The sequence below is a fragment of the Triticum urartu genome, chromosome 7A (assembly GCF_056163025.1).
Source record: "Triticum urartu cultivar PI428250 chromosome 7A, HENAU_Tu73, whole genome shotgun sequence".
NCBI classification, from domain to species: Eukaryota; Viridiplantae; Streptophyta; class Magnoliopsida; order Poales; family Poaceae; genus Triticum; species Triticum urartu.
In genome coordinates this window covers 137,430,554-137,502,642 of record NC_141879.1, presented here as the reverse complement: position 1 = coordinate 137,502,642, position 72,089 = coordinate 137,430,554, and the positions used below count along the sequence as shown (strand labels likewise).

The 72,089-nt window shown below is 47.4% G+C and overlaps 1 pseudogene; it reads right to left on the bottom strand.

Annotated features, from left to right (window-relative positions):
- Nucleotides 1-64,032: 64,032 nt before the first annotated feature.
- On the bottom strand, nucleotides 64,033-66,134 carry LOC147958571 (protein FAR1-RELATED SEQUENCE 5-like; annotated as a pseudogene).
- Nucleotides 66,135-72,089: the final 5,955 nt, after the last annotated feature.

The following is a 72,089-nucleotide window of genomic DNA, read 5'->3' as shown; positions in this document are numbered from 1 at the left end:
GCAGCGGTGACATGGCGGACGGAGGAGGGTGGGGTTTTGCGGCTGGAGCAGAGAGGTTATGGCGGCCTGGGATTTCGAATGGCGAAAAGGGGGCGATGGGAGGGGGTGAAGCATGAGTTAGGAACGCGCTTGTCCAAAATGTAGGGTGTGTTACAAAAGTACCCCCCACCGATTTGAACTAGCGGCCCTTTCAGCTCAGGGTTAGAAGGGGGATTTCGCGTGTCGGGATTTGGCAGCTAGAGAGAGTTTTCGCGTGCGTTGTAATTTCGGGATAGCAAGGCGCGGGTTGTGAAGGCGCCAGTTTTGGGAGCACGATATCTGGATTTTTGGGATATAACAAGACGCGGGTTGAATTTTAGGGACAAGCCTAACGTGTAGTAATATTGTACTTGTACGTACCAAATCAATTCGCACTTCCCTCAACCAAAAAGAAAATGAAAAAAAATAAAACTATTCACACCACACAAAGAGAGAGTCTTGCCCCGTTTTACTATACAAATGCTATTCAAAGCTACTCCCTCCTTCCATCTATATAGGGCCTAATGCGTTTTTCGATGCTAACTTTGACCAAATATTAGAGCAATGATATATGACATGCAACTTACACAAAGCACACCGTTAAATTTGTCTGTGAAAGGTTCTTTCAATGAAATAATTTTCACGTTGTGCATGTCATGTACTATTAATCTTGTCAATAGTCAAAGGCGGTCTTAAAAATCTCATTACGCCCTATATAGATGGAAGGAGGGAGTATGAATCCATGTTATGTCCGATTAAATTTTTTCGCTTGCTGTATAATGCATGCAACCTACTCATACCAACATTTTAGTGCATTCCAATTGTCTATACTACCGCTGCAATTCGAACTAAATTTGAATTCGTTTCTCTATTTCAATAAGAATCTACAATCATGATTGTTGCCATCTTCAACCATCATAGTTTCCTTGCTATTCGCCAGATATAAATCAGACGACCTATAATGCAGGATGGCAGGCACACCATCATCAACAACTCCGTTTTTATAAGAGTAGAGATAAAATATATTAAATGTAGTATACCATGTTCATAACCACACCATGTGTATCACCGTTATATATATTCACACATCCGCCAGTTTGAAACACTATGATAAATTCTTCAAATATCCGAATTCGCTTTTTATAATGAAGTATATATGATCTCTATTCGTCTTTTACACCCGCACAACCCTCTTATCTTTATAGCTAGCGCTAAGTTTCTCTTGTGCATGCACACACCCGCATCCCTCTCACCCTCCCTCGGCATTCTCTAGCTCCATCGCGCAAATTCATCTTTTCACTTTAGGTCGTTCACCCACAGTGTGTGTAGCCCCCCAGCTCCTTCTTTACGGCACACATCGATCGATATGCCTCTCTAGCCATGTGTGCCTAGCACAAACACAAGCTTCCCCTCTTCTCTTGTCACCGTCCATGCCTCACTCCCACCACTCTTTTCATCATTCTCGTACTCGCACACTCCTCCCCCTCGATATAGTATGCCTCTCGTACCACCTCCTACATGCATCCCTCTCTCTCTATCCTTCTCCTCGTGCCTCATTTGCTTCTAACACACACATGCATGTATACCGATCGATCTCGCAACATATACCTAGATCAACTTTAACTACCCCCCCCATCGATCGACGTACCTCACAAGTTATGTCTCTCCTTTCTCTTACAAAGGGCGATTGATCTTCCTATGTAGTTAAGGACTCTATATCTTTGACGTGGGCACACACAAATTCGATGGCACTCTTTATCGATCACGTGTGCACACACACACATCATCCCTCTCTTCGATTCTATGGACACCTCAAGCCGATGATACCTCCACTCTCTTCTCGTGGATCGTCCCCTCTATATATATATGTTATATCCAAGACTCTATTTCACACACATTGCATATGTTAAATTTTTTGATTGACCCCCCCCACACAAAACTCTCAAGAACCCACACACTATATCTCTCTAGGTTTGTATCTCTCTCACACAACCCCACGTAGGTGGTGTACGTATACAAGAAGAGAATAGGTGCACCGTGCACGTACTCACGCTTCGTGCCCAGCCACACCCGCGCGGGTACACGGTGGAGCTCATTTCTCCGCAAAAGCTGAATTTGTTTTTGAAACATCAAGTGGCCAGAGACTCGAAAACTTATTTGCCCATTAGTGACTTGTCAGGGCGGTGGATTTTAGTTTGTACGATAATGCTGCGTCCACCTAAAGTAACGAAAGTTCTTACATAAACTTCCTAGTAATTCCCTCTTCGTAGGTGCAGCATTACTCCTAACATTTGTAATATCAGTTTGAAACTTGTAATATTGCCGTGTCCTATTCCTGCGTTTTCAAAATCCTGCGAATCAAATAGGTCCTGAGTTGGTGATGATGGTGTGCCTCCCATCTTTCATCAATAGCCGTCGGATCTAGATCTGACGCATACAAACCAAGCTTCACCATTTTTGCAAAAATATGCCCGTACTTGTTACCTATTTACAAACAACTCCTTGTCTCTCACAATCAGCCTCATCTCCTCCCAACCACATCTAGGAGTAGAAGGCCATGGAAAAATCTGGCGCTATGCCCGCTGCCGGAGCCGTCCACCCCCAATCTTGGTGTTCCGTGCAATGCACGAGCATCTACGCACGGGAAATTATGTCGAAAAGGGCTAGTTGTAAGTAGGCTACCTCTACAGCCATGATGATAGTGACTGCAGACGGTGAGGCTGACTATGGTATGCCGAACATGGCACCTATACTCAGGTGTCATCTCCGGCGCAGGGTCTTGTCACTTCACTGTGAGGAGCAACACGTAATAATTTGACCAACGGATAGTACAATGCTAGTACTCCTACTACTACTCCTACATTGGTAGTACTACTACTAGTACTAGTAGCACCACCGTCTGGATTTAGGAGTACTACCACGTCCATCTGGATTTTAGTATTTGACTAGCAATATCTAGTAATGCATGTCACCAAAAATGTACTACTCCCTCTGTAAATAAATACATGGCGTTTCATTCCTATCGGCGAGAGAACTTAATGTTTTTTTGCTACTCCTAACTAGAGTACTAATAGGATTACATGCAATGAAGTAAACACTGCATGTCATGTTTGGTAGTCTCAAGTCATTGAAAGCATGCACGGCCCACATCTCTCATTGGTTGATATGTCACAAAATAAGAAACAAGGAGGGAGTTAATGCACCGTGCCTAAGTATTTTGGGATTATTTGGTTGTCGTAAGGTGACTTACAGAACATTTTTGTTTACATGCATTAACATTTTATTAGTTAAATCAAAGGTCAAAACTTGGCGCAAAATGCAAAGGGGACCAATAAACCAGTAAACATCAAACTTCTCTAGTTTGGCCCCAACTAGAAGTCCGGTAAGATGACCATACTGCACCGGCACGGAGGGGGACGCAACTTCATTGACTTAGGGCAACTGCCTTTGGGTGAATGACACGTGGCCCCAGGGGGTGGCTGGCCCACCTATCATACAGCCAAAGGCAGGTGCAGTAGAGGGCCGAGGAGTAGTACGAAATCCTATGCACCTACGCACGCTAACCAAGGGCTGAGTGATCACTCGAATCGCAAGATCAGTTGACTAGAAGCTACGCTAGACCCATGGAGGCGATGCGCGCGAGCATCAGCCGGCTGTGCCAGATGGTCCATGATGCCGGCCTGCGGCCCGGCACCGAGGAACGTCTCCAGATAGTATTGCTTGAGGCCGCCAGGGCGAGGGGCCGCTTGGACGATAGCTTCGTCTCCTTGTTCGATGAGGTCCTCGTCGATTTCCTCGACAAGTTCACTATCGACAAGAAGCTTGCGGACGACTTTGACGTAAGCCTCCAGCCGACGCGCCCAGGCTCTGCGATGCCCGCCACCCTCAATGGCCACTATGGTAAGAACCTCTTCGACGCACTGGTGGCCCTGCGACTGCCCGCCGTCGCGCCGGAGAATGTCGACCTCGAGGTCGCGCTCGCCGCGCAGCGCCTAGCGCAGCAAGACACCATCGACATAATCACCCATGTCTACGCGCAAATCGTCCACAAGGACTACTACATGCAAGAGCAGGACGATAGGACGCCGGCCTTCTGGGAGCGTAGGGCAACCTTGGACGGCACTGTTCAGAAGCACGTTGAGCTCACCGCCAACGCCGCTGCTCCTCACACGTCGGTTGGTGACCCGGCGCAGTAGGGCGTGAGGATGTCGTTGAACATTGATGGATCCGTATGTATTTTTATCTTTCCGTCAAATCCATGTAGTAGTATATGATACTATAGTAATTATCTTACCTTTCGCATCGACTTCATAATTTTCGTAAGTACTCCATGCATGAACGGCGCCAGAACCAAACTTCCCATTACTCTAGGCAAAATCGTTATTTTCTATCGATCGGTTGCGCCATGGAGCAGAACCAAATTTTACAAGTTACGAGTTCAAAAGTAAAAGCCTGCTGTGTTCGCGTCGCACCCCCACACGGTTGGTCTGGCACGCCGCTTAAGCAAGAATGCGTGCGGTGTTGCATTTTCACTTACAAGTGGGACCGTAGTTGATCAAACCGACTATCGGCAAACCCCCACCCCGCCCACCGCGCGATGGCTGAGAAAACAGGAGGGAGAAGAGATGGTTGTAGCACGGACTCCAAGAAAATTGGTGTCGGATGGGACTCGTGTGGGTGGCGTGTGCCGTACTGCTAGACGTGAATGCTAGTTATGGCCCATGCCACCCCACTATATCGAGCCTATATCGATGTACGTAGAACAAACTGGAGTCCGTGCTCAGCTCTCCTCTATCTCTCTTCTCAGCCAGCCAGCGGACGCGCAGAGCCCATCGTCTGTTTGCTCACATGCGGCCCCACATGTCAGTGAAAACGCAAGAGGACCCATTAAACCTGCACATCTTTCACCTCGACGTGCTAGTGATAAAAACAAATCCAATAAAGATCTTCGGTGGCCGCTTTTGGAGTTAATCAAGAGTAGTAAGATTCTATTTACAGTTTAACCCAAGACGCACATCTTGTGGCTTCAACTACCACTCTATTTTCTTTCATGACACGACCTGGATGCTGGATGTCCCACGTGTCGGCAAAAGGAGGAAGAACCCGACCAAATCTTCGGTTATGCTCTCGGATGAGATTAGTGCACTAGTTGATACTCCTACTAGAATAGAGGCTAGACATGAGACTAGATGCGAGGAAGCAACGTCTACTTCTTTACACTCGAAGAAGAAAGAAGCACACAAGATCGAGCCTCCGCGGATCAACAATGAATGCATCGAGAAGGCACTGATCCAACTTACAGGAGTAGTAAAATGTATTCTTGTGGTTCTTGTTTTCTTTGGTCTTGCTTTTCTAGTCAAAATTATCGTTGGAGTTCGTGCAAAACGGAGGTCCGTTTGGGGTCGTGCGTTGGAGTTGGCCTTACAAGTGGGACCGCAGTTAAGGAAACCGACTATCGGCAAACCCCCACCTCACCCGCCGCGCGATGGCTGAAGTTAGAGGTAAAAGCACCCCAAGTACCCTAACTTGCATGAAATGTGATGATTTAGTCCCAAACTTGCAAAATGTAACTCCATCATACCCCAACTTGCACTAGATGTGATGATTTAGTCCCCAGCCTATCACAACTTAACAAGTGGCAGGCAGGTGGCTTGACTGGTCCTCATCCGCACTTTTGCAGGAAACACCCTGTCGTCTTCTCTAATTAACCCACAGTACAGAATGTTAAGGTGCAGTTAATTGCAGGAAACACCGACTGATCTGTGAATGAACTTGAAAAGAAACTTTGCTTTAGGGCAGGGTAGGGCAGGGCAGGAGTACTAAGCTGAAGCCTAAAGGAACAAAAGTAACTTACGTACTTGATTGTAACCTAAGAAACAAAAGAACGGCGAAGAACTGACGACTAGCTGCTGCTAATTAGACACAAGCAGCATTTGCAGCTGCTGTGCTACGTGTTGATACTGCCCAGCAGTCCTTCACAGGATCGGCGAGCTACTCGGGTTCCTCTCCCAAGGCTTGGCCTGAGCGCTCGGGCCGGAGCCGAATGTCTCTGCCACGCTGCTGCCGGTCCGGGCCATGCCGACCGCGCCGCCCATGGGCTGCATGAATACGGGGAGGCCCTTGCTCGTCGTTGCGCCGCTGGGGCTCATCCCGAGCCCCAGGAAGTCCAGCGTGGCCGGCTTGGCGCTGAACAGTGATGACTGGCCCATCATGAGCTCCGGCAACCCCATCGGACAGCCGGTAGAGTCGTATGGTAACCCGAGGCCCAGCCCGGCCGACATCATCGGAGCTGGCTCGGGCTCCAACCGCGGCGGCCATTGCTGTAGCGACCCCTCCGGGAACTGCATTTGTATGGGCTCCTAGTGGTGGTGCTCCTGCTATTGATGTTGACCTGATGACGTCGACGCCGGCGACGACGACGAGATGTCCAGGCCCAGCCCACGCAGGAACGAGGAGCTCGACGAGGTGGCGCCCATCTGCGCCGCCTTCTGAAGCAGCATCGTGGTGGACATGTGTGTCGCCTTCTGAATCAGGTTGAAGAGATTGCTCTAGCACGGACTCCAAGAAATAATATGGTGTCAGATGGATGTCGTGGTGGTGGCGTGTGCCGTACTCCTGGACGTGAATGCTTGTTCTGGCCCATGCCACCCTACTACTCCTACTACTTACTCCTACTATATAGTACTAGTATCGAGGATTCGAGGTGCTGGTTACGTACAGCGAACACATTAACATATGGCTACAGTAAAAACACCCGCCCGACGCGCGAAGCATGTGAAGCTAGTACAAATAGTGTGCTACTATTGTTGATTGGCCTCATCCGATAAACTGTTGCAATGCACGTACAATTATGTATTCGGAAAATATTTTTTTCCTCGTCGCACCACTCACTCACAGAAGCGACTCGAAAGCCATTCATAAATTTAGTAAGTTTATCACAGGCATATCATTTTATTACATACAGCAGGTCATCAACCCACATCGACAACGAGGATACATTATAAATACTAAAGTTTTCACCACACAACAAATAACAAGCCATGAAATGAACTTCAACTCAACCATTCCGCGGCGTTGGAAATGCTTGCTTTGAACCACAAGTGATTCTCTGGGATGGGCCATCCGTTGTCGATCTGGAGACCAACGCAGGACTGATTATGCAGGCTGAAGCGGCCTACTATATCAGTACCAGGGTAGGGAACCACCCAAATGTCCGAGGTATAAACACAGTTGCTTCTCATAAATGTGTCAATAGCAGTTGGATCGCCTTTCACCATCATCGAATAGTTTTGTCCAAGGAAGAGCGAGTTTTCTCCAAGACTATCAATTCTGTGCCAGGGAGAAGGAGTTGGCGCTAGCACACTAGTATCCATCCCGAATACCATGCAACGGGTGTTGGAATAGGTCTGGAGAGTGCGCCCATGGGAGACACCTGCTTCCTTAGCAGTAACATCATTAGTGGCCTGTATACACACAAGAAGAGGTGATCCATCGGAATTAGTTGCCAGGCGCCACAGAGTATATGGGCGCTGCTCGTGATCATCACCATCGGCATCTCCCTCTTGGTTATAAATTTTTTCAAGTATAGGTGGTGGGATATTCACAGGACCTTGGAAACACAAGAAGAAGGTTAATTAGTAAAGGGAAACTTGCTAACCCGCATGCATGTGGATGAAACAATTATAATTACGGTGGAAGACGAACGTACCGAAACTACGAGGATACCATGCAAAAAGAGTGCCACGAGTGGTGGCAGCAAACACAAGGCCCTCGTATTGAATTGCATCACAATACTCATTCGTGCACACAAACTGATTTTTGAGCAATGTCCATCGAGTCAAACCACTAAGGATGGCAACAAGCTTGTCGAAGATAGCAACACCTTCATAGTTGTTGTAATTCCAAGAGCGGTTGGGAACTCGACAAATTGCTATCTTCCGTAGAAGACAGTCACCATGATCGTATTTGAACGCACGTACATTACCGGTGTGCTCAACCTCTGGGCAGTGTGCTGAGATTTTTGGAAGTGGAACCCGGTGACTAGTGTACACATTCACAAGTTCCCACTCGCAGTTGGACCCAATGTAAACAACCCAATCTCCATTTGCGCCCGCCCAAGCCTTGCCCTCAAGCGATGGCATCTTAACATCATACGTATCATTATCAAGCGACATCAACTGGAACAGGGCGAGGCCTCCATCGTGCCGGCGCCAGTCATCAGGGTCACGGCGAAGAAGATAGGGGAGATCAAACCGCTCCTTGACTCTTGGGTTCTTTGTAATGATGTTATTAGTTGAGTCGACAATGGGCTTGAACGAACCTGCCATGCTAGCCGAGGTGATGACGTCGCACCGATCAATGAGTTCCTCCTCCACGTCATCTTTCAGATCGGGGCAAGAATAACAGGGTCGTTTCTGGCCTGTTCCCTCCATGGAGAAGACGATCGAACAATGGCAGAAGAAAGGGTGAAGGGCTGAAGGAAAATGGAGGAGGGAGAGGAAGAGCGTATGACAGCAGTTCCAAATTGAGAGGGAAAGGCGAAGAGTCGGTGGATGGTTGCGAGTTTGCCACGGTTAACGAAGAGGCGCCCCGGCCTACACGTCTGTTCGGAAATACTCCTACTACTCGCCATCGTCTCATTGATATGTTGGAACGGGACCACATGTCAACGAAACATGGTGTGCAATTTCTCGTGCAAAATGCAATCTGGCCGAGTTGGCCCGAGGTGCCGCATTAGTTATCGACCTTTATTTTTTTAATGGCGTGCCAATCAGTTTTGAAGCACGACTAACTGGTACTGTACATGGAGAGGATGACAGCAGGGATCCGCCAAGGTCATGGCAGTACGCAAGCAAGTGCCTCCTTATTTCAAGCCAATAAAAAAATGGCTCCTCCTAGTGGATTTCTGACATCTGGGTCCCATGCCATTGTCAATGTAGTCAATAAACGAGAGAATTGCACAACGAGCGGCTGAAACAAGGGACCCAGCAGCTCGCCCAGTTATTTTTGTTTTGGGTTAATTTGATAAATGCCACTCCAAATCTGGTGTATCCGAGAAATGCCACTACAATTTCCAAACTTTGAAAAATGCCATTTCATGCCATTTCTAGTGGCATTTTTCAAAGTCTGGAGTGGCATTTTTCAAAGTTTGCAAACTGTAGTGGCGTTTTTCAAAGTTTGCAAAAATTGCAGTGGCATTTTTCAAAGTTTGGAAATTGCAGTGGCATTTTTATGAATCGCCATAATTGGAGTGGCATTTATCTAATTTGTGGTTGAGACGGAAGCAGGGTGTCAACTGGGCTGTGCGGGACACTCTGGCCTGTCTAGACAGCCTTTTCTTTTATGTTTACCACAGACCAGCCCAGTAGTTTTTTTTCTTTCTGAAAATGGCTAGCCTAGTTCTTTTGTGATTTGTCAAGTAAGTCGCTTTATCAGGCCTGCTGGGCTGCAAATCTTTCAAGACGAGGAGAGCTTCATTCGGCTGGCCAAGAAAATGGCCTATCAGTAATGAGAAATGGGCTGTACATTTTTAAAACACATCAAACCGGAAATTATTTTCAAATATCTTTTTTTCATTTCGAGATTTTAAATTGCATTGATTTTTATGCGTGGACAATTTATTGGATTTTATATTGATATACATTTATTTTTAAAATTAGTCTGAATGTGACTCGAAATTTCGGGATTAACAACAGTTCAGACCTCACAGACATATGCAAAATTTCGTATAATTTTTTAACCGTGGCCACAATATGGGCTGTAATGCTAACATAAAGAATATGGGCTCCGAAAAAACCCGTAAGAATTAGCAAATGGGCTGTAAATTATTTGAAATAATGGCAGATGGGCTGTATGTTGTTTTCCACAGATTTGAGGCTTTCCACAGATGGCCTGTATACTGTTGGATGTCCATCCAACTGTCGTCGTGCTTCTTCAATCTCTGCTCTTCCTGCTCCAGCCGCTCAAACAAGCGCCGGCAGGACTGCCTGCTCCCTCCTCCCCGCGGCCGGCTGTGCTGCCGCGCAGGCCTCACCGCCCGACCGTACTCCCATCGCTGCCCTAGCCATCCCTCTACTCACCCACACCTGCTGTTATTCTCCGGCGACAACAGACAAACCAATAAACCCTCGTACAGTCGTACTCCCCTCCGCGTGGGAAACAAAAACAACGGCCGAGTCTTCCCTGCCTCCGTGTCGTTCCCTTCCTAGGCATTGCCGTCGTCCACCGCCCTGGTGCTCTCGGTGTGGCGTGGTCAGCATGGTCAACGACCAACATGCATCTGAAGTGGACTGTACGTGGAGAGGCTGACAGCTGGGTCCACGGCCGCACGCAAGGAAATGCCTCCTTATTACGCGCAAAATAATGATTTCCTCCACCTGACATCTGGGACCCACCGAAACGGCCTCTGTATTTCGTGAAAAAAACGTTACCGCCGCTGACAGCTCGGACCCACCAGCTATATCTTCGCACGCATGGAAGTGCCTCCTTATTACGCACAAAAAAAATGAATAATCCCCCTGCTAGCTGGGACCCAGTATAGTGGGCCTACTAAGTTGACGGGGAGGAAGGGCTTTGTCAACTTAGTCAATATGCACGATTCTAGCTCGACTGACCGTACGATGTCCATCCAACGGCCATAGTGCTTCTTCAAGCTCTGGTCTTCTTGCTCCAGCTGCCCAAAGCAGCGCCGGTCGTGCCGCCTGCTCCCGCCTCTCGTGGCCGGCTGTGCTGCCGCGGAGGCCTCACCGCCTCCTACTACTCCCACTGCTGGCCAGGCCATCCCTCTACTCACCCACACCCCCTGTTATTCTGCGGCGACGGCAGCCTCACACCGTAGCGAACCAGTGAACCCTCGTAGTCCTCTACGCATGGGCATCCACTGCCGCGTCTTCCTCGGCTCCGCATCGTCCCCTTCCTAGGCCTCGCCGTCGTCCACCGCCCTGGTGCTCTCGGCGCGGCATGGTCAACGTGGTCAAGGAACGGCTTCCATCGGACGTGGACTGTACGTGGAGAGGCTGACAGCTGGGTCGACGGCCGCAGCAAGGAAGTGCCTCCTTATTACATGCAAAATAATTATTCCTCCACCTGACAGCGGAGACGCACCGGATGGGCCACCAGTATTTTGCGAAAAAATCGTTTCCCCCTGACTGCTGGGACCCACCGGACGGGCCACCGTATTTCGCAAAAAAATGTACGCCCCCCCCCCGCTGTCAGCTCGGACCCACCGGAAGTGCCTCCTTATTACGGACAAAGAAATGAATACTCCCCCGGCTAGCTGGGACCCACCTTGCTGGGAGGCTGACTTGTGGGCCTACTAAGTTGACGGGGACGAAGGGCTTTGTCAACTTAGTCAATATGAACGATTCTAGCTCCAGTGACCGTACGATGTCCATCCAACAGCCGTAGTGCTTCTTCAACCTCTAGTCTTCTTGCTCCAGCTGCCCAAAGCAGCGCCGGTCGTGCCGCATGCTCCTGCCTCCCGTGGCCGGCTGTGCTGCCGCAGAGGCCTCACCGCCCCTACTATTCCCACCGCTGGCTAGGCCCTGCGGTGACGGCAACCTCACACCGCAGCCGAACCAGTGAACCCTCGTAGTCCTCTCTGCGCGGGCTTCCACTGCCGCGTCGTCCCCTTCCTAGGCCTCGCCGTCGTCCACCGCCGTGGTGCTCTCCGCGCGGCGTGGTCAAGGAATGACTTCCATCGAAAGAGTACTGTACGTGGAGAGGCTGACAGCTGGGTCCACAGCCACAACCCAGTTTTTTTGTGATTTGCTAAGTAAGTCGCTTTGTCAGGCCTGTTGGGCTACAAATCTTTCAAGACGAGGAGAGCTTTCATTCGGCTGGCCGAGAAAATGGCCCATCAGTAATGAGAAATGGGTTGTACATTTTTAAAACATATCAAACCGGCAATTAGTTTCAAATATTTTTTTCATTTCAAGATTTTAAATTACATTAATTTTTATGCGTGGAGAATTTGTTGGATTTTATATTGATATACATTTATTTTTAAAATCAATTTGAATGTGAGTCAAAATTTCAGGATTAAAAACAGTTCGGACCGCACCGAAATATGCAAAATTTCGTATAATTTTTTAACCGTTGCCACAATATGGGCTGTAATGCTAACAAAAAGAATATGGGCTCCAAAAAAACCTTAAGAATTAGCAAATGGGATGTAAATTATTAGAAATAATAGCAGATGGGCTGTATGCTGTTTTCCACAGATTTGAGGCTTTCCTAAAAAAAAGGTTGACGCACAAGCACTGACTGTTGGATGTCCATCCAACGGCCGTCGTGCTTCTTCAATCTCTGCTCTTCCTGCTCCAGCTGCTCAAACAAGCGCCGGCGGGACTGCCTGCTCCCTCCTCCTCGCGGCCGGCTGTGCTGCCGCGCAGGCCTCACCGCTCGACCGTACTCCCATCGCTGGCCTAGCCATCCCTCTACTCACCCACACCTGCTGTTATTCTCTGGCGACGGCAGACGAACCAGTAAACCCTCGTACAGTCGTACTCCCCTCCGTGTGGGAAATAACTGCCGAGTCTTCCCTACCTCCGTGTCGTCCCCTTCCTAGGCCTCGCCGTCGTCCACCGCCCTGGTGCTCTTGGCGCGGCGTGGTCAACATGGTCAAGGAACGACTTCCATCGGACGTGGACTGTACGTGGAGAGGCTGACAGCTGGGTCTACGGCCGCAGCAAGGAAGTGCCTCCTTATTACGCAGAAAATAATGATTCCTCCACCTGATAGCTGGGACCCACCGGACGGGCCACTGTATTTCGTGAAAAAAAACGTGTCCCCCTGACTGCTGGGACCCACCAGCTACATCTTCGCACGCAAGGAAGTGCGTCCGGGCAAAAAAAACGATTCACCCCCTGACTGCCGGGACCCACCAGCTACATCTTCGCAGGCAAGGAAGTGCCTGACAGTCGGGACCCACCTGGTCGAAGCGTACGTAGCATTGTCATTCTGGTCGCGAACGTGTACATACGTACTGGTCGATGTAGAGGCGTGCACGTATCGTAGTAGAGGGGCGCACGTGTCGTAGTAGAGGCGCGCACATAGCATGTACATGTACGTACAGCGGCTAGGGTGCAAGAAAGAAAATACGACCACGTATATGTATATACGGGCGGGGTCTCAAACGCCTACTCGTGCATACATACGGCCAGGGCTCGTGTACATGGCTGGGTCGGAACGGAGAAACAGCGTCGTCGTCGTGTTCATGGTGAGGCAACGAAATGCGTCGTGTTCATGGTGAGGCAACGGAATGCGTCGTGTTCATGGGGAGGCAACGAAATGCGTCGTGTTCGTGGGGAGGCAACGGAATGCGTCGTGTTCATCGGGAGGGCTTGGACGGAACAGGCAATGGAAACGAGGCCTGGCGTACCACGGAACGGAGGAAACGGCCTTGTGTTCCACAAGCCACGTTCGAAACGGGATCCTGTTCATCAGGAGGGGTGTGGCGTACCGCAAAACAGAGGAAATAGACCTCCTATGGTCGAAACGGGGGTCCTGTTGATTGGGAGGGGTATGGCGTACCACAAAACGGATGAAACGGACTTGTGTTGGAGCGCTATGGTCGAAAACGGGGTCCTGTTCATCGGGAGGGGTGTGGCGTACCGCAAAACGGGACTCCACGGGATACTGTTCATCTCCACCGTCGGCCCCCTCCAGCCTCCACATGCTACTGTTCATCCACCGTCGACCTCCTCCAGCCTCCACCTGCGACTGTTCATCCACGGGCTCCTGTTCATCCAGCCTCCACCGCGCGCTACTCCATCGGCTACTGTTCAACCAGCCCTCTCCACGGGCTCCTGTTCAACCACCCCTCCACGGGCAACTATTCATCCTGCCCTCCACCGTCTACTGTTCATCCAGCCCTCCACGGGGTGGTCCTGTTCATCTAGCCCTCCACGGGGTCCCGTTCATCCAGCCCCAACCAACTCGATCGATCGGGGTCCTGTTCATCCAGAGGCAACACCACGGGGTCCTATTCATCCACCCCCACTGAGAACTATTCATCCAAACCCCCCTGCAACACTCACTGTTCATCCAGAGGCAACATCGATCGGCTTCAGTTAGCAGCAGTAGCGAAGGAATCGCTCGATCAGGTTCAGTTAACAGCCATCGATCGATCGCTCGGGTTCAGTAACGCGTATCCTGCAGTGCAATCGCCCGGGTTCAGTTAGAGCCCAACGCCTTGCTTGGGTTCATTTAGATCCAACGCCTCGCACACACGCGCGTACGTGTACGAGAGAAGCGCGCATCGCACGGCCCCCGACCTCCCGTCGTAACCGGGAACTCCCTGAAATTTTTCTCGCCCTCGCTTCTACCATAGTTTTTTCCGTCATGGACGGCCCAAAGAATGTCATGCAGCTGCGTCTCCGGCCTGCCCAGGACGAAAAGCCCATTTTCTGTCATGATTTTTTGTCATAGAAGTAGGAGCCCACCACATCTATGATGATACCAGGTTTTGTCACAATTATCATCATAGAAGTGTCATATGTATGACATAATTTTTTTTGTTTGGCCCAAAATGTCACGGATGTGTCTTTTTTTTGTAGTGCGGACTTCATCCGAACTACGCCGTGACGTTGCCCGATACAGAGGCGCTGCACATCCCCTATGCTTCACCTTTGAGGTAATGGAGCACCCGTTCCCAGAAGGGTTTAAACCCATGAACATCAGATCATATGATGGCACAACAGATCCTGCAGTATGGATTGAAGATTTTCTTCTCCACATGCACATGGCACGAGGTGATGATCTACATGGCATCAAGTACCTCCCCCCTAAAACTTAAGGGGCCAGCACGACACTGGCTGAACAGTCTACCAGAAAACGCTATTGGTAGCTGGGAAGACTAGGAGGACGCATTCAGAGACAACTTCGAAGGTACCTATGTTCAGCCCCCAGACGTCGATGATCTTACTCACATAATCCAGCAACCCGGAGAATCAGCCCGACAGCTTTGTACCAGGTTCTTAATAAAAAGAACCAGATTGTGGATTGTCCGGACGCCGAAGCCCTCGCGGCCTTCAAACATAGCGTCCGAGATGAGTGGCTCACCCGACACCTCGGCCAAGAAAAGGCGAAGTCCATGGCAGCCCTTATCGCACTCATGACCCGCTTTTGCGTGGGAGAGGATAGCTGGCTTGCTCGAAGAAGCAATAGCACCAGCGACCCTGGCACCTCCGAATCTAGGGACGACAATGGCAAGCCACGACGCAACAAGCACAAGCGTCGAAACAATAGAGAAGGAACCCAAGACACGACGATCAATGCCGGATTCAGTGGCTCCAAACCCAGTCAATGGAAGAAGCAATTCATGGCAAATAGAGATGGCTCATCCAGTTTAGAAAGAATACTTGATCGGCCTTGCCAAATTCATGGCACCCCCGATAAACCCAACAATCATACCAACCGAAATTGTCGGGTCTTTAAACAGGCTGGCAAACTCAATGCCGAACACAAGGGAAAAGGATCGCCCAACGACGACGATGACCAAGAGCCTCGTCAACCGAACACAGGGGGACATAAGCAATTTCCCCCTAAGGTAAAAACAATGAATATGATATATGTCACACATATCCCTAAGAGGGAGCGCAAATGCGCATTACGAGACGTATTCGCCATAGAGCCGGTCGCCCCTGAATTCAACCCATGGTCCGCTTGCCCGATCACCTTCGATCGAAAGGACTACCCAACCAGTATCCGTCATGGAGGTTCGGCAGCTCTGGTCCTCGATCCAATCATCGACGGATTCCATCTCACGCGAGTCCTCATGGACGGAGACATGAGTCTCAATCTACTCTATCAAGACACGGTCCGCAAAATGGGCATCGATCTATCAAGAATCAAGCCCACTAAAACTACCTTTAAAGGAGTAATACCTGGTGTAGAGGCTCGCTGCACGAGCTCAATCATGCTGGAAGTCGTCTTCGGTTCGCTGGACAACCTCCAAAGCGAAGACTTGACCTTCGATATCGTCCCGTTCTGCAGTGGCTATCACGCACTGCTCGGACGAACCGTGTTCGCCCGCTTTAACGCGGTCCCGCACTACGCCTATCTAGAGCTTAAGATACCCGGTCCATGTGGCGTCATTACAATCAACGGAAATGTGGAACGCTCCCTCCGTACTGAGGAGCATACCATGGCCATCGCGGCCGAAGTACAAAGCGGCCCTGTCAAGCCGCACACCTCATCGGCTATCAAGCTGCCAGACTTTATTACGCAAGGCCGGTCAGTTCTGCATGCCGGCAGCCCGGCAATCCTAGGGCTGGATTATCAGTTTTGTCTCCTTCCATCGCCACGTACATCAGCGAGATTCGTACCGCGCGTGCACAATTACGCATTCAAAGTACCTTGGGCATCAGCAGAGGCAAAATACGGACAGACCTATAGTACGGTTCGACCCTATATGGCCTTCCCTTTTTTTTTACTTATTTCTTATCTTTTACCAGAGGTGAATTAAAACCTACTCATCCTACGGACTCACAAGGACTCTCTCTGAGCCCGGTTCCGTACAAATAGTTGAAGACCATTCCTCTCAAGGAATCTTTCTTACTCAGGCGAAAGTGGCGCAGACGTGCGGCAGGAAGGTGCAAAGGATTTTGTAGACCACAACTTCACTCAAGAACCTGTATAGAGCTTTTCCCCTTAGCCTTAGACCCCCAGCATGTAAAATGACCTTGGTGATTATGGTACCCTCTGTAAGATTATGTTTTGACGTACCAACTAGATTCTAGTGAACCAAATTCTTCTTCGGTATCGTCTTTACTTATAGACTTTATTCCGTCTCTTCAGTTGTCTCATGCACACACCTCGGCACAAATTGCCAGGGGTTATATATGGCAACACATGTGTTGCCAAACAAAACTCCGAATAACTTTATAGCACAATTCGGTGTCCCGAGCTCAGCACTATATGCATCGGCTCCGAATCATGTCTTTGGTCAATAGTTGGGTTGCTTGGCTCCTGTGTTTGCTACCTTACATTCCATCTGATCGGCTAGGGTAGTAAAGGGAGAACTACTGCGATTGTGTTTCTGGTTCATCCGGTTAAGCACCTCAGTAGAGAAAGCCGAAAACTGACTGTCATGATGCGGTGAGAGCTGGTCAGCCACTCGATGACTTATTAAAATCTTTAGTGATTTTTTCCGTATTACCCGAAGGACTGTTTTCTGGTCACATATGCAACGCATCCGCATTGGGATAGCCGCGTACACACCAGGGGCTTCTTCGTAGACCCATCGTCAAACTCCTATGGCTAAGTGAGAGTAATAAAACTGCATAGTCTGATTGCCTGGTTCACCATGCTGACACCTCCTTCATGGACCAAGACGTTGGGTTAAGTGTAGTCATGCGCAATTCCGAACACCCCAGTAGTATCTACATGGGGGTTGAAGCCGATGACTGGGAACTCTCATATATAAAAATGGCCACACAGAAGGATAAAACTCTTCATAAAGGCATGAATATATTACAAAAGCCTGAGTTCATAATACAAACTCCCGAATAGTTCGGAGTCGTTCACTCGAACACTACATCCTTCGAGCATTGACCTTCTACAAGGCGGGCACCTTTTAGTACGTCCTCAAAATAGCGCTCTAGTGTGCAATGGTCCTTGCTTTCGAGCGGCCCTCAACTGCCACCTTTTCGGCCTTCATCTTCGCCAAATGCATATTGACACGGGCGAAGGCCATTCGCGCTCCTTCTATGCAGGACCACCTTTTGACGGCATCGATTCAGGGCAGCGCATCGACGAGATGCCGCCGAAGGCCAAAGTAGTTATCCTGAATGGCTTCGGTCGGCCACAACCAGACTATGACGCCCCTCATGGCCGCACTGGACATCTTATGTAGCTCCGCCCATTGTGCGATCTGGTCATTTAGCAGTGTGGGATGCTCCTGCCCTGGAAACTGCGACCAAAAGAGCTTCTCCATTGCGTACCCCTCCTAGGCCCGAAAGAATTGGGCGGCATCCGCAAAACTCTTCGGCAGATCCGCATATGCTTCTGGAGAACTCCATAGTCAATTAAGCGAGGCATACCCCTGATCCCCAAATTTAGCTTGTAAAAGAAAGCTCTTACCAGCCGCTATTTGTCTGGCTTGACAGATTTCCTCGCGCGCTGCGCGGGACTCGGACCGCGCCTCCTTGGCGTCTTGAAGGGCCTTGGCGAGTTCGGTCCCCTTCACCTTATTTTCCTCTTCTAAGGACTCACACTTGCGGGTGGTGTCCTAGAGCTTCTGCTCCACCTCGGTCACCCGTTCCTCAAAACGGCGCCGAGCGGCCTGTTAGGTCGTTAAGTCCGCAGCCGCTTTATCAGCGGCCGCCTTGCTTACCCTTGCTTGCTCCTTGGCGTGGGCAAGCTCACCGCTGAGGGTCTCAACCGCGGCAGCACCATCTTTCCAAACACGCACATTGCAGCTCTTGAACTTCCACATAATACGGACATAAAAATGCATAAAGAAAGGTGTATTTTATACCTTGCGCCTGGTCGAGCTGCATGTTAACAAGGACTAGGTCCTCATCGGCTCGCTCCAGTTTCCGTTTGAGTTCGGAAACTTCCGCGGTCTGGGCAGTCGCCGCTAATAGAGAGGCTTGTTTTAATCCAAATAAAATAGTATGTTACCACCTGACAACAGATTATTGATCCTCTGCTCGCTCTTCTTTCAAAAAACCAAACAGAGTCTCAGGGGCTACTATTCATATACAAGCATACTTCTCATAAAAATGATAAAAAACAATACAATGCATACATCAAAGCCTGCTAGCAGGCCGAAGAAGGCTTCGTTCAACCCGCTCTTGCCGGACTTAATCTTCTCAGCCACCGTACCCATCAGGATGCGGTGCTCATCCAGGACGGATGCACTTTGCAGTGCGTTCCGTGGTATTCGGCGCCTCCGGATTAGCAGAGGTCGCTGCTCCCCCTTCTCCTGCAGGGGGTCGTTCACTAGACCCCGGAGCCATGTGGGTCCCCGGAGTAGTATGCGGCTGGGGGTCGGATTGACCGGGGCCCCCGTCGCCGGTCTCCAAGGGGACTGTACCCCCCAGTCCTTCGGCAGCCAAGGTATTGCCCTCGGCGCCGTTAAGTTGCCCCCCGCGTCTCTTCAAGGCCCGAGGAGGGCCTATGGGATGACACCTCGGTGTCATCCGCCCTAGGCGGTGGGGAAGCTAGTGGAGGCGACTCGCTCTCCATCATCTCCGGCGGCAGATGCCCCGAGGATGAGGATATCCGGGGAAGATTGCGGGCCGTACTAAAAAATAGAGCTTAGAGTTATCATCACAGTCCATAGAGATTGGATGTATGTGAAAAATCCCGGTCTACTTACGAGTAGGCTTGGGGCTTGGTCCGGCGTCGGTGCTTCGAGATGGCCTCGGTGTCTGACTCCGAGTCATCGGAGAGGGTAATCTTGTCCCTCTTGGATGCTTCGTCCTCCAGGTCTTCGGAGGTTGCCCTCTTCTTGCCCTTGCGGGGAGGTCACCATCGTGAGTGGACTGGGCATCAGCTTCTCCGGACACTGCGCCCGAAGTGCCCTCATCTTTCTTCTTCTTCTTCTTCTTCTTCTTCTTCTTCTTCTTCTTCTTCTTCTCCTTCTTCTTCTTCTTCTCCTCCTTCTTCTTCTGCTTCTTCTTCTTCTTCTTCTTCTTCTTCTTCTTCTTCTTCTTCTTCTTCTTCTTCTTCTTCTTCTTCTTCTTCTTCTCCTTCTTTACCGGCGCCCGGTATGGCGCCGGGACTAGCATCCTCATTAGTGGAGGATCGGCTGGGTTTTCAGGGAGCAGAGCCGGACACCGGATCTGCTCCGCCTTCTTGGTCCAGACCTGTTTGGAGATGGACTACTCAATACTTCTCCTTTGGATGGGCGAACCAATTGGTGTTCGGAGGTTTTAAAATTTACCTCAGGGGCGGGATGGTTGCAGTCGAGGCCAATGTCGTCCGATGACTTTGGCCACGACTTCTGTTTCTTAAAAAGCAGCTTCTAGATCCCCTGATGCGTTGTGCCGTAGAACCGTTGTAGTGTCCATGGCCCTTCGGGATTGAACTCCCACATCATGAGGGGCTGCCACTGGTAGGGAAGTGCTGGGCGGATTAGCATCACTTGGATCACATCAGCAAGGGTAATGTCCTTCGCTATCATGCCTTGGATGTGTTTCTGCAGCAGCAGCACCTCATTGACCGACCCCCAGTCCGGACCCTTGTCGGTTTAGGATGTGAGCCTTAACGGGGGTCCGGATCTGAAGGCTGGAGCGGCTGCCCACTTAGGGCCGCGGGGTTCTTTGATATAGAACCATTACTGTTGCTATATCCTGACGGTGTCCACAAAGACTCCCTTTGGCCAGTTAACTTTGGGGAGCTTGCTCACCATGGCGCCACCATAGTCCGCGTGTTGCCCATCGACCACCTTCGGCTTCACGTTGAAAATCTTGAGCCATAAGCCAAAGTGTGGAGGGACGCGGAGGAAGGCCTCACACACGACGATGAACGCCAAGATGTGGAGGAACGAATATGGGGCCAGATCGTGAAAATCTAGCCCATAGTAGAACATGAGACCCCTCACAAAGGGGTGGAGGGCGAATCCGAGTCCGCGGAGGAAGTGGGGGATGAACACCACCCTCTCGCTGGGCCCCGGAGTGGGGATGACCCACGCCGGATCGGGAATCATGTGCTTGATTTCCGCAGTTAGATATCGTGCCTCCCATAGCTCCTTGATGTTCTCCTCTATGATGGAGGAAGCCATCCACTTACCTTGAGAGCCATCCATGGTCAGAGGAGTGGCGGAGGGGAGAAAAGCTTGAAACTTGGGCGCTGGAGCTCGAGGATGGGGAGGCAGAGAGAGAATGAGGCGTGGGACAAAGGAGTTGGATTCTATCCACTTATATGGACTGCGAATAAACTGGAGGGTTTAGTCCGTAGAGGCAATCTTAATCTGACATGCTAGACTTCTAGGATTTTAGCCATTATGATCTCGTGGTAGATCAACTCTTGTAATCCTCATATTCATCAATATCAATCAAGTAGGACGTAGGATATTACCTACATCAACATGGCCTGAACCTGGGTAAAACTTCGTGTCCCCTGTCTCCTGTTACCATCAACCTTAGACGCACAGTTCGGGACCCCCTACCCGAGATCCGCCGGTTTTGACACCGACATTGGTGCTTTCACTGAGAGTTCCACTTTGTCGACGCCAGAAGGTTCGATGGTTCCATCCATCATCTGCAACGATGCTGCCCTAGGGGAGGTTTTTCTCCCTGGCCAGATCTTCATATTCGGCGGCTTCGCACTGTGGGCCAACTCGCTTGGCCATCTGGAGTAGATCGACAGCTACGCCCAGGTCACCAGATTAGTTTTGGAAACCTGGATTATGTCACTAATATCCGAGGATACTTGATCTTCCAAGGATTCACGACCCCAACCTCCGCTCTGGCCTTAGATCCGGTGCGCCTTGCGAGGACCGAAGACGTGATTTCTAAACCCGCCGGACTATCTGTGGTCACTAGGCCCACTACGGGAGAGCGGGAGGAAGCAGTGTCGCCGACAACCATCACCAAGCCAGACTCGTCCCCAGACACTGGTTCCGAACTCTCGGAGTCAGAATCATGTGAGCTCGGCCGAGGAATTCCCTTCCCGCTGATACGTCTCCAACGTATCTATAATTTTTGATTGCTCCATGCTATATTATCTACTGTTTTGGACATTATTGGGCTTTATTATCCACTTTTATATTATTTTTGGGACTAACCTATTAACCGGAGGCCCAACCCAGAATTGTTGTTTTTAGCCTATTTTAGGGTTTCGAAGAAAAGGAATATCAAATGGAGTCCAAACGGAATGAAACCTTTGGGAGCGTGATTTTCTCAACGAACAAGACCCAGGAGACTTGGACCCTACGTCAAGAAACAAAAGAGGAGGCCACGAGGTAGGGGGGCGCACCTACCACTCCCAGGTGCACCCTCCACCCTCGTGGGCCCCCTGTTGCTCCACCGACATACTCCTTCCTCCTATATATACCTACGTACCCCCAAACGATCAGATACGGAGCCAAAAACGTAATTCCACCGCCGCAACTTTCTGTATCCACGAGATCCCATCTTGGGGCCTATTCCGGAGCTCCGCCGGAGGGGGCATCGATCACAGAGAGCTTCTACCTCAACACCATAGCTCCTCCGATGAAGTGTGAGTAGTTTATCTCAGACCTACGGGTCCATAGTTATTAGCTAGATGGCTTCTTCTCTCTTTTTGGATCTCAATACAATGTTCTCCCCCTCTCTTATGGAGAACTATTCGATGTAATCTTCTTTTTGCGGTGTGTTTGTTGAGACCAATGAATTGTGGGTTTATGATCAAGTCTATCTATGAACAATATTTGAATCTTCTCTGAATTCTTTTATGTATGATTGGTTATCTTTGCAAGTCTCTTCGAATTATCAGTTTGGTTTGGCCTACTAGATTGATCTTTCTTGCAATGGGAGAAGTGCTTAGCTTTGGGTTCAATCTTGCGGTGTCCTTTCCCAGTGACAGCAGGGGCAGCAAGACACGTATTGTATTGTTGCCATCGAGGATAACAAGATGGGGTTTTCATCATATTGCATGAGTTTATCCCTCTACATCATGTCATCTTGCTTAAGGCGTTACTCTGTTTTTAACTTAATACTCTAGATGCATGCTGGATAGCGGTCGATGAGTGGAGTAATAGTAGTAGATGCAGGCAGGAGTCGGTCTACTTGTCTCGGACGTGATGCCTATATACATGATCATACCTAGATATTCTCATAACTATGCTCAATTCCGTTAATTGCTCAACAGTAATTTGTTCACCCACCGTAGAATACTTATGCTCTCGAGAGAAGCCACTAGTGAAACCTATGGCCCCCGGCTCTATCTTTATCATATTAATCTCCTACTACTTATTTATTTCCTTTGCTCTTTACTTTGCCTTTGTTTTAGTTTGCATCTTTATCACAAAAATACCAAAAGTATTATCTTATCATATCTATTAGATCTCACTCTCGTAAGTGGCTGTGTAGGGATTGACAACCCCTATTTGCGTTGGTTGCGAGGATTTATTTGTTTTGTGTAGGTACGAGGGACTCGCGCGTAGCCTCCTATTGGATTGATACCTTGGTTCTCAAAAACTAAGGGAAATACTTACACTACTTTGCTGCATCATCCCTTCCTCTTTGGTGAAAACCAACGCAGTGCTCAAGAGGTAGCAAGAAGGATTTCTGGCGCCGTTGCCGGGGAGGTCTACGCAAAAGTCAACATACCAAGTACCCATCACATACCCTTATCTCCCGCATTACATTATTTGCCATTTGCCTCTCGTTTTCCTCTCCCCCACTTCACCTTTGCCATTTTATTCGCCCTCTCTCTCTATCCTCCATCTCTTTCTCTATTTGCCTCTTTTTGCCCGCTTGCTTTTTGTTTGGTTGTGTGTTAGTTTGCTTGCTTGTCACGATGGCTTAAGATAATACTAAATTATGTGACTTCACCAATACCAACAACAATAATTTTATTAGCATTCCGATTGCTCCTCTTACCGATGCTGAATCTTGTGAAATTAATACTGCTTTGCTGAATCTTGTCATGAAAGATCCGTTTTCCGGCCTTCCTAGTGAAGATGCCGCTACCCATCTAAATAGCTTCATTGATTTGCGTGATATGCAAAAGAAGAAAGATGTGGATAATGATATTGTTAAATTGAAGCTATTTACTTTTTCACTTAGCGATCGTGCTAAAGCTTGGTTTTCGTCTTTGCCTATTAATAGTATTGATTCATGGAATAAGTGCAAAGATGCTTTGATCTCTAAGTATTTTCCTCCCGCTAAGATCATCTCTCTTAGAAACGATATTATGAATTTTAAGCAACTTGATCATGAACATGTTGCACAAGCTTGGGAGAGAATGAAACTAATGATACGTAATTGCCCTACTCATGGTTTGAATTTGTGGATGATTATACAAAAAATTTATGCCGGATTGAATTTTTCTTCTAGAAATCTTTTAGATTCGGCCGCGGGAGGCACTTTTATGGAAATCACTTTAGGAGAAGTTACTAAACTCCTAGATAATATTATGGTTAATTATTCTCAATGGCATACTGAAAGATCTACTAATAAAAAGGTGCATGCGATAGAAGAAATTAATGTTTTGAGTGGAAAGATGGATGAACTTATGAAATTATTTGCTAATAAGAGTGTTTCTTCTGATACTAATGATATGCCCTTGTCTACTTTGATTGAGAATAATAATTAATCTATGGATGTGAATTTTGTTGGTAGGAACAATTTTGGTAACAACGCGTATAGAGGAAATTTTAATCCTAGGCATTATCCTAGTAATCCCTCTCATAATTATGGTAATTTCTAAAACAATTCTTATGGAAATTATAATAAGATGCCCTCTGATTTTGAATCTAATATTAAAGAAATTATTACTTCACAAAAGAATTTTAATGCTTTGATTGAAGAAAAATTGCTTAAGATTGATGAGTTGGCTAGGAACGTTGATAGAATTTCTCTTGATGTTGATTCTTTGAAACTTAGATTTATTCCACATAAGCATGATATCAATGAGTCTCTCAAAGCCATGATAATTTCCATTGATGAGTGCAAAGAAAGAACCTCTAGGATGCGTGCTAAGAAAGATGCCTTTATAAGAGCGTTTTCTTCTAGTTCCTATGAAAATAATGATGAAGATCTAAACATTATTGATGTGTCCCCTATTAAATATTTGTTTTGCAATATGAATCTTGATAATAATGGGACTGAATATGATCCACCTTTACCTAGAAGACGTTCTAAGAATTCGGAATTTTTTGATCTTGATGCTAAAATTGATAAAAGTGGGATTGATGAAATTAAAACCCTAGATGTTGCTAAACCCATTGTCGGTGTCAAAACCGGCGGATCTCGGGTAGGGGGTCCCAAACTGTGCGTCTAGGCCGGATGGTAACAAGAGACAAGGGACACGAAGTTTTACCCAGGTTCGGGCCCTCTCGATGGAGGTAAAACCCTACGTCCTGCTTGATTAATATTGATGATATGGGTAGTACAAGAGTAGATCTACCACGAGATCGAGGAGGCTAAACCCTAGAAGCTAGCCTATGGTGTGATTATTGTTGTCTATGTTGTTCTACGGACTAAAACCCTCCGGTTTATATAGACACCAGATGGGGTTAGGGTTACATAGAGTCAGTTACAATGGTAGGAGATCTACATATCTGTATCGCCAAGCTTGCCTTCCACGCCAAGGAAAGTCCCTTCCGGACACGGGACGGAGTCTTCAATCTTGTATCTTCATAGTCCAACAGTCCGGCCAAAGGATATAGTCCGGCTATCTAGACACCCCCTAATCCAGGACTCCCTCAATAGCCCCCGAACCAGGCTTCAATGACGATGAGTCCGGCGCGCAGATTGTCTTCGGCATTGCAAGGCGGGTTCTCCTCCAAATTCCGTGTACCTATTTGAATAAAGTCTGGTTTCTTGTAGATGTTGCGCTCCTTGGCTTCTACGCCCAATAATGGTCGCTCCCCACATGTCAAACGAATATGAAAAGTCTGAGTGTTTTTACATTCACACCCCTAGCCGCGTAAATGAGCTGCCCTATTTAAGGGGACGAGGATTTAGGTCCAATCCACACCTTCTCCCCTCCATGAGTGTTCATCAGAGCGCATCCGACAAAGGTCCATTCCACCATGGCCAGCCGTCGCAACTCCTCCCCTCGCCCCTCCAGCCCTAAGCCTGGATATTGGGAGAGATGTTCCATCCCGCATAGCGAGCTAGTGACACTCCAGACCAAGGGATTTCTCCCCCCGGCCTATATGGTCCCGGTTCGAGCTGGTCTTGCCGTCTACAACGGCGGAGAGCAAGCAGAGAATGCCCCTAATCCCTCCAAAGGAGAGCGGGTGTGCCTCATCCCTTACTTAATAAGGGGGCTCGGATTTCCAATCCATCCATTTCTCTGGGGGTTGCTGGAGTTCTACGGCCTCCAGCTACATAATCTCATGCCTGCCTCAATACTGCATATTGCGGGCTTTGTAGCCCTCTGCGAGCTGTTCTTGGGTGTCGAAGCTCATTTCGGACTATGGAAGGAGATATTTTGCCTCGTGCCTCATTCCAAGAAGGGGTCAATGTATCAAGTGGGCGGAGCCGAAGTGTGGCGCATCGCCGGGACCAGATATCTGTCCGAAACCCCAAAGAAGCCGTCCGAAGACTGGCCCTCGGAGTGGTTTTATATAGAAGACGTCCCGCTGTCGGATCCTGCCCGGATCGGCCTCCGTGAATTCAACAGTGCTCCCTGATGAAGCTATATACCTAGGGTAGGGTCACGGACCTGTCCTAACTGCCCTACCCGAGGACACCTCTAGAATAAATCACCTTTCAATCGAGTTGGAGGTGTTCCACTCGACAGACTCGAAGACATTCAACCAAGAAGCAATTACTCGACCAACATCCAACCACTCGATGGCCAGGAGACCTAAAGTCACTCCGCACACTAACGGTCGGTCATTAAGTAGCTTTTATGGTCATCATAGCACTTTATTACTAGCATTATCAGTAACGCCCTACCTTAATGTACATTGAACCCTTCGTAACGTGGGCTGGCCGGGGTCCTGGTGCACTCTATATAAGCCACCCCCTCCTCCGAGACAAGGGTTCGCACCTCTGTAACTCATACACACATAATCCAGTCGACCGCCTCTGGGCTCCGAGACGTAGGGCTTTTACTTCTTCCGATAATGGCCTGAACTCGTAAACCTTGCGTCCTTACAACCTCTCCATAGCTAAGACATCGCCTCTCCATACTTACCCCCCTACATCACTGTCAGAGTTAGAACCACGACAGTTGGCGCCCACCGTGGGGCTAGGAGTCTTAGCGCCTAGTTTGAGAAGTTGCGATTTTTTCCGTTCTCCTTGATCATGGTTTCGGGTGGAGCTTTGGTGGAGGGCCGCGAGATCCGTCTCGGCACGCTGACGTTCATCGCCGACGACTCCGCTTGGCTTCAGGAGGCTCCACTCGACGTCGATGTGCTCCCCGTCCGCGGGGCGACACACTTTCGCGCATGCGTCCGTGGTGTCCTCCAGCGGCAGTCGTCCACCCAGCATCGGTCGGCTCCTGTGGCATCTCCCCGCCCTGTTTCTCGCCGGCGCAAGCGCTCCAGTCGGTCGAGGCTTCAGAGGTGGGTGAGGCATGCGGTGGCCCGCCAGTCGGCCACCCCACAAGTCACGGAAATCGAGCCCGACGAATCCCTCTACGGCCTGTTCGACTGGCTCCACAGAGACAGCATCCGAATGCGACAGCAGTGACCCAGCTGCAGAGGTTCTGGTGATCGATGGGCCACACAGTCCTCCAGATTTCCCCCGCGCTGACGGAGGCGCGGACGGGGGCGACCCGTCGCGTCCTCACGAGGAGTATCTCCCCGAGCCTCTCACGTCGTTGTAGCGGGAGGAACTTCGCCGCCGGAACATGGATGCACTCCACACTCCTATAATTGGAGAAACCCCCGAGGCCCGAGCCTTGGAGGATGCGCGCTTGGCTAACTTGGCCGAGCGCACTCGAGTGGAGAATCTCCAGCGGATACTCGACGGGCGAGCGCGTCAACGGGCTCCAGAATCCAGTCGACGTCAACTCTTTCCGCCCCCGCAGGTATATCGTACTCCGATTCAGAATTTGGCGGCTGCGGCCCGTATAGCAAAGTCGATTCAGCCCTCCCAGTCAGAGGCTGGCAGAGGCTTGTTGCAAATCAGAGCGTTGCCCCGGGCAGCAGGAGACCAGAATTCCGCTGTTTCTCAGTCGCGGAACAGGATCCACAGTCGATCCGTTGCAGCGGATACAGTCCAGTCGGCTCACAGCCCAAGATCGCCTCCGAGGCGTGAGGGACGTGGAGACCGGCGTGATCAGTACAAAAGGAATGAGCAGTATGGTCACCGATTCGATCGTGATGATCGACGTCGAGTGCCAACCCCTCCCCCGAGGAGTGGGTCATATGTGCCTCGACAACAGGTGGACAGACGCCCTCATAGTGTTGGGCGGAGAATTCCAGTCGACCCCAGGGAACCAGGCTTTGATGCGAGATCCATTCTCGTTCAAGGTTTGGTCGACAAGAATAGAGCTCACCGAGAAGGCCACGACAGAGATGCACCTACCAGTAGCAGAGTACATGTTCAGGGCCGGAGTGTTTCAGTCGAGCCATCAGAGCCACTGTAATTCCTCCCAACTTCAGGTTAGCGACTGGAGTTAGTAAGTTCACCGGTGAGTCCAAGCCCGATACTTGGCTCGAATATTACCGAGTGGCTGTCCAGATTGGCGGTGGGAACGATGAGGTAGCCATGAAGCACCTGCCTCTCATGTTAGAAGGCTCGGCCATAGCATGGCTGAATCAGTTAGCACCTAGCAGCATTTACACTTGGGAGGATCTCTCCCGGGTGTTTGTCACCACATTTGAAGGAACATGCAAGCAACCTGCAGGCCTTACGGAATTGCGGTCTTGTGTGCAGAAACCGAATGAAACTTTGAGGGATTACATCCAGAGGTGGATCACATTGCATCACACAGTTGAAAATGTACCAGATCATCAAGTAGTTTGTGCCTTTAAAGAAGGTGTTAAGTACAGAGAATTGAATCTGAAGTTCGGTCGAACCGGAGAGATGTCTCTGAATCGGATGATGGAGATTGCCACCAAATACGCTAATGGTGAAGATGAGGATCGACTCCGGAGTGGCAAGCATAAAGCAGTCGCCCAGGAAACCGGAGGAAATTCTAGTCAGAAACAGAAGCGGAAAGCCGAGCCAGCCGCTCCTGGGGAGGCCCTGGCCGTAACCCAGGGAAAATTTAAGGGAAAACCCAAAGGACCTTGGAACCCCAAGAAAGTTAAAGACCAAGATGGAAATGATGTTTTGGATCTACCATGTCACATCCACACCAAGAAAGATAAAGAGGGTAAACTCATTTACCCAAAGCATACCACTCGACAGTGTCGGCTTCTGATCCAGCAGTTTCAGGGCAAGCAGTCCAAAGATAAGGAAAAGGAGTCGGACAAAGTTGAGGACAAGGAAGATAGTGACAATGGGTACCCCCAGGTCAATTCCACCCTGATGATTTTTGCTGATGTTGAGAGCAAAAGTCGACTGAAGGTTATTAACCGTGAGGTAAATATGGTTGCTCCGGCAACACCCAATTATCTGAAGTGGTCCCAGACTGCCATCACATTCGACCAGTCTGATCACCCTATGCACATTGCCACCCCTGGGAGGCAAGCTCTGGTGGTTGACCCAGTTGTCAAAGGCACTCGACTGACCAAAGTCCTGATGGATGGAGGCAGCGGTTTGAACATACTGTATGTAGAAACATTGAAAGGGATGGGCATTCCGATGTCCAGGCTCAGCACCAGTAACATGAGTTTCCATGGACTCATTCTTGGGAAGAAAGCCGAGTCACTCGGCCAAATTGCTCTTGATGTGGTTTTCGGTGATTCCAAGAATTGCCACAAGGAAAAGTTGACATTCGAAGTTGTGGATTTCCAAAGTGCTTATCATGCTATTTTGGGCAGGCCAGCTTATGCACGCTTCATGGCTCGACCATGTTATGTGTATCTCAAATTGAAGATGCCTGGTCCCAAAGGTGTGATCACTGTTACAGGCAATCGGAAGAAAGCAGAAGAGTGTTTTCAGAAAGGCTCAAAGATTGCTGACGCTCAGATGGCGGTGGTCGAGCTGCAAGAGCATCATAAGACTACAGATCCGAGTGAGTTGCTACGAGCTAAGAAGCCTGCTTCGGAATCAGCTTTTCAGTCGTCCGGTGAAACGAAGGCAGTTCACATTCACCCGACCGATCCAAACACTGCTCCAACTCACATCTCAACGACGGTCAACTCCAAATAGGAAGAAGCGCTCATCCAGTTCCTCCGTGAGAACTGGGACATCCTCGCATGGAAGCCTGCTGACATGCCTGGAGTTCCCAGGGGGCTGGCTGAGCACCGTCTACGAGTCGACCCAAAATTTAAACCTGTGAAAGAACATCTTCGACGGTCCGCCGTCCAGAAGAGGAAGGCCATTGGCGAGGAGGTGGCTCGGCTCTTAGCAGCGGAGTTCATCCGAGAAATTTACCACTCTGAGTGGCTCGCCAATGTTGTCATGGTCCCCAAGAAGGACAAGTCACTTCGCATGTCCATTGATTTCAAGCATGTCAATCGGGTCTGCCCAAAAGATCATTTTCCTCTCCCCCGCATCGACCAGATAGTCGACTCGACTGCAGGATGTGAGTGTTTGTCTTTCCTAGATGCCTATTCCGGGTACCATCAGATCCGTCTGTACGGGCCCGACGAGATCAAAACAGCTTTCATCACTCCATTCGGGTGCTTCTGTTATGTCACCATGCCGTTCGGCCTCAAGAATGCCGGAGCCACGTTCATGAGGATGATTCAGAAGTGTTTGCTCACTCAAATCAGTCGGAATGTGGACGCATACATGATGATATTGTGGTCATGTCATGGAAGGATTCCGACCTGCTGACTGACCTTGCTGAAACCTTGCCCAACCTCAGGAGGTATGATATCAAGCTCAATCCATCAAAGTGCACGTTCGGAGTTCCAGGTGGGAAGTTACTCGGTTTTCTCGTTTCCGAACGGGGAATCGATGCCAATCCTGAAAAAATTGGTACTATACTCCGGATGAAACGTCCTGTGCGTGTGCATGACATGCAGAAGCTTACAGGATGCTTGGCCGCTTTAAGTCTATTCATCTCTCGCCTCGGTGAAAAGGCATTGCCTCTTTACCGACTGATGAAGAAGTCTGACAAGTTCGAGTAGACTCCAGAAGCTGATGCAGCGTTTACAGAGCTAAAAGCTCTGCTCTCCACCCAGTCGGTGCTTGCTGCCCCAATCAGCAAGGAGCCTTTGCTGATTTACATTGCAGCCACAGGACAAGTTGTCAGTACAGTACTTACGGTCGAGCGGGAAGAAGAAGGAAAGGCCTTCAAAGTTCAGCGCCCAGTATATTATGTTTCTGAAGTTTTGACTCCTTCAGAGCAAAGATATCCTCATTACCAGAAGCTTGTATATGGGATTTATATGACCACAAAGAAGGTTGCACATTACTTCTCTGATCATTCCATTACAGTCGTCAGCGACGCTCCACTATCAGAGATTTTGCACAACAGGGATGCAACTGGTCGAGTGGCCAAATGGGCGATTGAAATTCTTCCCCTAGATATCAAGTTTGAGGCAAAGAAAGCTATCAAGTCCCAAGCAATTGCAGATTTCATCGCCGAGTGGATCGAACAGCAACTTCCGACTCAAGTTCACTTGGAGCACTAGTCCATGTTCTTCGATGGATCTAAGATGCTGAATGGTTCCAGTGCTGGGGTAGTATTGGTTTCCCCCCGAGGAGATAAGATCAGATATGTTCTCCAGATTCACTTCGATTCCTCCAATAACGAAGCAGAATATGAAGCACTTTTGTATGGGTTGCGCATGGCCATTTCACTCGGCGTCCGTCGCCTCATGGTCTATGGCGACTCAGATTTGGTGGTTAATCAGGTGATGGAAGAATGGGACGTCAGAAGTCCAGCTATGACTGGTTATTGCAATGAAGTGAGAAAGTTAGAGAAGAAATTTGAGGGGTTAGAGCTTCATCACATCCCCCGACTGAAAAATCAAGCGGCTGATGATTTGGCAAAGATAGGCTCCAAGAGAGAAGCCATCCCCAGCAATGTGTTTTTGTAACACATCCACTCGCCATCATTCCAAGAAGATCCTTTTACAGATGAAGCCCCGCAGCCAAAGAGTGCCACAGATCCAACTAAAGTTGAAATTCCGGCAGTGGTCGACCTAATCATGGAAGTTTTGGCAATCACCCCTGACTGGACAATACCGTACATCGCCTATATCCTGAGAAAGGAACTCCCGGAGGACGAAGAAGAGGCTCAACAGATCGTTCGTCGATCCAAGGCCTTTACAGTCATAAAGGGACAGTTGTATAGAGAAAGCGCGACTGGAGTCGGTCAGAAGTGTATAACACCAGAAGAAGGTCAGATAATCCTTGATGACATCCACTCGGGGACCTGTGGTCATCATGCGTCCTCTCGGACCATTGTGGCTAAAGCATACCGAGCGGGATTTTACTGGCCAAGAGCGAATGAAATGGCAAAAGAGATAGTCGACAAGTGTGAAGGGTGCCAGTTCTACTCCAACATGTCGCACAATCCTGCATCAGCCCTGATGACCATTCCACTCGTCTGGTCCTTCGCTGTTTGGGGACTGGACATGGTTGGCCCACTGAGAACAGGCAGGAGCGGTTTCACACATGTGCTTGTGGCAGTCGACAAGTTTACCAAATGGATTGAAGCTAAGCCTATCAAGAATCTTGATGCTTGCACTGCTATCAGTTTCGTCAGAGAGTTAACATTCAGATATGGAGTCCCGCATAGCATCATCACCGACAATGGGTCAAACTTTGATTCAGACAAGTTCAGAGCTTTTTGCGCCTCTCAAGGGACACGAGTCGACTACGCATCGGTCGCCCACCCCCAGTCGAATGGACAAGCAGAAAGGGCAAATGGTCTGATTCTCAAAGGACTAAAGCCTCGGCTGATGCGTGATCTCAAGCACGCAGCAGGTGCTTGGGTCGACGAGCTTCCGTCGGTTCTATGGGGATTGAGGACTACCTCAAATCGGTCGACTGGAAGAACTCCGTTCTTTCTGGTTTACGGAGTAGAAGCAGTCCTGCCGAGTGATCTACTTCACAATGCACCCCGAGTCGAGCTTTATACCAAAGATGAAGCAGAACAAGCCTGGCAAGACGCAGTCGACCTCCTGGAAGAAGAAAGAGAAATGGCTATGATCCGATCGACCATTTATCAGCAAGACTTGTGTCGATTCTATGCCAGAAATGTGAAGAGTCGAGCCTTCCAAGAAGGAGATTTGGTCCTCTGAGTGGATCAACAGAAACCACACAAGCTCGCTCCTACTTGGGAAGGTCCCTTCATCGTCACTAGAGTCCTCCACAATGGAGCGTATCACCTTTACAATGTCGATCGCCAGATCGATGAGCCACGAGCTTGGAATGCAGATCTGCTCCGCCCCTTTCACACTTGAATTATCACTCAGATGAGATGTAATAAGAAAGCTTCTGTAGTCTATTTATCAAAGACAAGAGCGTTACAAATTTTCCTATAATCGTTGTTGCTTTTGTTTGCATGTGAAATCCCCCAGTGGGTGGCTTAGCTGCGAATCCGTTTCGCCTAAGTTTGTAAAAAAAAATCCTACCGAGTGGCGAGCCAGACTCCCACTCGAAGGCTTAGCTGCAGCTCAGTGCTCGCCTAAGTGTTTAAAAATCCTACCGAGTGGTGAGCCAGACTCCCACTCGGAGGCTTAGCTGCAGCCCAGTGCTCGCCTAAGTGTTTAAAAATCCTACCGAGTGGCGAGCCAGACTCCCACTTGGAGGCTTAGATGCAGCCCAGTGCTCGCCTAAGTGTTTAAAAATCCTACCGAGTGGCGAGCCAGACTCCCACTCGGAGGCTTAGCTGCAGCATAGTGCTCGCCTAAGTGTTTAAAAATCCTACCGAGTGGTGAGCCAGACTCCCGCTCGAAGGCTTAGCTGCAGCCCAGTGCTCGCCTAAGTGTTTAAAAATCCTACCGAGTGGAGAGCAAACCTCCCACTCGGAGGCTTAGCTGCAGCCCAGTGCTCCCTTAAGTATTTAAAAATCCTACCGAGTGGTGAGCAGACCTCCCACTCAGGAGGCTTAGCCGCAGCCCAGTGCTCGCCTCAGTGTTTAAAAATCCTACCGAGTGGAGAGCAAACCTCCCACTCGGAGGTTTAGCTGCAGCCCAGTGCTCGCCTAAGTATTTAAAAATCCTACCGAGTGGTGAGCAGACCTCCCACTCGGGGGGCTTAGCTGCAGTCTAGCACTCGCCTAAGTTTGAAAAAATCCTACCGAGTGGAGAGCAGACCTCCCACTCGGGGGCTAAGCTGCAGTCCAGTACTCGCCTAAGTTTGAAAAAATCCTACCGAGTGGATAGCAGACCTCCCACTCGGAGGCTTAGCTGCAGTCCAGTACTCGCCTAAGTTCTCTCACTAGAAAACTTAGCTGCAGTCAGGCACTCGCCTAAGTTTGAAAAAATCCTATCGAGTGGAGAGCAATCCTCCCACTCGGGGGCTTAGCTGCAGTCCAGTACTCGCCTAAGTTCTCCCACTTAGAGACTTAGCTGCAGTCAGGCACTCGGCTAAGTTTGAAAAAATCCTACCGAGTGGAGAGCAATCCTCCCACTCGGGGGCTTAGCTGCAGTCCAGTACTCGCCTAAGTCCTCCCACTTAGAGACTTAGCTGCAGTCAGGCACTCGCCTAAGTTTGAAAAAAATCCTACCGAGTGGAGAGCAATCCTCCCACTCGAGGGCTTAGCCGCAGTCCAGTACTCGCCTAGGTTCTCTCACTACGAGACTTAGCTGCAGTCCGGCACTCGTCTAAGTTTGAAAAAAAATCCTACCGAGTGGAGAGCGATCCTCCCACTCGGGGGCTTAGCTGCAGTCCAGTACTCGCCTAAGTACGAAACACATCTCAATCCTCAAGGACGACGAGGGGCGGGTCGACTGCCACCTTCTCCTGGAGAGCTTCGCCACAAATACAAGACATGGGTCGACTGCTTCCCTCTCCTTCGGAACTACGCTGCGAGTGCAAAAGTTGTCTCGAATGAAGAATGGGTTCACTCAGCAGGAGATTCATAAAGATATTCAACGGTAAACCAAGTTCAGATAAATTCTAAAGGTTCGAGACCACAGATCGAAGTACTCGGGCATGCAGCCGGAAAAAGTTTAACGGTTACAAAAACCACTCGGCATTCCGAGGCAAATTTAAGGTGGGACATAAGAGTTTGTTCACTCCGCGGGAGGAGGGCTGGCAGGCTCGACGAACTCATCTAGGTCGACGCCGTCGGCTATCCGAGTGGCTGCAGCGATGAAAGTCTCCATAAAGGTTCGGAAGTGATGCTTCTGGGTGTTGGCGACCTTGATTGCTGCCAGCTTGTCTTGTCGCACCTCCTTGTAGTGGACACGAACCAAGGACAGAGCCACATCAGCGTCACACCGAGCAGAAGACTTCTTCCACTCCTGCACTCAGTCAGGGATTCTGTTAAGTCGAGTCATCAGAGACTCGAGATCGTTTTGGAGCGTAGCCTCTGGCCAAAGTGCCGTGTCGATCCGTGACATGGCGACCTTCAGTCGAGCCAAGTAGTCCACGGCACTGTCGATGTGAGATTCCAGTCGGAGCAGATTCATGGCAGTTTCATCTTTCACGGGAGAGTTGATTGGATCCAAACCTGGTTCGATCCGCCCAGTCTCCTCTTCATAGTTCTGGCAAAACTCTGCATTCATGATCCAAGGATAAGTCAATTTTCATACACTGAGTCGACACAAAAGAAAACACCAGTCGGAACTGAATGTGCACCTTCAAGCTTGATGTACAACTTCTTGGCGAGGCTCCTCAAGTAGCTCTCCAGATCGTCCCTCCTGCGAGCGATGCCTTCCATCTTTTCGTTCAGGTTGAGGTTATCCTTCTTCCAACGTGTACACTCCCTGTTGGCTTCATTCAGAACGGTCTTCAGCCTGGTATTCTCTTCTTCTAACTGGTCGACTGAAGCCAGCTTCTGTTCGGCCAGAGCGGTCTTGTCGTCAGCCTCCTTACGGGCAGCAGCCAAGTCCTGATCCTTCTTCGCCAGAGCTTCTCTCAGTTTTTCTGCAAAGAAATGATGATTGATTTGGAAATAGCAGAAGGGTACTCAAGCCTAAAAACTAGCCAGTCGACAAAATCGTCTTACCTGCGGCGCCGTCTCTGACCTTTTGCAGCTCTGTCCTGGCCAGCTCCAAATCAAGGTTCAGTTGAATCTGCTTCTTCTCTAAGTCAGCAAAGCGAGCTCCAAGATCGCAAGATTTCTGAAATCAAAGGGGAGAAGTTATCGTTACAGCAAAAAAACAACAAAGGCAATAAATACTAAGACTACCGTCGACTGCCAGCAGTCCACCATAGTCTCGGGGACTACACCCAGTGGGTGCACTTAGCGTGCCCCCACTGGTTCTGATCCCACTCGACCGGCCCGCCGAAGTTGAGTTCAAAAAAAAGAGAGAAAGAAAGTAGAACTCAGACTACAGTCGACTGCCAGCAGTCCACCATAGTCTCGGGGACTACACCTAGTGGGTGCACTTTGCGTGCCCCCACCGGTTCTGATCCCACTCGACCGGCCCGCCGAAGTCGAGTTCAAAAAAAAGAGAGAAAGAAAGTCGAACTCAGACTACGGTCGACTACCAGCAGTCCACCATAGTCTTGGGGACTACACCCAGTGGGTGCACTTAGCGTGCCCCCACCGGTTCTGATCCCACTCGACCGGCCCGCCAAAGTCGAGTTCAAAAAAAAAGAGAGAAAGAAAGTAGAACTCAGACTACAGTCGACTGCCAGCAGTCCACCATAGTCTCGGGGACTACACCCAGTGGGTGCACTTAGCGTGCCCCCACCGGTTCTGATCCCACTCGACCAGCCCGCCGAAGACGAGTGGAAGAGACAAACTACCAGTTTGGTTTATACATTCGGCAAAATACAAAGACTACAGTCGACTGCTAGCAGTCCACCGTAGTCTCCACTAGTCCAAAACTTCAATCGACGCACCCAGAGGGTGTACAGACGCAAAGATTTTCGGAAAGAATCTTCAGATAGCCGACTAACCTGAACGTTGCTCTGGAGAGCCGAGCTGGCATCATGGGCGGCTTGGCTGGCGTCCCGCACCATCTTCATCTTCTCCATCATAATGCCCGCCTGGCGTATGGCTTCCCTAGCAGCATTCACCTCGTCCTCTGGGACATGATGGGTCGCAAAAACTGAAGGCGGGTCGACAGGGGCCTGATCAGTCGAAGAAGAAGGCAAGGCACTCGACAGGGGCTCCGCGAAGGTAACAGAACCCCGATTGACGTCACCAGTGTCCTGAACGACTGGTTCCGCCCTTGGTGTCGACTGTAGCGCCTCACTTGCAGGAGCTCGCCTACTCTTCCTCGTCAAAGACCTCTCGGGCTCTTCATCATCATCAGGGAGGTCAATAATGTTGGGAGCTGTGCAAAGTTCAAATTGCCAAAATCACGTCACCCAATGATGCACGTCGTAGTTGAATCGACCAAAGAAAGATAGTATGGCGGAAATCATACCTGGATTAGAAGTGACCGCATCCTCCATCACCTCATCATCATCCCTGTAAGCTGACGTCCCGGAAGTGGCAGCGCTAACAATTCCAAAGTTCGTCCAGTTAAAACAAGAAAAACAAACAGCGTGGAGCGTCGAGTGGATACAAGGAGAGACACTCACGGGGAGGCGACAGGGATATCGATCTTGATCTTTGGTAGCGCCTTCCGAGTCTTCGGCTCTGCAACTTTGGGGTGCTTTGGCGCCTTCTCAGTCGGGGTTGGTGAAGAGACCCGAGGACGCTTCGAAGACTGGCCAGCCTAAGCAGTTGCCTTGTCGCGGGCACTCGGCCGTTCTTGGTCAAGCTTGGATCGTCTCTCTATGCAAGGAGGCGACTCGACTTCTTCCCCATCACTTGAGTCGTCACTTCCACCATCCCCTTCACCATCAGAAGTCCACTCGCCACTTTCGCCACCACTCGCCTCGCCTTCCAAAGCTTGCTCTTGCTCCCTGTTGGGCATCGAATACATTTCAGTAATGGCCTGAAAGAAAGCAGGGAGAACAAAGTCAGTCGATGCAATACAGACAGCTACGCGAGTGAATTCGGATTACAAGCAAAAACTCAGAATTAGACCTACTCTAGTGCACGCGACTGGTCGAATGGGGGAACTCTCCTGGCTCCTCTGGGATTGTCTTTGTTCCCGGTAATGCTCGACAGCCACTTCTCCAGCGTGTCATCATCGACCTCCTCCGGGTAGATCCGTGTGGAGTCTTCTAGACCCGAATACATCCACATCGGGTGGTCTCGGGCTTGGAGAGGCTGGATGCGCCGCTGAAGGAAGACCTCCAAGAGATCCATACCAGTGACCCCGTCACGAATGAGCTGGACCACTCGGTTGACCAACACCTTCACGTGCGCCTTCTCCTCCGGGAGCACCTTCAAAGGGGAGGGTTTTTCCACTCGGTCCATGGTAAAGGGAGGGAGGCCAGTCGATTGCCCTGGCGTCGACTGGTCTTTGCAGTAGAACCAGGTCGACTGCCATCCGCGAACTGAATCGAGAAGAATCATGGCCGGAAAGGAGCTTTTTCCCCTCGTCTGGATGCCAAGACCCCCACACATCTGGATCACTTGGGTCCTCTCGTCACTCGGATTAGCCTTTTTCACTGTCTGGGAGCGACAAGTGAAAATATGCTTGAAAAGACCCCAGTGAGGTCGACAACCCAAGAAGTTCTCACACAAGGAAATGAACGCGGCAAGATAAATGATTGAGTAGGGGGTAAAATAGTGGACTTGAGCCCCAAAGAAGTTCAGAAACCCTCGAAAGAAAGGATGAGGAGGCAAGGAAAACCCACGGTCGGCGTGGGTGGCAAGAAGAACGCGCTCACCCACCCGGGGTTGCGGCTCGGATTCCTTCCCCGGAAGCCGCGCCGAGTCGTAGGGGATCAGCCCTCCCTCGGCCAGGTTGTCAAGGTCTTCTTGGGAGATCCTCGAGTGGATCCAGTCACCCTGGATCCAACCCTTCGGCAGGCCAGTCCACGAGGAAGATCCGCCCCGGCTTGTCGCCTTCCCCTTTGACCTCGCCGTCGCCTTCTTTGCCCGCGCCAGAGCCGCTGTCTTCTCCTTCACCATTGTCACCGACGAGACGCGTGTGGCGTGGTGGCGCTGGAGCGAGAGCGAGCGCAGAGAAGAGGCGTGAGGAGGAGAAGAGATAATGGGGCGCACTGTTCAGGAGACTCCGGTCCAACGCCTTATATGAGGCCGCTTCCGAGTGGCTGACAGATAGGCCCAGATGGCTCTGTCAAAACCCGTAACGACCGCACGAGCGATACGTGGCGAAAAAGGTGGCGCGGGGATCGAGGCGGCTCCGCTCTATCTTGTCCGATTACTACGGCCTCCCCCGTCCCGTGCGCTTCCCAAAATTCGGATCCCACTAAATCCACGGGCAACAAATAACTTGTCAGACCAAAGATCTCCTCCGCACCGTCACTCGGAGCCTTACAAGTAAAGAAACTCACTCGGCGAAGAATTAAGAATGGATCAAGGCGACTGAAAAGGGAGTTGCTGTCATCACTCAGGTCCGTTGATCCAAAACAAGATATGCTCACGGCATAGAAAATGAGTCGGAGAAGTCCTCAACTCCTTCCCCACTCAAACCTCGATCCATTCGGGGGCTAATGATGAAGCTATATACCTAGGGTAGGGTCACGGACCTGTCCTAACTGCCCTACCCAAGGACACCTCTAGAATAAATCACCTTTCAATCGACTTGGAGGTGTTCCACTCGACAGACTCGAAGACATTCGACCAAGAAGCAATTACTTGACCAAGATCCAACCTCTCGACGGCCAGGAGACCTAAAGTCACTCCGCACGCTAACGGTCGGTCATTAAGTAGCTTTTATGGTCATCATAGCACTTTATTACTAGCGTTATCAGTAACGCCCTACCTTAATGTACATTGAACCCTTCGTAACGTGGGCTGGCCGGGGTCCTGGCGCACTCTATATAAGCCACCCTCCTCCTCCGAGACAAGGGTTCGCACCTCTGTAACTCATACACACATAATCCAGTCGACCGCCTCCGGGCTCCGAGACGTAGGGCTTTTACTTCTTCCGAGAAGGGCCTGAACTTGTTAACCTTGCGTCCTTACAACCTCTCCATAGCTAAGACCTCGCCTCTCCATACTTACCCCCCTACATCACTGTCAGAGTTAGAACCACGACACTCCCTTAAAGAAGCACCTAAGCTGGCGCCCACGGAGCCCTCAGAGGGGAGGTGACAGGGACATCATTTACCTGATGGGTCGAATAAGATTGTTAGCCCATTCCGGACTAACCATGATCGGGGTTATGGCTGAATGCATTATGCGGGGGGTGCAGCCGCTTCAGTATAGAAGCCACCCCATGTGGGACTTCAACGGGGAGGACGACGCCACCTGCTATGGCCGTAAGGGGCCAGATTCAGCTGCCGCTCTACTAAAGATCTTGTCCACTTTGTATAAGGGAGAAGAGGAGGAATTTCTCCGCGTCAACCCTCAGGGTGGATTCTCCATGCACAATCCCCCAAGCTGGGTAAGCGGCCGTATTTACTTGTCCATCCGTTTTGTATTCCCATTGTTAAATATTCAGTCTGACGACTTCAACGCAGGAACTACGCCGGGCTGTTAAGGAAATAAGCAGCCCTCCTCCACAACCCGAGGACCCAGGACGGTCCCTCGACCCGGCCTCCCAAGAGGATCCGGACATATCTGTGGATCTGATTGATGGAGTGTTCCATCAGTTGAGCAAGGACAATGCCTTGGTGGCCATTACGGCCGATTACCCAGGGCTAATCCTGACCCCCCAGGTACCTGAGATCGAAGTCCCAGTACCCCGAATAGGTGTCCGCCCACTCGTGTTTAGTTTCCTAATTGCAACCGAACTTTGCAGGGGAGGTATTTAAGGCGGAAGGCCGAACTTGCGGCGACGAGCCAACGAGGGGCCATAGGGCCCCGTGGGCAGAAAAAGAAGTGCATTCCGGACCGAGGCGTCAGCGCAAAGGTATGGCGCGCCCCCTTATTCCAGGTGTTATACCTTCGAGGCATATTGACACTCGCGCTCTTTTTAGGACAAAGAGACCTCGCTGGACTACATCCGGAGAGGCTGCCAATCGCGCCTCCACCAGCCAGGCTCCAAAGCCTGGTCAGGAGGCGGAGGCGAATGCAAGGCGCGCGCCAGACGCTCCTCCGACGGAGGATGTGGACGGGTTGTCTGCCACCAACTCTGAGGTGGAGAGTGCCATGAACCACAGGCATCACCGGACAACTCTTCGCGACGCTTGTTTCTCCCAAGGGGCGTTAGATGCCTTCAACTCGGGAGATGCGTATCTCCATGCCGGTCAAAATGGTCTAGCCAGAGCCACGGAGCAGTATGTAAAAGACATACGGGTAAGAAAATTCTGGTAATTATATGTATATACCAGTAGCCCCCGAGACTTGAAACAGTTAGAATAACCGATTTAAGGATCATTTGTGATGCAGGTTCTTACGGAAAAGAATTCCCTACTGTCCAAGGAGCTGGAAGAGTGCAAAGCCCAACTTGAGGCCGCACTAGCCGCGGCAGGGGAGCCCAAGGAGACCCCCTCTGGTAATATACACTTTGAAAGATAAGTATTTTGCGAAGCACGGCTTTGGTGCGAATCTGACAAATGAAATTGCAGATGGCGCTGGATTGAATCCGGAAAGGCAACACCTCCAATGCCAGCTAAAGGCTGGTGAGAAGGTACTGACAAAGGTGAGGCGGGAGAAGAACGATCTCCAAGATGCCAACACCAGGCTGGGCGTCAAGCTGAAAGATGTTCGTGCCCAACTGTCAGACTCCGTGAAGGAGAATCAGCGGCTTCGGCGTGGCATATTTAGTAAGTGCTTGAACGAACCTTGTGAAAGAAAGTTCGGCGGGGAAGTCGACTAACAGAGCAATGTCTGTAGGTGTGCTAACAGGTCGTCCTGTAGAGGAGATGCCCGGTTCTACGGGTGACCTTCTTCCCGAGCTCTCGCAACTGCTCGATCGAGTTCGGCAGGCGATGCAAGGCGTCGCCCAGGCCCTGTGGCCATCCGTCTCCATGCCCGAAGGTCTTGGAGAGCTTGCGGAGAAGCTAAAGGGAGCACGGTGGCACTTCCGATTGTGGAAAATATCAGCCTGCCGTCAAGGCGCTTGGGAGGCCTGGGCCATGGTCCAGACGCGGTACGCAAAGGCTGACCCCAAACACATGGCCGAGGTTGGTCCTCTAGGGCCCGATGGGAAGGAGATCCCTGTAAGCTTAGTATACGGCCAAGTAGAGTTGGCCGCAAAGTATTCCCAGCAGGACTGTAAATTAGACAACCTGTTAGATGGTAGTGAAGAGGAATACAACCAGTCAAAATGACTATGTAATTTAATTGACATTTATAATGCCTTCTAACATGATTGTAGATCATTTGTCATGGCCGACCTTTTCGCTTCAGCCTCGGGACCTGACGGTCCGGAGTGTGTCCGAATTCCCATGCGGTTATATAGGAACTGGGAGGCATGCCCTAAGGTGCATGTCCATGCTGCGAAAAGAAACGCAGGAAAAACATCTGGGGGCGTATAGATAAAAATAAAAAAAGATCATCTTTAGTTCACCGACCGAATATTCCCTTAAGAATGCTAGCTTTCGGCTTCACCCAGTCTGAGGTACACGTCCGGCTGACCCGGCAGTAACAATCGCAGAGGTGCTCCCTTTACCACCTAGCCGAACAATCGGGAACATAGGGGTAAGCACAGGATCCAGGCAACCCAGCTTGGCCAAAACTTAAGTCATATCGATGCATATAATGGTGAATAAAAGGTACATGCGGAAGTGTGACACATGTGTTGGGCATGAAGCCCGTATGAATAAGCTTCTGTTTAAAGAAGCCCCCAGGTTTAATGAGCGCGGATAGCGCATCACTTTATGAGTCTGTAGAGGCTATAAAAGAGAGAGAGAGAGAGAGAGAGAGAGAGAGGAAGAGAAATGTAAGACAGAAAATATATAAAAAATGGATAGAGGAAGGAGACGAACACAGAGTCCGGTGCCAGGCATAGAATCTTCGGAGACGTGCTGCGTTCCATGGGTTTGGCTCGAGTCGGTTATCCGATGCATCCCGCAGGCGGTATGCTCCACCAGTCAGGACTTGGTCATGAAGGGACCCTCCCACTTGGGCTTGCGTTTGTCCTTTTTCTTGTCTGGTAGCCGTAGAACTAATTCGCCAACGTTGTAATTTTTGGCCCGTACTTCTCTGCTTTGGTATCTTCGAGCCTGATGTTGATAGAATGCGGAACGGGCTTTTGCCACGTCACGCTCCTCCTCCAATGCGTCCAAGCTGTCCTGCTGATCGAGTTCGGCTTCTCTTTCTTCGTACATGCGCACTCGAGGTGAGTCATGAATTATGTCGCAAGGCAAAACTGCCTCTGCGCCGTACACCATAAAGAATGGTGTGTATTCGGAGGTGCGATTCAGCATGGTCCACAGCCCCCAGAGTACAGAGTCGAGCTCCTCTACCCAGTGCGTGTTAGATTCCTTGATGGACCGCACTAATCTAGGTTTGATGCCGCTCATGATAAGACCATTTGCACGTTCGACCTGGCCGTTAGTTTGTGGGTGATAGACGGAAGCATAATCGAGATTGATGCCCATGTTTTTACACCAGAGTTTTACCTCGTCGGTCATGAAGTTCGTGTCATTATCAGTGATGATGCTATGGGGGACGCCGTAACGGTGTACAACCCTGGATATAAAGTCTAACACCGGTCCGGATTCGGCCGTCTTAACAGGCTTGGCTTCTATCCATTTGGTGAACTTATCCACCATGACCAGTAAGTATTTTTGCTTGTGGGTTCCGCCTTTAAGGGATCCAACCATGTCAAGCCCCCAGACCACGAAGGGCCAAGTAATGGGGATAGTGTGGAGGGAGGTGGGTGGCATATGGCTTTGGTTTGCAAAGAGCTGGCAACCGGTGCATCGTTGGACTAAGTCCTGAGCGTCTGCCCAGGCCGTCGGCCAATAAAAGCCTGTACGGAAGGCCTTGCTTACAAGGGACCGGGTTGCAGCGTGATGACCGCCGAGTCCGGCATGAATTTCAGCCAGGACGTTCGGCCCCTCCTCTTCGGAGATGCACCTTTGAAGGACTCTGGTAGTGCTTTTCTTATAAAGCTCTCCCTCGTGGACTCTGTAGGCTTTAGATCGCCGCACTATGCAGCGTGCCTCATTTTGGTCCTCGGGGAGTTCCTGCCTAGTAAGGTAGGCGAGGAATGGTTCTGTCCATGGGGCGATGACGGCCATTATTATGTGGGCTGAAGGTGTTATTTCATTGGCAGAGCCTCCGATTGTGTCAGAATGTTCGGTGTCGGGCAGTGCGGTTGGGTCCGGGCTGTTATTGTTCGGCTCCCCTTCCCATACTACGGATGGCTTGAACAACCTTTCCAAGAAGATGTTGGGGGGGACTACATCGCGCTTTGCACCGATGCGTGCCAGGACATCTGCCGTCTGATTATTTTCCCGGGCTATATGGTGAAATTCGAGCCCCTCGAACCGAGCTGACATTTTTAGGACGGCGTTGCGGTAAGCTGCCATTTTTGGATCCTTGGCATCGAAGTCTCCATTTATTTGGGATATTGCGAGGTTCGAGTCCCCGCGCACCTCTAGGCGTTGGATGCCCATGGATACTGCCATCCGGAGACCATGTAAAAGGGCCTCATATTTGGCTGCATTGTTGGAGTCCATGTACATAATCTGTAGTACGTATTGAACTGTGTCTCCTGTGGGGGACATAAAAACGACGCCAGCCCCCAGTCCGGCCAACATCTTGGAGCCGTCGAAATGCATGATCCAATTTGAATATGTGTCGTATTCTATAGGGAGTTCGGCCTCCGTCCATTCTGCGATGAAGTCGGCCAAGACTTGCGATTTGATGGCTCGTCGAGGCTTATAAGTTATGTCGAATGGGAGGAGCTCAATGGCCCATTTTGCAATCCGGCCCGTTGCGTCACGGTTGTTTATAATATCGTTAAGTGGTACTTCCGAGGCTACTGTTATTGAACACTCTTGAAAGTAGTGTCGTAGCTTCTGGGATGCCATGAATACCGCATACGCAATCTTTTGATAATGCGGGTACCGTGATTTGCAGGGAGTGAGGACAGTGGACACGTAGTAGACCGGCTTTTGAAGGGGGAATTTGTGTCCGTCCGCTTCTCGTTCGACGACGAGTACTGCGCTTACAACCTGATGTGTTGCTGCAATGTATAATAGCATTGGTTCGCCAATGTTTGGCGCAGCCAGGACTGGGTTTGTTGCCAGTATGTCTTTTATTTTGTTGAGTCCGGCCGTGGCTGCATCCGTCCATTTGAAGTGTTCGGTGCACCGAAGGAGGCGGTAAAGGGGTAGGGCCTTTTCTCCCAAGCGGGAGATAAAGCGGCTTAGAGCCGCCACGCATCCGGTTAACTTTTGTATTTGTTTGAGGTCCTTTGGGATATCCTGTTGCGACAGAGCTCGGATCTTGGCTGGATTTGCTTCAATAACTCTACCGGATACTATGAAGCCCAAGAGCTTTCCGGCTGGAATGCCGAAAACGCATTTTTCTGGGTTGAGCTTGATGCCGTATGTTCGGAGGTTATCAAATGTGAGCCTCAAGTCGTCTACTAGAGATTCAACATGTCTTGTTTTGACGACCACATCATCTACATATGCCTCCACTGTTTTGCCGATCTGGCTTGCCAGACATGTCTGAATCATGCGCTGATATGTTGCGCCGACGTTTTTGAGCCCGAAGGGCATTGTGTTGAAGCAGAATGGCCCGTATGGTGTGATAAATGCCGTTGCGGCTTGGTCTGGTTCTGCCATCTTAATTTGATGGTAGCCAGAATATGCGTCAAGGAAACACAACGAATCGTGTCCTGCGGTAGCGTCGATAATTTGATCGATGCGGGGGAGGGGAAGGGATCCTTTGGACAAGCCTTGTTAAGGTCTTTAAAATCAACACACAGGCGCCATGATTTGTCCTTCTTCGGTACCATCACCAGGTTGGCTAGCTAGTCCGGATGTTTTATACCTCTGATGAATCCGGCCTCCAATAGCTTTGCTAGCTCCTCTCCCATGGCCTGTCTCTTAGGTTCAAAAAAATGCCGAAGAGCCTGTTTGACAGGTTTGAATCCTTCTTGGATATTTAAGCTGTGCTCGGCCAGCCTGCGTGGGATTCCTGGCATGTCTGAAGGGTGCCAGGCAAAAATGTCCTAGTTCTCTCGTAGGAACTCTTGCAATGCGGCATTGACATCAAGTTTTAACTGTGCCTCGATGGAAGCTGTTTTATTGGGGTCCGTTGGATGGACTTGGAATTTGACTATTTTGTCCGCCGGTTTAAAGGAGGTGGACTTGGATCTTTTGTCGAGTACCACATCATCCCTATTCATCGTAGAGCGCAGCGCAGTTAGCTCCACAGCCGCTAGGGCTTCGGATAGTGCCTCAAGGGCCAGTGCGGCTGTCTTGTTTTCGGCGCGGAGTGCTATGTCCGGATCACTAGCGAGAGTGATGATCCCGTTAGGCCCGGGCATCTTGAGCTTCATGTACCCGTAATGGGGTATTGCTTGGAGGACTGTAAACGCTTCCCTCCCTAGCAGAGCGTGATAACCGCTGCTGAACGGGGCCACCTGGAACGTGACCTCTTCAGACCTGTAATTATCCGGCGTGCCGAACACCACATCTAGTGTGATTTTTCCTGTACAGCGCGCTTCCCGACTGGGGATTATTCCTCTAAAGGTTGTGCTGCTTCGCTCAATGCGGTTCCAGTCTATTTCCCTTTTTTGAAGGGTCTCCTCATAAGTGAGGTTCAATCCGTTGCCGCCGTCCATGAGTACCTTGGTAAGACGAAAGCCATCCACTGTTGGACTGAGGACCAATGCGGCTGGTGCTCGGGCTATTCGGGATTTAGGTTCATCACTGGCGTTAAAGGTAATAGCCGTGTCACTCCATGGGTTTATTGTTGCTACTTGGTAGACTTCGGCAAGGCTGCGGAGTGTCCTTTTTTGCATATTATTTGATGCGGAAGTCTCGAAGACTGTTAATATCATATTGGTGTCTCTGGGGTGGCTTTCTGTGGCCTCCGGAATTAGGAGATTTTCGCCAATTTTGGCCACTTGCCGGAGTATCCAACATGCTCTAAGGCTGTGAGTTGGTGTGGCGTCCTCTGTACTATGAATTTTATAGGGTCCATTAAGCCATCCTTCCAATACGGTTCCATGCCCTGTAGAGGGTTTTTGCTTTTTAGTGCTTGACCCGGGTGACTGGTGATGATGCACCCTTTTATTTCGGGCTCGGTTTGTATTCAGGGCCGGATTGTCCCAAAATTTTATTTCGGTTTTCCAGGCGCTTTCCATCGCACAGTATTTTCGTAAAATGGATGCCATGTCAGCGAAGCGTGTAATATCATGGCGACTTATGGCGTTGAGTATTCCCTTGTCCGTGCAATTATTGCAGAAGGTTGAGATTGCGTCTTCCTCGCGGCAATCCCTTAGCCTGTTCTTAACCAGGAAGAATCTGGCCCAGTAATGATGTACTGTTTCATCGGGTTCTTGCCTGATTTTGGATAGATCGCTTATGTTGGGGTGGGTGGGTGGAATTAAATCCGAAGCCTCACCCCATCTAAGGCTCAGAGGCCGAGGAATTTCCGAACTCGAAAATTTGGATTCCTGGATGTTGTCCAATGAATCCAGCCTGTCGCCTGACTCTAAATTCAGGTCTTGAGTGATATCCTCCCCTCCGCGGGTATCCAGCTTGGAGGGATCGGGAATCCGGACGTAGCGAGTCTTTAAGATAGATGAAGGGTCATCGCACTGTCCCTCTACCATGGCAACATGATGGGTGACTTGGGGAGAGTTAATCTCTCTCAGATCGGGTTTAGACCCAATCTGGTCATAATCCATGGCGACTCCCAGGGCGGTGAAGCGATCCAAGAGCTCGTTTATGGAGGAGAGCTCTATTGGATCTAACTGCTCGGCAAGTTCCGAGCTGACATGAAGATTGTTTTCGATGGCTCAAGAGGTCATCGTCGGCGCAGAAGCCGAACAGGCGATCATAAGAAAACCACCTAGCCGGAGGGTTTGGCCGACAGCCAAAGCACCCTTAGCAACGGTGCCATCTTTAAAGACGGTGCGAGGCATCCTTCCTGATGGCGACAACACAGAGGAACTCTCAATGAAAGCACCAATGTCGGTGTCAAAACCGGCGGATCTCGGGTAGGCGGTCCCGAACTGTGCGTCTAGGCCGGATGGTAACAGGAGACAAGGGACACAAAGTTTTACCCAGGTTCGAGCCCTCTCGATGGTGGTAAAACCCTATGTCCTGCTTGATTAATATTGATGATATGGGTAGTACAAGAGTAGATCTACCACGAGATCGAGGAGGCTAAACCCTAGAAGCTAGCCTATGGTATGATTATTGTTGTCTATGTTGTTCTACGGACTAAAACCCTCCGGTTTATATAGACACCGGATGGGGTTAGGGTTACATAGAGTCGGTTACAATGGTAGGAGATCTACATATCCGTATCGCCAAGCTTGCCTTCCACGCCAAGGAAAGTCCCTTCCGGACACAGGACGGAGTCTTCAATCTTGTATCTTCACAGTCCAACAGTCCGGCCAAAGCATATAGTCCGGCTGTCCGGACACCCCCTAATCCAGGACTCCCTCACCCACTATTATGGATTTCAAAGAATTTCACTATGAAAATTGCTCTTTCATTGATTGTATTTCCTTGTTGCAATCCGTGCTAAATTCTCGTCATGCTTATAGTCAAAATAAAGCATTACTAAACATATCGTTGATGCCTTGATGCAATCTTATGAAGAAAAACTTGAATTGGAAGTTTCTATCCCTAGAAACCTTTATTATGAGTGGGAACCAACTATTAAAATTAAAATTAAAGATCATGAATGCTATGCTTTATGTGATTTGGGTGCTAGTGTTTCCACAATTCCAAAGACTTTGCGTGACTTGTTAGGTTTCCGTGATTTTGATGATTGCTCTTTAAACTTGCACCTCGCAGATTCCACTATTAAGAAACCTATGGGAAGAATTAATGATGTTCTTATTGTTGCAAATAGGAATTATGTGCCCATAGATTTTATTGTTCTTGACATAGATTGCATCCTTCATGTCCTATTATTCTTGGTAGACCTTTCCTTAGAACGATTGGTGCAATTATTGATATGAAGGAAGGAAATATTAGATTCCAATTTCCATTAAGGAAAGGCATGGAACACTTTCCTAGAAAGAAAATTAAATTACCTTATGAATCTATTATGAGAGCCACTTATGGATTGCCTACCAAAGATGGCAATACCTAGATCTATCCTTGCTTGTTATGCCTAGCTAGGGGTGTTAAACGATAGCGCTTGTTGGGAGGCAACCCAATTTTATTTTTATTTCTTGCTTTTTTCTCCTGTTTAGTAATAAATAATTTATCTAGCCTCTGTTTTGGTTGTGTTTTTTGCGTTTAATTAGTGTTTGTGCCAAGTAGAACCGTTGGGAAGACTTGGGGAAAGTCTTGTTACACTTGCTGTAAAAAACAGAAACTTTAGCGCTCACGAGAACTACTGCCATTTTTATTTGGAAAATTATATTTAGTTAATTATTTTTTCAGATGATTAATAGATAAATTACTCACGTCCAGAAATTTATTTTATAATTTTTGGGGTTCCAGATCTTGCGCGAGATACAGATTACTACAGACTGTTCTGTTTTTGACAGATTCTGTTTTTCATGTGTTGTTTGCTTATTTTGATGAATATATGGCTAGTAAAATAGTTTATAAACCATAGAGAAGTTGGAATACAGTAGGTATAATACCGATATAAATAAAGAATTAGTTCATTACAGTACCTTGAAGTGGTCTTTTGTTTTCTTTCGCTAACGGAGCTCACGAGATTTTCTACTTTGAGTTTTGTGTTGTGAAGTTTTCAAGTTTTGGGTAAAGATTTGATGGATTATGGAACAAAGAGTGGCAAGAGCCTAAGCTTGGGGATGCCCATGGCACCCCCAAGATAATCTAAGGACACCTAAATGCCAAAGCTTGGGGATGCCCCGGAAGGCATCCCCTCTTTAGTCTACTTCTATCGGTAACTTTACTTGGAGCTATATTTTTATTCGCCACATGATATGTGTTTTGCTTGGAGCATCTTGTATGATTTGAGTCTTTACTTTTTTGTTTACCACAATCATCCTTGTTGTACAATACTTTTGAGAGAGCCATACATGATTTGGAATTTGTTAGAATACTCTATGTGCTTCGCTTATATCTTTTGAGTTATATAGTTTTGCTCTAGTACTTCACTTATATCTTTTAGAGCGCGGTGGTGGATTTGTTTTATAGAAACTATTGATCTCTCATGATTCACTTAGATTATTTTGAGAGTCTTAAATAGCATGGTAATTTGCTTAAAATCCTAATATGCTAGGTATTCAAGATTAGTAAAATTTTCTTATGAGTGTTTTGAATACTAAGAGAAGTTTGATGCTTGATGATTGTTTTGAGATATGGAGGTAATAGTATCGAAGTCGTGCTAGTTGAGTAGTTGTGAAATTGAGAAATGCTTGTGTTGAAGTTTGCAAGTCCCGTAGCATGCACGTATGGTAAACGTTATGTAACAAATTTGAAACATGAGGTGTTATTTGATTGTCCTCCTTATGAGTGGCGGTCGGGGACGAACGATGGTCTTTTACTACCAATCTATCCCCCTAGGAGCATGCGCGTAGTGCCAAGGATTTTGATGACTTGTAGATTTTTGCAATAAGTATGTGAGTTCTTTATGACTAATGTTGAGTCCATGGATTATACGCACTCTCACCCTTCCATCCTTGATAGTATGTGAGTTCTTTATGACTAATGTTGAGAGTTAGCGCAAACTTCGCCGGTACATCCAAACCCCGTGATATGATACGCTCTTTCACAGATAAACCTCCTTATATATTCCTCAAAACAGCCACCATACCTACCTATTATGGCATTTCCATAGCCATTCAGAGATATATTGCCATGCAACTTTTCACCATTCCGTTTATCATGACACATTCATTATTGTCATATTGCTTAGCATGATCATGTAGTTGACATAGTATTTGTGGCAAAGCCACCATTCATAATTCTTTCATACATGTCACTCTTGGTCCATTGCATATCCCGGTACACCACCGGAGGCATTCATATAGAGTCATCTTTTGTTCTAGTATCGAGTTGTAAATAAATAGAAGTGTGATGATCATCATTTTCTAGAGCATTGTCCCAAGTGAGGAATTATAAAAAAAAGGGGAAGAGGAAGGCCATAAAAAAGAGAAGGTCCAAAAGAATGAGAGAAAAAGTGAGAAGGGACAATGTTATTATCCTTTGCCACACTTGTGCTTCAAAGTAGCACCGTAATCTTCATGATAGAGAGCCTCTTGTTTTGTCACTTTCATATACTAGTGGGAATCTATTATATACTTAAAACAATAGGCAAACAAGACATCACGTTCATCCACATATATTAAATTATCTAGAGCGTTGATTGTAGAATTTAACGGGTAAGATTTAAAAAATGTAGCGTTACATACAAATATAGCCACGTAAGCAATTGGGCATGGCACATAAAAATAGTTTGACACGTCTTCCATCCAAGTCATACGATTTTTCTATTGAAAAGGTGTATTCAAGCTAATCAGACATGAACGTTTGGAATTGCAAAGTACGGCTGCTATGGCAACTAATTAAAAAAAGAAGGAAAGCATCAAGCCTGCCAGCACGTAGAAAGGAAAGCACGGCTGTCAACTAGAAAGGAGACCGAGCGCCTAAAAAAAGCAAGAGTCCGATCACAATACAGCGTCCCATAACATCATCAATGATTCGAAAAAAAGTTGCTTTCAGCAAATGAATGAATCCAGAATCTTTTAGGGAAAAGCTCTCCTTCACCCGACCGATGACTTGCGCCGCATCCGCCGGCTCCGCGTCCGTCGGATCGTCTGTTGATCGGACGGACGACAACCTCCCCGCTTCCGCATGAAGCGCGTGCGTTTCTGAAACAGAGTCATTGTTTCAGTATAGTTATTCTTGCAACTGACCATCTCTTCTATCGACTCTATCAACTGACCATCTCTATCGACTGAGAGGGCTAGGGTACGCGGCTGGATTCGTGAGGGGCGGGCGGCGGCGTAGGGTCGCGCAGGGCGTTGGGCAGCGGCGGTGGGTGGCTGCGGGCAGCGCGGGGCATTGGGCGGCGGGGGCGGCGGCGCAGATCCTCCGCAGTGCCGACGACGATGACGGGTTCGGCGGTGGCTGACAGGTATGGATCGGGCAACCCTCCCCCTCCCCCCGAACAAGATGCTCCCATCTCGTCGGCTCCACCTAGGCTGCTGTTCGTCCCGCCCACCGCGTGATGCATTTCCGCCGTGATCTATTATTGCTCGCTGTCGGGCCCCAACTTGCAATAATTGATTTTGTGTTCCCTGTTTGATTGCTTGAGCATGCATTTTCCCGAAGGAACGAAACAGTGTCAAAATTATAGAACATACGTATGGTTTTGCATTGGATATGTGTGTTTTAGGTTGCTGAAATGTTAGTTCAGTTTATTGCTGCTACAAATTAGCAGACGTGCTCTCACCTAGTCAAATAATGCAGCTGACCAACAAGCGAGCTGACTATAACATCTCTCAAGCTTAAATTCAGACAACCCTATCAAGCTGGACTGAAACTTCTAAAACAGAATTCAGAGCCACCAACTTGTTGCAGAATTCAGACACCCCTTTTGAAGCTTAAATTCAGTTAACACTAACAGTAGAACAAAAAGTGTCTACAACAGAATTCAGAGCCTGATCAACTACTTGCGGAAACCATTGCATTTTCGTGAAATGCATGATTAACAGCCCTTCGTTGGACTGAAACTCAAAGCAGCCAACTCGCATAGTTGTGAAAACTCATATGTGTGTTTCTGAATTTCTAGAGCGTGCAATTTCTATAGGATCCCCTTGTTTCATTTTTCTGAAGCTACTGTTCCAATACTCATGCAGTTATCCATTTTGTTTTTTCAGAGGAACATATATGTAATTTCTATTTAGTTCAAATCTTCTGTAGCTAATGCAGTTATCCAGTTTGTAGTTTCAGAGAAACATATATGTAATTTAGAAAACAGTAGCTTTTTTAGAGAAACTTACGTTTCTGAAACTAGTTAGTAGGTTATGTCTGTAGCTTGTGTTTGTGAAACTATAGGAATGTTTGTACTGCTAGCTTATAGCACAGGGAACTCAGTTTTTGCTTCTGAAACTACATATATCTTTTCTCTGAAATTTTAGCTATTGTTCCAATACATTTCCATGAATTTTTAGCTCATGTTTATCTGAAATTAGTTGGATTAGCTAATGTTCTTTCAAACCTTGTTTTGCAGCATGCCTATCTTCCAAACTCGTTGGTCGGCAAAGCGGCTGCGTGAAATAGCCAATGAAATCAAAGGGGAAAAGAGAGATGTAATAAGCAAGTCCAGCTTCGGGGATTTGCTGTTTATATCTCCTTTGGTCCCTCCTCCTGAAGAGCTTCTTGATTTCATTGTTATGAACATTGACCCTAAGAATCGTGTGCTGAAGTATGTAATCTTCGCTTTTTTTGTATTTCTTTTCTATTGCATAACACCTTTTGTTTTCTTTATTCTCGCAACATCTACTGATTTTTTTTGTGAAGTGCAGGATTAATGACCACAAGCAGATCCACTTTTCAAAAGACATGGTTAAGAAGATATTCAATGTACCATCTGGTAGCAGACCGATAGAGTTTGGGAAGAGGGGCAAAGCTGATTTCCGTGAAGTTTATCTGGGCGGCGGGGATAGGGCTCCGATAGCTACCGCAGTTTCCGTCTTATCAAAAGCAGATGATGATGACACCATCGAGAGGTCATGGGTATTACTGTGCCTCGCTTTGGTCCTAGCTCCTGGGACTGGAAACATTGTCCCCCTAGATTATCTTTACACCCTACTAGATATGAGTATGGTCCATGAGTTCGAGTGGGATGAGCATATCCTGTGTGATGTGATGAGAGAAGTTAAAAAATACCAAGATAAGAGGAATGAGGGTAGAGGGAAATTTCTCATCGGTGGATGTATACCAATGCTTCGGGTACACCCCCTTTGATTCCTGTAACATCCACTCCTTTTATCCGCAACAACAAATCTTTTTCTTGAGGCGCTGATGTTTTCTTTTCTTTTTTGTGTCTTTTTTGCAGATAATTTACATGGACCATCTTGATGTGCCAAGAGGATGCTTAGTTGATCACACCATCAACTACTCGCTTCCTAGAGCTTGTTTTGTACAGGAAAGGGACTTTTATGCTGTTGTCGCAGTGGACACCCTGGATGATGGGTTTGGGAAGCGTCTAGTAAGTGACTGAAACTGAAAGACTTTGCTTTTTTTATTTTTATATAGAAGACATTTGTCTGTTGCAATTCTTAACTATTTTCTCTTCTTTGTAATGCAGTTCAGGACCAGTACACCGTACGCAGTAGTTGAGTTCATGTCATATATAGATCAGCATCACCAAGGAGCTGCCAGTGAACATGTCACAGAGGAATTGCCGGAAATCAGTGACCAAGGGGGTGCTGTTGGGGGTGCAACACACACTCCAGATGTTCCTGAGAGCTCCCACATGCAAGAAAATGTACATGTGGGAGCAGATGCGGGTTCTCAAGGCCCACCTCACGCTGGCACAGGGGGTACCAATGGGAGCACAGAGCATGTGCATGAGCCACCTCCATCTAACATGGAGAGTTGTGACGACGTGTGCGGCTCTTTGGAGGAGTGGCTCCATGCATTGCCAACAATCGAGGAGTTAGAGGTGGTTTTTTCTTGAGGGGAGGGCGGCTATTGACTGAGAGGGCTAGGGTACGCGGCTGGATTCGTGAGGGGAGGGCGGCGGCGTGGGGTGGCGCAGGGCGTTGGGCGGCGGCGGCGGGTGGCTGCGGGCAGCGCGGGGCGGCAGTGCAGGGCATTGGGCGGGGGCGGCGGCGCAGATCCTCCGCGGTGGCGACGACGACGACGGGTTCGTTGGTGGCTGACAGGTATGGATCGGGCAACCCTCCCCCTCCCCCCGAACAAGATGCTCCCATCTCGTCGGCTCCACCCAGTCTGTTGTTCTTCCCGCCCACCGCGTGATGCATTTCCGCCGTGATCTATTACTGCTCGCTGTCAGGCCCCAACTTGCAATAATTATTTTGTGTTCCCTGTTTGATTGCTTGAGCATGCATTTTCCCGAAGGAACGAAACAGTGTCAAAATTATAGAACATACGTATGGTTTTGCATTGGATATGTGTGTTTTAGGTTGCTGAAATGTTAGTTCAGTTTATTGCTGCTACAAATTAGCAGACGTGCTCTCACCTAGTCAAATAATGCAGCTGACCAACAAGCAAGCTGACTATAACATCTCTCAAGCTTAAATTCAGACAACCCTATCAAGCTGGACTGAAACTTCTAAAACAGAATTCAGAGCCACCAACTTGTTGCAGAATTCAGACACCCCTTTTGAAGCTTAAATTCAGTTAACACTAACAGTAGAACAAAAAGTGTCTACAACAGAATTCAGAGCCTGATCAACTACTTGCGGAAACCATTGCATTTTCGTGAAATGCATGATTAACAGCCCTTCGTTGGACTGAAACTCAAAGCAGCCAACTCGCATAGTTGTGAAAACTCATATGTGTGTTTCTGAATTTCTGGAGCGTGCAATTTCTATAGGATCCCCTTGTTTCATTTTTCTGAAGCTACTGTTCCAATACTCATGCAGTTATCCATTTTGTTTTTTCAGAGGAACATATATGTAATTTCTATTTAGTTCAAATCTTCTGTAGCTAATGCAGTTATCCAGTTTGTAGTTTCAGAGAAACATATATGTAATTTAGAAAACAGTAGCTTTTTTAGAGAAACTTACGTTTCTGAAACTAGTTAGTAGGTTATGTCTGTAGCTTATGTTTGTGAAACTATAGGAATGTTTGTACTGCTAGCTTATAGCACAGGGAACTCAGTTTTTGCTTCTGAAACTACATATATCTTTTCTCTGAAATTTTAGCTATTGTTCCAATACATTTCCATGAATTTTTAGCTCATGTTTATCTGAAATTAGTTGGATTAGCTAATGTTCTTTCAAACCTTGTTTTGCAGCATGCCTATCTTCCAAACTCGTTGGTCGGCAAAGCGGCTGCGTGAAATAGCCAATGAAATCAAAGGGGAAAAGAGAGATGTAATAAGCAAGTCCAGCTTCGGGGATTTGCTGTTTATATCTCCTTTGGTCCCTCCTCCTGAAGAGCTTCTTGATTTCATTGTTATGAACATTGACCCTAAGAATCGTGTGCTGAAGTATGTAATCTTCGCTTTTTTTGTATTTCTTTTCTATTGCATAACACCTTTTGTTTTCTTTATTCTCGCAACATCTACTGATTTTTTTTGTGAAGTGCAGGATTAATGACCACAAGCAGATCCACTTTTCAAAAGACATGGTTAAGAAGATATTCAATGTACCATCTGGTAGCAGACCGATAGAGTTTGGGAAGAGGGGCAAAGCTGATTTCCGTGAAGTTTATCTGGGCGGCGGGGATAGGGCTCCGATAGCTACCGCAGTTTCCGTCTTATCAAAAGCAGATGATGATGACACCATCGAGAGGTCATGGGTATTACTGTGCCTCGCTTTGGTCCTAGCTCCTGGGACTGGAAACATTGTCCCCCTAGATTATCTTTACACCCTACTAGATATGAGTATGGTCCATGAGTTCGAGTGGGATGAGCATATCCTGTGTGATGTGATGAGAGAAGTTAAAAAATACCAAGATAAGAGGAATGAGGGTAGAGGGAAATTTCTCATCGGTGGATGTATACCAATGCTTCGGGTACACCCCCTTTGATTCCTGTAACATCCACTCCTTTTATCCGCAACAACAAATCTTTTTCTTGAGGCGCTGATGTTTTCTTTTCCTTTTTGTGTCTTTTTTGCAGATAATTTACATGGACCATCTTGATGTGCCAAGAGGATGCTTAGTTGATCACACCATCAACTACTCGCTTCCTAGAGCTTGTTTTGTACAGGAAAGGGACTTTTATGCTGTTGTCGCAGTGGACACCCTGGATGATGGGTTTGGGAAGCGTCTAGTAAGTGACTGAAACTGAAAGACTTTGCTTTTTTTATTTTTATATAGAAGACATTTGTCTGTTGCAATTCTTAACTATTTTCTCTTCTTTGTAATGCAGTTCAGGACCAGTACACCGTACGCAGTAGTTGAGTTCATGTCATATATAGATCAGCATCACCAAGGAGCTGCCAGTGAACATGTCACAGAGGAATTGCCGGAAATCAGCGACCAAGGGGGTGCTGTTGGGGGTGCAACACACACTCCAGATGTTCCTGAGAGCTCCCACATGCAAGAAAATGTACATGTGGGAGCAGATGCGGGTTCTCAAAGCCCACCTCACGCTGGCACAAGGGGTACCAATGGGAGCGCAGAGCATGTGCATGAGCCGCCTCCATCTAACATGGAGAGTTGTGACGACGTGTGCGGCTCTTTGGAGGAGTGGCTCCATGCATTGCCAATAATCGAGGAGTTAGAGGTGGTTTTTTTCTTGAGGGGAGGGCGGCTATTGACTGAGAGGGCTAGGGTACGCGGCTGGATTCGTGAGGGGAGGGCGGCGGCGTGGGGTGGCGTAGGGCGTTGGGCGGCGGCGGCGGGTGGCTGCGGGCAGCGCGGGGCGGCGGTGCAGGGCGTTGGACGGGGGCGGCGGCACAGATCCTCCGCGGTGGCGACGACGACGACGGGTTCGGCGGTGGCTGACAGGTATGGATCGGGCAACCCTCCCCCTCCCCCCGAACAAGATGCTCCCATCTCGTCGGCTCCACCCAGGCTGCTGTTCGTCCCGCCCACCGCGTGATGCATTTCCGCCGTGATATATTACTGCTCGCTGTCAGGCCCCAACTTGCAATAATTATTTTGTGTTCCCTGTTTGATTGCTTGAGCATGCATTTTCCCGAAGGAACGAAACAGTGTCAAAATTATAGAACATACGTATGGTTTTGCATTGGATATGTGTGTTTTAGGTTGCTGAAATGTTAGTTCAGTTTATTGCTGCTACAAATTAGCAGACGTGCTCTCACCTAGTCAAATAATGCAGCTGACCAACAAGCAAGCTGACTATAACATCTCTCAAGCTTAAATTCAGACAACCCTATCAAGCTGGACTGAAACTTCTAAAACAGAATTCAGAGCCACCAACTTGTTGCAGAATTCAGACACCCCTTTTGAAGCTTAAATTCAGTTAACACTAACAGTAGAACAAAAAGTGTCTACAACAGAATTCAGAGCCTGATCAACTACTTGCGGAAACCATTGCATTTTCGTGAAATGCATGATTAACAGCCCTTCGTTGGACTGAAACTCAAAGCAGCCAACTCGCATAGTTGTGAAAACTCATATGTGTGTTTCTGAATTTCTGGAGCGTGCAATTTCTATAGGATCCCCTTGTTTCATTTTTCTGAAGCTACTGTTCCAATACTCATGCAGTTATCCATTTTGTTTTTTCAGAGGAACATATATGTAATTTCTATTTAGTTCAAATCTTCTGTAGCTAATGCAGTTATCCAGTTTGTAGTTTCAGAGAAACATATATGTAATTTAGAAAACAGTAGCTTTTTTAGAGAAACTTACGTTTCTGAAACTAGTTAGTAGGTTATGTCTGTAGCTTATGTTTGTGAAACTATAGGAATGTTTGTACTGCTAGCTTATAGCACAGGGAACTCAGTTTTTGCTTCTGAAACTACATATATCTTTTCTCTGAAATTTTAGCTATTGTTCCAATACATTTCCATGAATTTTTAGCTCATGTTTATCTGAAATTAGTTGGATTAGCTAATGTTCTTTCAAACCTTGTTTTGCAGCATGCCTATCTTCCAAACTCGTTGGTTGGCAAAGCGGCTGCGTGAAATAGCCAATGAAATCAAAGGGGAAAAGAGAGATGTAATAAGCAAGTCCAGCTTCGGGGATTTGCTGTTTATATCTCCTTTGGTCCCTCCTCCTGAAGAGCTTCTTGATTTCATTGTTATGAACATTGACCCTAAGAATCGTGTGCTGAAGTATGTAATCTTCGCTTTTTTTGTATTTATTTTCTATTGCATAACACCTTTTGTTTTCTTTATTCTCGCAACATCTACTGATTTTTTTTGTGAATTGCAGGATTAATGACCAGAAGCAGATCCACTTTTCAAAAGACATGGTTAAGAAGATATTCAATGTACCATCTGGTAGCAGACCGATAGAGTTTGGGAAGAGGGGCAAAGCTGATTTCCGTGAAGTTTATCTGGGCGGCGGGGATAGGGCTCCGATAGCCACCGCAGTTTCCGTCTTATCAAAAGCAGATGATGATGACACCATCGAGAGGTCATGGGTATTACTGTGCCTCGCTTTGGTCCTAGCTCCTGGGACAGGAAACATGGTCCCCCTAGATTATCTTTACACCCTACGAGATATGAGTATGGTCCATGAGTTCGAGTGGGATGAGCATATCCTGTGTGATGTGATGAGAGAAGTTAAAAGATACCAAGATAAGAGGAATGAGGGTAGAGGGAAATTTCTCATCCGTGGATGTATACCAATGCTTCCGGTACACCCCCTTTGATTCCTGTAACATCCCACTCCTTTTATCCGCAACAACAAATCTTTTTCTTGAGGCGCTGATGTTTTCTTTTCTTTTTTGTGTCTTTTTTGCAGATAATTTACATGGACCATCTTGATGTGCCAAGAGGAGCTTAGTTGATCACACCATCAACTACTCGCTTCCTAGAGCTTGTTTTGTATAGGAAAAGGACTTTTATGCTGTTGTCGCAGTGGACACCCTGGATGATGGGTTTGGGAAGCGTCTAGTAAGTGATTGAAACTGAAAGACTTTGCTTTTTTTATTTTTATATAGAAGACATTTCTCGGTTGCAATTCTTAACTATTTTCTCGTCTTTGTAATGCAGTTCAGGACCAGTACACCGTACGCAGTAGTTGAGTTCATATCATATATAGATCAGCATCACCAAGGAGCTGCCAGTGAACATGTCACAGAGGAATTGCCGGAAATCAGCGACCAAGGGGGTGCTGTTGGGGGCGCAACACACACTCCAGATGTTCCTGAGAGCTCCCACATGCAAGAAAATGTACATGTGGGAGCAGATGCGGGTTCTCAAAGCCCACCTCACGCTGGCACAGGGGGTACCAATGGGAGCGCAGAGCATGTGCATGAGCCGCCTCCATCTAACATGAAGAGTGGTGATGACGTGTGGGGCTCTTTGGAGGAGTGGCTCCATGCATTGCCAACAATCGAGGAGTTAGAGGTGGGTTTTTTCTCGCAACTCATTTTTTCCTTTTTCATATTTTTTGCATCTTCATTTCACTGGCATGTTACAAACTACTGTCCCTACCAATCTAATGCCATTGTTTCCGTGCATCGCAGTTGCCCCCACAGATGCAAGTCATATTTAATAAGCACAAAGAGCTCCATGCCAGAGAACTTAATGTTGCATTCAGCTCATTTGGGAGGGTCTTGCAAGGCATGTACTGCAAGCGAATGGGCCTAATATTGTCTGAGGCACACAAAGCTGAGTGCAACATTCATGGACAGAGAGCCGAAGATGAAGGCATCACTTTCAGTGTACCAGGGGGTCTTCTGCTGCAGGCATGTCTGATGGGACTGCAACTGAACCTTTTGCGCAACAGCCCAAGCATCCGGAGCAACCCAACATTCATCTTGTCACTGTACCGCCTCCGCAACAGCCCAAGCAACCAGCCACTTCCACTGTACCATCTCCGCAACAGCCCAAGCAACCAGCCACTGCCATTGTACCATCTCCGCAATAGCCCAAGCAACCAGCCACTGCCACTCTACCATCTCCGCAACAGCCCAAGCAACCAGCCACTTCCCCTCTACCATCTTCGCAACAGCCCAAGAAACCAGCAGTGGAAGTAGGTCAAAACAACGGCAATGATCAGAGCAATGGCAGGGGAGAAGACTCAGGCAGCAAGGTAAACGTCACTAAATTTAAGCCTCCTCGCAGCCCAAGCTTCGCACATGTGAATCTGACGAGGAGGCCAGGCACGCTTGAAGACGGACCTTCTTTTGGATTGTTTGAACCGGGGAGTGATGATGGTCTACTATTTCAGGAGTTTCCTCAAGTTCGTACATCCCCTGCAAAAACTTCTGTTGCAGATTTGGACTCCTTCTTGTTGATCCGTACGAGGAGCCCTTTCTTTGGTGAATCTCCAGCTAACTCAGTTGGGCCAGTTTACGATGTGACTCCCATCGCAACACGTCCTCCAATTTCGACAGACCCTGCAGGTTATTGCACTCATCTCTCCCCAACCACTTTGTGCTCCAACCCATGTTTTGTTTTGTTTATAGAAACTTAGCACTTCCATGCTCCAAACCATTATTTTTTCTCATCTTGTTTCTGTTTTCTTTTTCTTTTTCAATTATGGGGCAGAGGAGGTGGTGATTGAAGTGAGCAGAGGGGGAAAACGTGATGCGAAGAAGCCCACACACAAGAGAGTTGCAAAATCGCCAGAAAACGCACCGAAGCTGAAGAGGATGAAGAAGATCAAAGTTAATGCTTCCGATGATGCCATATACAAGTAATACCGTTGCACAAATTACCACATAAAGGACCCTCCAGAAGGCGAGCCCTTGTAAGTGTGTTTTAGCCATTTTTTGTGTTGATAAATTGTTCGTTCCATCCACTTCTTTGCCACTAACCGAGCCACTATTTTTTGCAACATGCAGACCTCCATTCATTAGGATAGGTGGGTTTGATGTTTCTTTCAAGCATTTCAGCAACGGGCTAAAAAAGCGAGCACATTTGAACAATGAGGTCATGTCACTTTATGTTGAAAGCTTCAACATCGAGCAAATGTATAGCAAAAGCAAACCTAGGAAGTTTGCGTTCTCACCGCATACAGCCGTGAGTCAACTATGCATTTTTTATTTTTCACAATAGAGTTTCTGCCCACAACTTCCATATCTTTCTAACCAATACCTTCTTCTTTGCATTAGTCCAAGCTTGCCATGGACCCAAGCTCATTTCAGACACGTTCTTGCATCAAAGATCATGAGAGGCCCTGTGAAAGAAACAACATCATGAAATCTGATCAAGTAAAAAACTTTTTGTTCTTTCATCAAAGCTATCCTAGCGCAACATGCTCTGTTTTTCTGAAGTTATTTTTTGTTTCTTACTTTTGCAGTTGTTCTTCACCATTGTCAAGGACGGACACTGGGCAGTTGTGGTTGCAAACTTGATGCACAAACAATTCAACGTCTTTGACTCGAGGGGTGATGACCCTGACTATGTCAGCATCCTTGAGAAGCCATGTTGCAATCTGGTATGGACGCTACACCTCTTTCCTTTCTCTTTTTTCATTTTTTCTCTATATAAATTTTGTTGTTTGTGGTACCAATCATAGAAGATACAACTGTGTAATCCATCTTTTTGCAATATCAAATTTTGTAGATAGCCAACTTCAAGACTTTGGTCAGAGAACAAAACCCATGGAACCTTGACTTTGACAAGTTTGATCGTCTCAGCCCGAATGGGTACCCACAACAGTCAACAACGTATTGTTCTCTGACCATTTTCCTTTTTTTCATGTGTCCATCCACAACTTTTTTATGTGTTGTCAAGTGAGCAAATTTTATATGTATTTTGTGACTTTTTTTATTTTGGCAGGTTTGATTGTGGGTTGTTTGCTATTCTATACATGGAGAATCTAACTGGCAGGGGGATGAGACCATTCAGCGCGGTATTCCCTTTTTGCTATGCAACAATACTAGCTAAATAACTTGTTGTTTTCGGAGCACTTATTGTTTCCATTTTAGCTAGTTTTCTAATGGTAATCATGTTTTTCAATTTTTCTCCTAACTAACTTATGAAGCTCCCTTGTTGTATGCCCAGGACACGAGGTCGTTGCTCAAATTCCGATCATTTGTTGCAGCGAAGCTTTTTAAGCACCCTCAAAACACACTCAACTCAGCCGAAGAGTTTCAGAAACTGTTGAGTAGCTCGTAGAAGATGTTAATCGGAGCAAAGTGTGGACAAATGTATGCGCTACATCCTTTTTGTGTAACTAGAAACAGCAAGATGTTGTTAACCATCTACTTTATCTTTTGTGGAACCCAAGCTGGAGCATGTATCATGCTGGGGCATGTCCCTTTTTTCCTCTTTTTTATTTTGAAATACTGGAGCATCACCCATGTTGTGCTGTCAATGTGAACTTGAGTGCTATCATGCTGATGCAGAGATGAATGAAAATGACTAGTGTTTCTGAACTATCCATGCAGATATGTGAACTATCCATGTTGCATTTTTTATTATTGGTTTTCTGAAAAAAGGTGTCCTACCCATAACAACACATGCCATGTAGAAGCATCCATGTATACAATAGCTTTTTTGCAAGCACCGGAAACATGATGTCGCAACTTGAAACAAATGGTACATTCATGTATATGCAAATGGTACATTCATGTATATGCAAATGGTACATTCACGAAACAAAGCATTACTGGAAATATGGCAAAGACCTCAAAACTACGGCACAAAGTGTGAGATACCTTGTATGTCTCAAATCCAGGACACACATAACATATCTTGTAACAAAAATGTGAGCTATCTTTTTGTATGTCTCAAATTGGAATAGAACCTGAATACATCATCAAGGTTGCAAAAAAGAGTATTTATGTATGTTTTTTGCTCAAGCACATGTAGTGAGTCTGAAAAGAAAATGCAAAACATCCTTCAACAGGACCAAGAACTTTCCCAAGTCTTTTCTCTCATTTTTTTTCTTCCTAGAGGTTGAGTTGTGTTGCTTGGGCATTTCTTGGATCATTTGTCATCATGGCTCTCCAGTATGCACAAGTTGGTACAGTATGCCCCACCACGGAGCAGAATTGACATGTAGGCGGTGTTGTTGCTGCCTCTGTTGCAGCTTTTAGGGGTCCACACGTCTGCACGTTGTGACCTTCTTCTTTGCAGAACTTGCAGCGAATACTTCTTTTTTCAGATTTTGGCTTCACTGCTAGCATTGGCTTCTTCTCTTCTTGTTTTGACTTCTTCTTCTGCTTATCATCTAGCTGTTCCACCAGAGTCTTCTTCCTCTTCTCTCTTTCAGTTGGTCGGCCTTTATTTGGGACACGCGCTGGGTTTCGTAGCATCTCTGTGCTTTGAGGCTGTGGTAAGCCATCACTCAACGCTCCCGTTGCAGCAGCAGGTTGCGTTGGGGGTTCACTGCGCTGCGTTGCTTATTGTTCTGGAAGTACCCCTCTTTACGCCGCTGCTATAGCGGGCTCAAGAACTTTTATTGCTTCATCTAATATCTTGTATGCATCATCATTGCAACATGCATCAGAGGCGAGCCATGTCAACCTGCGGCACAAGGAGTTGTATTTGAGCGTGTTTGTCGATCGAGGGGTGCCCAAATTCCAGCAATCGCCCAGTTCTGGCCATGCTTGTTGTTGCTGCTTCAGACCACCTTTCCAACAAGTATTGTTGTGGAATAACTTGCACATTGAGGTGCACCATCACCCTTATTATGTGGGCGCAAACCAGGCCATTCATCTCAAAGTAGTGGCAACTACATTGGAACACCCCTTCATCCATCATAACATGCACAGAGAAGAGCTTTGGGTTCTCATATAAGCTTGATGTTAGATTGAACATGAGGCCTCGCCCTTGGTAGTCAGCGTCTTGGTTGATAATGTAGCCCGTAGACGCAATCACTTGTTTCTGGAACTTGCCAAAGATGTTGCGTGTGTAGTAATCAGCAGCTTGGAGCTCAATATTGTATCTGCAACATCACAAAAGGAAGCAAAGTTCTCAAAACAAATCATGAAAAAACATTTTTTTGGATTTTTTGCTTTAGTATAGTGAAGCTGGCCTACCGAGAGTATAGTGGAGGAGCCGTCGTTTCACCAGTGAACCCAGCATTGTCCTCGCGATCAAGCACAGTTTCCTGGCACAGTTCATACTATTGCACAAACCTCCATACAGAATCAGCTGGACGAATCATTGTCTTGAAATATGAGTTCAGCCCCTCGGACCTGCCTGTCGTGCTTGTGAACGGGAAGAAATTGTTCTTGAAGTACGCTGGAGCCCACGTATGTCTTGTTCGCCACATGTTCTTCAAGTGTTTGTTTTCAGCAACTTCGAAACACTCCAACATGTGCTGCCATGTTTCCTCAAATTCTTCAACCGTTTCAGAGTTGTTGATACAAGTGTAAAACACATCTGCAAACGCCTCATCTCTAAGCAGCCTCCCCAACTTAGAACGCGCGTTGCCAAACACATGAAACTTGCAACATCTATGGCAAGTATTTGGGAGCACCTGCTCTATAGCTGTTGCCATTGCTTGGTCCTGGTCAGTCATTATGTTCTTTGGATGCTCATTGTCCATTGCAACCATCCATTGCTCAAAGACCCACTTGAACGTTTCAATAGTCTCATCCGGCAACAAAGCACACCCGAGTGAAATGGTTTGGAGGTGGTTGTTGATACCAACTATAGGACTAAAGGGCATGTTGTATCTGTTAGTGCAGAAAGTTGTGTCAAAGAACACACAATCTTTATATTTCGGGTACAACGCCCTTGTCCTCCCATCAACCCAAAACAATGCAGTGACAGAGTTCGTTGCAGGATCTTTTTGCTTCGCAAAGAAAAACTTTGGATTCTCGACCTTCCTCCTCTCGAAGTACTTCACTGTCATATCCATGTCCTGTTGTGTTATCTCTTCCCGAAGCTTTGCACGTTCATTCGCAACATCCCTCTTCACGTACGGCAGTATCCTAGGGTCACCTCCATGTATCCTACCAAGGAAACTCATGCAATCTGAATTTGACAGGTTAATATCATGCAACATCAACAAGAGTTCGTAATCTTTAGCAGGTATTTTGCGGTGCGAGCGGTAGTATCTAACACGCTCTGGTTGTTGCATCAATGGATGTGTATGCTCTGCAACAAAGCAAGTGACTGTCAATCTCCCCTCCCTAATCCCAACAATCATGTGTGCCTTACAATCATGACGGAGAATCCTGTTTTTCTGACGCATTCTTGTCACATCCATTTCAGCACCAGGGCGCCTGCTGGAGTTGCTTGTGTCTGTTGCAATGCTCTCTGAGGTGCTACTTGTTTCCGGTTTATCGGGCTTTCTAGCATGCACACACCCAAAGACCCTCTTGATCATTATTGCATCCTCTTGCTTCTGTCCTCTCTTTTGGCTGTACTTTGTAGAAGATATATGTGTGCCGAATCCCAACTTGAAGGCATACTCATTGTAGAATTTCTGGGCATCCTCAAATGTGTCAAACACCATGCCAACATAGGGCGATAGTGGCTGTGATGAAACATCTCCATCATCTGAATCATCTTGCATCACATCATCAGTATGTAACAATCCCTCTGAATCTTCATGATTATCGACAGAAAAGTTCTCTTGGACATAGCTCTCTTCCCCTTCAGAACTAGCTCCCTAAAATAAGGCACATGTTTTTTCATGTAAATAGAGAGGTCTTGGTTGAAAGTATTATTTTCCTATAGTTGCTATCAACAGTTATATTTGTTGTTTCAGAAATTCAGGTACACAGATACATTTATCAACGGTTTTTCAGCTTCATTTACACACAAATTTTCAGTCAATGGCCTTTTCTCACATAAGCACACACATTCAAAATCGTATCATAGGTTGATAAATATCAACTAACAGAGAGGATCATGTTTTGCAGAGATAGAGCAAGCACACATGTGTGCTTGGTATTTGCCTTGGTTCCACTCACATACATGAAACAAATTTGAATTTCTAGCTGCCACACACATAAAACAAATAGAAAATCCTACCTATGTTTCTGATACATAGGGTTTTCCATGAGTTTCAGAGACACACAAGTGTTCATGTTTTTTCAGAGTCAGAGACACATAAGTGTTCATGTTTTTTCAGAGACTCACAGACACGAATTTTTTTTTGAATTTCTAGCTGCCACACACATGAAACAAATAGGAAATTCTAGCTATGTTTCTGATACATAGGTTTTCAATGAGTTTCAGAGACACACAAGTGTTCATGTTTTTTCAGAGTCAGGAAACTCACCCAGCTGCCCTGATTTGATCTGGTAGAAGTTGTTTCAGGAAACACAACCGGAGGGTTGGTGAACCAGGATGATACTCCAGCTCGTGGAGGAAGCCCCGCGGCCACGGTCGGAGCTGAGAACGACGGCCGCGGCTGTTCTCCAAGAGGCGGCCCCCGGCGAGCTCGATCTGCGTCGGATCCCAGCATCTGCCGCGCGATGTGGTGCGCCATGTTGTTGCAGGAATTTCGCGCTAAAGGACTAGGTGCCCCCGCGCGCCGGCGACAGCAATTTTTTGCGGTGGTGGCGAGTGCCACCGCGCTTGGGCGGAGCTGTGCCTGGTGGACGGCGGACAGGGGATTCTGTTTCTGAAACAGAGCGACTGTTGCAGGAAATAACAACCTGATCAGTTGCGGGCGGTGGTTTCATCCGACGGCTGTTAGGTGGCTAATCCAACGGCTCTCCGGGCGGCGGATGATTCTAACACATCCGCCGGCGGACGCGTAGCGGTTCCCAATCTTTTAACAGAAAATCTATATATACTATAGAAGTAGCTCTTGACGCTGGGACAACAAACCCATGGGCAAAAAAAAAGTTCCAAAAACTAGATTTAAAATATTAGATGTACACGTACATAGTATAGAAGAGTGTGGGGCAAACAATTTGGCAAAATATCTTTGTATGATAATAAAGTACGCCAGAAAATTGGAATTAAGCGGAAATAATTCATGACTGGACAACTGATACTGAAAAAATTGTATTTCAAATCTTAGAAAAAAATTAATGAATCATGACCTGTCTTATAATTACAATGGTTGATAGTATAAATTAAGATTAGTTTTCATAAGAAATAGGCATGTGAAGGACCACGTGAAAGCATATAAAACATGCATGCAAAAAGTAAATTACACCATCCTTCTCAAAATATAAGGCGCATAGCTAAACAAACAATCGAACTAAAAAAATTAAACATCTAATGAAAGTGTTAAATTATTTACACTAATATAGGTGAAAGTGTATGGATTAGATATGTAACAATAGAGCCAAATTAAGAAAAAAAATTATGATGCATGTTATTTTTCCTCATATTATAAAGGGAAATCATAAGATAAAGTTGGATTTGAGACTTCAAATAATTAGGTCTATGCAATATTTTGGAATATGAAGCAATATATAATTACATTAGGAGCAGGCCACCTACAACCATACAGCCAAATTTGCAAAACACTAGCAGAACTACGAATATGGAGTACTAATTATGTCGATGAATACTTATGGATTGTCGACAAAAAGATCGAGTCAACTTTCATGTTTGAAAAGAAAAGAGGAAGATGAGAGAGCGACACATAAAACCATCATGGAAAAGTTGGACGGCTCTAGAGGTCCTATGTACTATCCCAATGATGTATGCTTAAGCAGTTTGATTTCATTATAGCCTGCAACAGAAGTATAAGTGCGATTTTGGTTAGGACACTAAAATTGTAGTGCTTCAAAGGAAAGACCAAAAAAATTGTATTGAGCAAATTAATGTGTTTCCTTGGATTTTCAATCTTCTATAACTTTTTATCTATTGTTTAATATGTGAAAGTGCCGATGAAATACATGCATATAATCAAATCAAATTATTGTCGAAAGGCAAATCAATGACAAAACAAGTATTAAGCATGACAATGTGTATAAATCTAAGAGCACCAATGCACGAGCCACCACAATGCTAATCGTGAGGCATACAATAAAAACCAAGTTCAAATGTAAGACACCATATTTAGATTTAGTTATTGGTTGAAGTTCATTTATATTTCCTCAATATCATAAAGAATTATGCCTCCTCTGGCATCATTGCCTACAAATGATGGATGAAAAATATATCAAGAGCAAGAAGAATGGGCGGTGCCTAAATTTCTAAAATTAGTTGCTCAATATTAATGATGTTTTGATTCTCAAGGAAATAGTGTCATTTACTTACAATCCTAATATTCTATGTAGCATATTCGTATGAAAATAAGAAAAAAAAACTTTTGATCCGGCGACCCTATATCATAATCTAAAAAACATGTGAACGCACATATTAAAAATCTAGGCACGCTGCACATAGGTTAAAAATATATACTCCGTCGATCTTGATTTTGATAGTCAGATTAAAGAAAACTAAAAGTTACGTGCTACAATATTAGGTACATATATTTTGCATCTGACACATGTATGGTCATAATTACGTAATAGAGGAAATCCTTTTTCTATTGAGAGTACGTAATAGAGGAGATCCTAACGAACATGGTTCGGGCTCAAGTCGAAAGAAGAAAAAACAAACTACAGTCTACTAGATGAAAAATCAAAACAAAAAAGAGCACAATATGTATTCATCAGAAACACGCACGCGTACAGGTTTCTTCGAGACACGAACACGACAAAACACATGATGATATCATCGCTACCACCTATGACATCTTCTCTTAAATCAGCAAGCTAAATACGCGTTTGGAGTGGTTGAAAGCGAAAATACGGAGTAGAGCAGTCTGTTCAATATGAGCCCTTACATTAAAGGCAGCTGATGCATGCGATGATATCACACTTATTTAAGCGCTACATCAACTAATAATTTCATTTTTTAAGGAAACTTTGAAGTGGGCATTGATAGTACAATAAAATAATCAAACAAGGTAATGGCACTGTACATCCACTTACCACCCCTGGTGAGAAAGGCTAATCCCACTCCTGGTAATTATATATTGGTAGATGGACAAGAGAAATAGGCAAACTTTACAATATGGGTACCCTACAAAAATGAACAAGCCATGAATGAGAGTGACTTAGAGAATGTTCACATCACATGGTGCAAGCAAAAAAAACATTTCAAACATGTAATAACATGGTTTAGTAGTGCTAAAAGTTATATGTCGATGCGAAAAGAAACATATATAAGATTAGAAAGTCAAAATATTTTGCCTAATCTGATTGTGTCAATAATTGTATTGCCGTAAATTGCTGGTGGAGCTACACAGGTATCGTAATAATAACATCTAAGAAATGCTGCGAGCGTAGTATATCAATCAACATAAATAGAATTTCAAGAATGTGATTGCGGGTGAAGGGATCACTAGGATCATGTATGGTATGATATTTAGATTAGTTCTTGATGAAATAGTTTGCAAAATGATATATTATTAGATATATTGCCAGGTGAGGAGGAGCATAAGAGGGAAAGTTGTAGATCAGTATGAAGGTATATGCATTCACAAGGCAAGCCTGCAAAATCCTAATCCATAAATTTTTATTATGGGCCTTGCAATATATGAAAATGCAATCATGTTTCCACAATACATATAATTTGCCTGTCCGTAGATTTTTGAATGGTAGGTCTAAAGGAAATATGCCCTAGAGGCAATAATAAAGTTATTATTTATTTCCTTATATCATGATAAATGTTTATTATTCATGCTAGAATTGTATTAACCGGAAACATAATACTTGTGTGAATACATAGACAAACTAAACGTCACTAGTATGCCTCTACTTGACTAGCTCGTTAATCAAAGATGGTTATGTTTCCTAACCATAGACATGTGTTGTCATTTGATTAACGTGATCACATCATTAGGAGAATGATGTGATTGACATGACCCATTCCATTAGCTTAGCACCCGATCGTTTAGTATGTTGCTATTGCTTTCTTCATGACTTATACATGTTCCTGTGACTATGAGATTATGCAACTCCCGTTTGCCGGAGGAACACTTTGTGTGCTACCAAAGGTCACAACGTAACTGAGTGATTATAAAGGTGCTCTACAGGTGTCTCCAAAGGTACATGTTGGGTTGGCGTATTTCGAGATTAGGATTTGTCACTCCGATTGTCGGAGAGGTATCTCTGGGCCCTCTCGGTAATGCACATCACTTAAGCCTTGCAAGCAATGCAACTAATGAGTTAGTTGCGACATGATGTATTACGGAACGAGTAAAGAGACTTGCCGATAACGAGATTGAACTAGGTACTGAGATACCGACGATCGAATCTCGGGCAAGTAACATACCGATGACAAAGGGAACAACGTATGTTGTTATGCGGTCTGACCGATAAAGATCTTCGTAGAATATGTAGGAGCCAATATGAGCATCCAGGTTCCGCTATTGGTTATTGACCGGAGATGTGTCTCGGTCATGTCTACATTGTTCTCGAACCCGTAGGGTCCGCACGCTTAACGTTACGATGACAGTTTCATTATGAGTTTATATATTTTGATGTACCAAATGTTGTTCGGAGTCCCGGATATGATCACGGACATGACGAGGAGTCTCAAAATGGTCGAGACATAAAGATCGATATATTGGACGGTTATATTCGGACACCGGAAGTGTTTCAGGTGATTTCTGAGAAAACCGGAGTGCCGGAAGGGTTACCGGAACCCCCCGGGGAAGTATTGGGCCTTAGTGGGCCTGAGGGGAGAGAGAGGGCAGCAGCCCAGGAGGTGGCGTGCCCCCTCCCATGGGGAGTCCGAACTGGACTAGAGGAGGGGGGCGCGGCCCCTCTTTCCCTCTCCCTCTCCCTCTCTTTCCTTCCCCCTTCTCTCTTCCTAGTTGGACTAGGAAAGGGGAGTCCTACTCCTACTAGGAGGAGGACTCCCCCCTCCTTGGCGCGCCCCAAGGGCCGGCCGGCCTCTCCCCCTTGCTCCTTTATATACGGGGGCACCTCTAGACACACAAGTTGATCTTCGTGATCGTTCTCTTAGCCGTGTGCGGTGCCCCCCTCCACCATAATCCTCGATAATATTGTAGCGGTGCTTAGGCGAAGCCCTGCGACGGTAGAACATCAAGATCGTCACCACGCTGTCGTGCTGACGGAACTCTTCCCCGACACTTTGTTGGATCGGAGTCCGGGGATCGTCATCGAGGTGAACGTGTGCTAGAACTCGGAGGTGCCGTAGTTTCGGTGCTTGATCGGTCGGGCTGCGAAGACGTACGACTACATCAACCGCGTTGTGCTAACGCTTCCGCTTCCGGTCTACGAGTGTACGTAGACAACACTCTCCCCTCTCGTTCTTATGCATCACCATGATCTTGCGTGTGCGTAGGAATTTTTTTGAAATTACTACGTTCCCCAATAGTGGCATCCGAGCCTAGGTTTTATGTGTTGATGTTACATGCACGAGTAGAACACAAGTGAGTTGTGGGCGATATAAGTCATACTGCTTACCAGCATGTCATACTTTGGTTCGGCGGTATTGTTGGATGAAGCGGCCCGAACCGATATTACACGTACGCTTACGCGAG